The 55,589-nt window shown below is 41.2% G+C and overlaps 2 protein-coding genes across 3 annotated transcripts; one reads left to right on the top strand and one right to left on the bottom strand.

Moving 5' to 3' along the window:
- Window positions 1–315: 315 nt before the first annotated feature.
- Window positions 316–16,213, top strand: LOC140463867 (manganese-dependent ADP-ribose/CDP-alcohol diphosphatase-like). The gene is made up of 4 exons (XM_072558295.1): window positions 316–419; window positions 7,298–7,930; window positions 12,545–12,667; window positions 15,775–16,213. Exons 2-4 carry the CDS (start codon window positions 7,336–7,338, stop codon window positions 16,068–16,070), a joined length of 1,014 nt encoding a protein of 337 aa, XP_072414396.1. The 5' UTR covers window positions 316–419; window positions 7,298–7,335; the 3' UTR covers window positions 16,071–16,213.
- Window positions 16,214–17,680: 1,467 nt separating this feature from the next.
- On the bottom strand, window positions 17,681–39,349 carry tmem220 (transmembrane protein 220). Of its 2 annotated transcripts, XR_011954798.1 has the most exons (7): window positions 38,666–39,349; window positions 30,529–30,558; window positions 30,337–30,397; window positions 24,508–24,631; window positions 21,762–21,821; window positions 20,335–20,463; window positions 19,098–19,203 (listed from the first exon to the last, which is right to left on the bottom strand). XR_011954798.1 is itself a non-coding variant. In XM_072558296.1 (6 exons), the coding sequence occupies exons 1-6, from the start codon at window positions 38,783–38,785 to the stop codon at window positions 19,074–19,076; spliced, it is 525 nt and encodes a 174-aa protein (XP_072414397.1). In that variant the 5' UTR covers window positions 38,786–39,325; the 3' UTR covers window positions 17,681–19,073. The 2 variants fall into 2 exon arrangements, 1 of the variants encoding a protein (XP_072414397.1); XM_072558296.1 differs by lacking the exon at window positions 20,335–20,463 and having other exon boundaries at window positions 17,681–19,203; window positions 38,666–39,325.
- Window positions 39,350–55,589: the final 16,240 nt, after the last annotated feature.

Here is a 55,589-nt window from a genome sequence, read left to right on the forward strand (position 1 = left end):
ATGCAGTAGAGCGACAGAACCAAAACCTCTCTCCAATAGCTTGATTTGAACTGAAAACAAAAGGTAGTTCCTGGCTTTCAGAAACACTCTTGGTGAAGGAGCAGTCAGTGGTCAGTTAGCGATTTCACCCTCTGACCAATACCCAAATATGGAACATTTTGTGCCATTTTCGGATACCTTTCCAGCATAAGCCCATACATATAAAGAATTCACATCACCAAGTGAAAAGATTGCTCTTTAAAGGACCGTGGTAGTCAATTGTAATTTGTCCAGTTGGCGGAAATGATGTGTATGGGGTTCCCACGTATCGAATCCCTGCAGGAGAATCCAATGGAAACGATAGATTGACTGGATTATGTGTCTGTAAGAGCGGAACATCAGTTCCCTGGCTGAGGTGACGGCAAACGCGAAGGATCACTGTATGTACACTGTTCAGTGATGGGGACTTTGGTTTGTTACTTTAGATTTAGTGTTCCCGTTAGAGATTGCAGGGTCCCTGCTGCTAGTTAATTTCTCATAGCAGTCACTCTTTCTGTCCCATTCACAAGGGGCGGTATATGTTCGTGGGACTAGCGTCCACAGTAAGTGAAAATTGCAGGTTTGAATTCATTCAGACGTGCGAATTATAATATTATTAGAATTTATATATATCTCTTTATCCCGTCTAAATTGTTCAGAGCACTTCATTGGCAGTGGGCGATTGATCCACAGAATGTGTTAAGCCATGTATTCACATATTTTAAACGTTAGGTACAACTGGACCGTGGTAATTTATTATCGACTTATTTAGTGGGACAATTGGTAGCTTACAAAACTGAAATACCGCAAGCAACGCAGTTCCTCCCATGAAAGCTGTTTAGTTTAAATTTTCCTGTGTCATGCTCATTGAAGCAGGAGCCAACTAGATTAGTAACACTGAAAGGCCAGCGGACTGCTTCGCTGTGTGTGTATGTACGGAGACGGGAGTGCAGGGCAGCACCGCAATGGGGTTGTGAGCTCTGTGACTGGATTGTGACATACACATTCCCTCAGCAACAGATTCCCCCTCCCTGTGGTGGTTGATTAATTTATCGTTGCCACATGTACTGATATGCAGTGAAAAGTGTTGTTTTGTGTGCTCTACAGCAGCTTGTACCATAAAAAGCGCACCAGGCTGGCAGAACCGATTGCAGAACAGTGTTACAGCCACAGAGAAAATGCAGAGAGATCAGAATTAACATTTGAGAGGTCAGTTCAAAAGTCTGATAACAAATGGAAGAAGCTGTTCTTGAATCTGTTAGTACCTGTTTTCAAACTTGTATATCTTCTGTCTGATGGGAGAGCGTATAACTGGAAAGTATATCCATTGACTCCATCTATATTTCCTGCCCCTCAGAAAAGCAACTGACATAATCAAAGACCCCTCCCAACCTGGTTATACTTCCTTCCACCCCCTTCCGTCGGGCAGAAGATATAAAAGTTTCAATACATGTACTAACAGATTCAAGAACAGCTTCTTCTTTGCTGTATTCAGACTTTTGCCTAGAGGAGGTGTTGTCACCTATCCTTACTGATTGTGTTGGTCAGGAAATCGAGAAACCAGTTACATAGTGGGGAGGTGAGACCTAGGTGTTAGAATTTAGACATGAATTTGTTTGGAATTATGGTGTTGAAGGCAGAACTGAAGTAGGAGCCTGACATAGGTAATCTTATTATCCAGATGTTCCAGAGATGAGTGTAGGGCCAGGAAGATGTTTCTCTTTGTTACTGCATCCCCACAATAAAACTGCGAGTGGATTATAACATCTGCACTCCCTCTATAATGGATTCCTGCTCTCTGTCCCCAGAGCCAAGAAGCCATGACAAGATTGTAACATCTGCACTCACTCTGTAATGGATTCCTGCTCTCTGTCCCTACCCCCAATGAAGCTCTGAGAAGATTGTAACATCTGCACTCTCTCACTAATAGGTTCTTGCTAAATAAAAGCAAATTACTGCGGATGCTGGAATCTGAAACCAAAAGAGAAAATGCTGGAAAATCTCAGCAGGTCTGGCAGCATCTGTAAGGAGAGAAAAGAGCTGACGTTTCGAGTCTAACTGACCCTTTGTCAAAGCTGAAAAAAGGGAGAAATAGGGAGGTATTTTTGCTGGGCTGAGAGAAGGTGAGTCATGGCTCCAGAAGCAAAAACTTGATAATGACAGTGCATAGAGAGATTATAGGGAGATTAGGAGCTGTGAATGACCAAGGCTGAAGCCAGTGCTATATGACAAAATATGTGGCGGATGGGGGGGATGGGTGAAGCAGAGGCAAAATGGAAATGGGAGAAGGGTAGCAAAGGGGGAAGAGGAGAGGAAAAAGGTGGTGAGAGAGTGGGGAGTGAGAAAAAGAGAGACAATCAAGAAATAAGAGGTACAGAACAGTGAAAAAAAAATTACAGAGCAGAATGAAAACAAGAGGGGTCGAGATGGGATAATCATCTGAAGTTGTTGAATTCAATGTTGAGACCGGCAGGTTGTAACGTGCCGAGTCGGAAGATGAGATGCTGTTTCTCCAGTTTGCATTGAGCTTCACTTGAACATTGCAGCAGGCCACGGACAGACATGTGGGTATGGGAGCAGGATTGGGTGTTGAAGTGGCAAGCCACGGGAAGGTCCGGGACCTGATTGCTTACAGGCAGAAGGTGCTCACCAAAGTGATCACCCAGTCAGCGTTTTGTCCCTCCGATATAAAGGAGACCACATTGGGAGCAATAAATGCAATAGACCAAATTGAAAGAGGTACAAGTGAAACGCTGCTTAATCTGAAATGAGTATTTGGGGCCTTGGATGGTGAGCATGGAAGGGGTAAAGGGGCAGGTGTTGCACGTTCTCCGATTGCATGGGAAGGTGCCGTGTGTGATGGGAGAGGTGTTAGGTGTGATGGAGGAGTGGACTTGGTTGTCCCGGAGGGAACGATCTCTGCGGAATGCAGACAGGGGGAGGGAAGGGAAGTTGTGTTTAGTGGTGGCGTTGTGTTGGAGTTGGTGAAAATGGCAGAGGATTATTCTTTGCATGTGAAGGCTGGTGGGGTGAAATTTGAGAACAAGAGGGACCCTATCCTTGTTCTGGGAGGGGAGGGAGGGGGTGAGGGTTGTGGCGCGGGAGATGGACCGCATACTGTCGAGAGCCCTGTCAACACTGTAGGTGGGAAGCCATGGTTGGAGAAGAAGGAGCACATATTAAGAGCACCACTTTGGAAAGTGGCCTCATCGGAACAAATGCGGCGGAGGCGAAGGAGCTGAGAGAAAGGGATCGAGTCCTTAGAGGACGTAGGGTGAGAAAAGCTGTAGTCCTGATAGCTGTGGGAGTCAGTGGGCTTGTAATGGATATTAGTGGATAGACTATAACTGGAAATGGAGACAGAAAGGACAAGGAAAGGAAGGCAAGTATCGGAGATGGACCAGTTGAAGGTGATGGAGGGATGGAAACTGGAAGCGAAGTTTATGAATTTTTCCAGGTCAGGACGAGAGCATGATGCCACACCAAAATAGTCATCGATGTACCGATACAGCAGTTGTGGGAGGGGACCTGGGTAGGCCTGAAACAAGAAATGTTCCATATACCCCATGAAAAGACAGGTATAGCTAGGACCCATGCGGGTACCCATTGCTGCACCTTTGATTTGGAGAAAATGGGATGAGTTGAAGGAGAAGTTGTTGAGAGAGAGAACAAATTCAGCCAGGAGGAGGAGAGTGGTGGTGGATGGAGATTGTTCGGGCCTCTTTTCGAGAAAGAAGTGAAGAGCTTTCAAGCCGTCTTGGTGTGGGATGGAGGTGGAAAGAGATTGCACATCCATGGTGAATAGAAGGTGGTTAGGGCCTGTGAATTGAAAGCTGTCAATGTGTCGCAGGGCATCAGAGAAATCCCGGATTTAGGTGGGGAGGGAGTGAACTGGAGGAGTAATGATGGGATCAAGGTAGGAGGAAATAAGTTCAGTGAGGCAGGAGCATGCTGACACAATGGGCCTGCCGAGACAGTCCTTCTTGTGGATTTTGGGGAGTAGGTAGAAACAGGCTGTCCAGGGTTGGGAGACTATGAGGTTGGAAGCTGTAGGGGGGGAGGCATCAGGAGGAAATGAGGTCAGTCACGGTGTTGGAGACAATGGCTTGATGCTCAGTGGTGTGGTCATGCTCCAGGGGGAGGTAGGAGGAGGAATCTGAGAGTTGGTGCTCAGCCTCTGCAAGGTAGAGGTCAGTACGCCAGACAACAACAGCACCCCCTTTGTCAGTAGGTTTGATGACAAGGTTGGGGTTGGACCTAAGGGAGCGAAGAGCAGAAAGTTCGGATGGAGAGAGGTTGGAATGGGTAAGAGGGGCAGAGAAATTAAGGCGGCCAATGTCCCATCGACAATTGTCAATGAAAAGTTCGAGGGAAGGAAATTGTCCTGGCAGGGTGTCCAATTAGAGGTGGAATGTTGGAGGGATGTGAAAGGATCTGTGGAGCGGGGGGAGAACTCTTGCCCAAAGAAGTGAGCATGAAAACGAAGGTGACGGCAGAAAAGCTCAGCATCATGTCGAGCCCGGAATTCATTGAAGTGGGGACGTAAGAGTACAAAGCTGAGTCCTTTGCTGAGAACAGCACGCTCAGCCTCAGAGGGGAAGGTCAGAGGGTATGGTGAACACACGGCAAGGGCTGGGGCTAGAGGAGATGGGGTTCAAGGGATTGGGACTGTTGGAAGGTGGAGGGTGGGCAGGGGTGTGGATGAGAAATTGAAGCTTGCGTTCCTTAACATCTGCAAGAAACAGGAAAAGTTTGGAGTTAAGGCGTCGAATGAAAAGACCGAGGGCAGGAAATTGTCCTGCCGGGGGTATCCAATTAGAGATGGAATGTTGGAGGGATGTGAAAGGATCTGTGGAGCAGGGGGAGGACTCTTGCCCAAAGAACTGAGCACGAAGGCGAAGGCGACGGAAGGAGAGCTCAATATCATCTTGAAATACTGCAGATGCTCAAAATCTGAACACAAAAAACAGAAAGTGCTGGAGAAACCTAAGGAGGTTTTGTAGCATCTGTAGAGAGAGAAACTAAGTTGATATTTCAAGTACAATATAACTATTCTTCAGAAATACATTTTATTTTTTGAACTTGCCTCTGTTAAATTCCAAAAGGCAGAGATTGCTACCCAAACAAAAATGATAGCAAATGGTTTTGTTTTAATTTGGTGTACAACACCAGAGTAGAGATTCAGCATGCCATCCAGAGCATTGAGAATTAGCTACCTGTTATCTTAAAGGCCTGAATTTCAATCCCAATGTTTCACCAAGTCCACAATTAGAGAATTAATACAAATGTCCGATGACAAGACAGAAATCTGACCTTGTGAGCTGCCTGGGTAAAGTTTCATATTCTTGTTAACCTTTCTGTGAAAAGTATTCTCATTTCCTCCCCTGTCCCCATTCTCCTGTTGATAATCTTGAATCTGTGTCTCTTGTTTACCATTTTGTTATCCTCTGAAAATTGCATTTCGTTACTGATAATCTCAAAAAAACGTCTTCCAATTTTTCAATTCTTTTTAATTGCTGTAAATTTTTATGTGTTGATTATTTGTTGTGCCTGTGCCTCTTGAATTGTGTACCCAGGTTTATATGTAGTATTCTAACAAGTATCAGATCAACCGGTCTTTTAGAAATTTATTTAACATTCAGTATCTTTAACACACAAAATCCAAATTCCTATTGACCTTTTGTGTAGTCTTTTCTACATGATGTCCAACTTTTAAAATCCTAGCTTCTTGCCATTTTATTTTACCAACTCTGTTTATACTATGCTTTCATTGTTTTCTTATCCAAAATAGACCATTTTGTTTTGTGCATCGAACTGTATCTGTCCATTTTCCACATCTTAAGATCAGAAACATTTAGCATTGTGTGATGTAAGAGCTGTGCATTTTGTTATACTGCCATCTCTGCTACTGTCCCTGTTGGCAAAATGTACATAAAATTGGCAACATAGCTACTTAAAATTTTTTTTGGCTTTATTTACACTTCTCCAACAGAGAGGGAAGTTGAGAAGGCAGTATAACAAAATGTTCAGCTCTTACAATATACAATATGCACAATTTACAGTAGCACCTCGACTTACAAACTTAATCCGTTCCGGGACTCGGTTTGCGAACTGAATCAATTTTTCCCATTGTTCAGATAGAGTAAGAATGCTTGGACATAGCAACGAACACTGTTTACAGCGCACATGCCAAAGACGAACTGAATGAGATCATGTGGGGCCCAAGAGCTTTTGCGTTCAACAAGCGCGTAGCAAAGCAGAACAATGAAACCACGTGGTTGCACACAGGCTTTTTGCATTCGTACCTTCGTTCGTACCTTGAATTTCGTACGTGCACTTCAAAATTTTACGTACAATCCTGTTCGCAAACCGATTTGTTCGTGAACGGGGTTGTTTGTATGTCGAGGCGCTACTGTACTTCTGATTGTCAGGCCATCCAATTTGATAGCTTGAACCAGCCTCAATCTCAGATCATGCACAGCAAAATTTTACGTACAATCCTGTTCGCAAACCGATTTGTTCGTGAACGGGGTTGTTTGTATGTCGAGGCGCTACTGTACTTCTGATTGTCAGGCCATCCAATTTGATAGCTTGAACCAGCCTCAATCTCATATGCCTTGTACTTATCGATTGTTGAGAAGATTTGTAGCTCAGGTTGATGGTAAGTATGTAAGTTAGCTCGTTGACCTTGAAGGTTTATTTTTGAACATTTTATCACCATACTAGATAACGTCATCAGTGAGAGTCTCTGGTATACTACCAGCTCTTCCACCAGCAATTCTCACTGATGATATTACTTAGTATGGTGATGAAACGTCTGAAATCAAATCTTCCAGCTCAGCAAGCTAACTTACATACTTTTGTACTTCTCTTTAACATAAATGTAAAAGGAATGGTATGGCATAATTACTTGTGCAATGACAGAATCTGCACCCTTCAAATCCTAGAGATATCGATTTATCTTGATCTTTGCTTTCTATTCTTCTTGCTACTCATCATTTAATATATGACCACATTCTCAGTAATGCTTTGTGTCTTATAAGTGATCTATTCAACAGTCATAGGGCATAGACGTGAGAAAACCTCTAGGGAATGAATGAATTTTGTCACCTTCAGCACCAGAAATGTGATTTGAAGTTGTGCTTCTGGGATCCAAGTATCAATTATCAATAGATCTTTATCAATATAATATTGGTGAAATGAGCAATAAAGAAACTTAATGATGCAGTGGACTTTATTAGAGCTGGGCTATTTTTAACCCTATTTTTATCTTTTTCAGATAGTGGCAAGGTATGTGGACTTTAAGCTCATGAAAGAATGGCAACTGACGCAGATGAGCCAAAAAAACTGAATTTTACTTTCGGTGTCATAGCAGACATTCAATATGCCAATACAGACAATGGTTACAATGGCACATGCACAATGAGACGTTATTACAGGAACAGCCTCCATTTACTGTGCAGTGCTGTCAGGGGATGGAATGAAGAAGTGAACACTCCTAGCTTTATTCTGCAGCTTGGAGACATCATTGATGGATGCAATTTGCAGCTAAAGTCCTCAGATCATGCACTTCAAGTGGTCTTAGATGAATTTTCAAAGTGCTCATCTCCTGTGCACCATATCTTGGGTAACCATGAATTGTATAATTTTGATAGGGAACTATTACTTAAATCAGCTCTCAATAGCGCGTGCCTGGGAAACAAAGATAGCAGCATTGAGACCTGGTCCAAACCTAATGACTCAGAGGCATTTTATGGCTATCATTTTAGTCCTTTCCCTAAGTTTCGATTCATAATCACCGACTCATACGACCTTAGCATTTTGGGAAGGAAATATTCCAGCAAGAAACATCGTGATTCGATGGAAATACTGAAGTCATACAACAAAAATGAGGATTTTAATAGCTCAAAAGGTAACTTAAGGTTACATCCATATGCACTGGTATCGGGTGACGATAAAGTTTTATTCAATTAACTGATAGAGTCTAGAGGTGTACAGCACGGAAACAGACCCTTTGGTCCAACCCATCCATGCCAACCAGATACCCAACCCAATCCAGTCCCATCTGCCAGCACCCAGTCCATATCCCTCCAAACCCTTCCTATTCATATACCCATCCAGATGCTTTTTTAAATGCTGTAATTGTACCAGCCTCCACCACTTCCTCTGGCAGCTCATTCCATAGACGTACCACCCTCTGCATGAAAAAGTTGCCCTTTTGGTCTCTTTTACCCAAGTTTTATATTACACAGATGATGGCAAGGGATGTGAAATTTAAAATGCTGAGAGAGACAACTGAAATGGATGAGGGTAAAACACATTGCATGTTACTTACTGATTTGAGTTGGGGCAGAATATATTGTCAATTAAACCAAGCCTGTTTCACCTTCATCCCTATTGATTTCAATCCATGGACAATGTATTTAATCTATTTATCTTGCTTATATGTAGACTTTACACTTCTTTATATTTGGAGACAGTGAGGTTTGCAGATGCTGGAGATCAGAGTCGAAAGTGTGTTGCTGGAAAAGCACAGCACATCAGGTAGCATCCAAGGAGCAGGAGATTCAACATTTTGGGCTGGAAACGTCATTTTTCCTGCTTCTTGGATGCTGCCTGACCTGCTGTGCTTTTCCAGCAACACATTCTCGACTTTTTTATATTTATCTGCCCATGTCCTACCTTAGTTCATGTATTGGATACAATTTTATTGCAAACTTCAAGGGTCCTAACATCGGGCCTAATTAGAGGTGTCAGAAAAAGTGAGGACTGCAGAGGCTGGAGATCAGAGCTGAAAATGTGTTGCTGGAAAAAGGCAGCAGGTCAGGCAGCATCCAAGGAGCAGGAGAATCGACATTTCAGGCATGAGCCCTTCTTCAGGAAGCTACCTAACCAGTCTGTCCTGAACTCACTGAACTAATAAAGGCAGAGTGGGATGTATGTGGATCTCAGTTTGACCCATCAGAATGCTGGCATGGCTAAAGCCTCCGTTGGAAAAGGTGGATCCTACTGACACAGGTCTGACAGCGTGGAGGAGCCCTCAGAGGGGTCAATATAATTTAAAGCAGTATATCTCCTTCCAACACACTTGAACAGGACACCGGTGTCATTGACATCGTCATTGTGCACCCCCATTATACTGGACCTGGGCATTGTGCTCACCTGTTACTACCTCTCCCTTACTGTTCTGCTGGTCGCTCCCATGTTCCTGCCTCTCCCTTACTGTTCTGCTGGTCTCTCCTATGTTGCTGCCTCTCCCTTCCTGTTCTGCTGGTCACAGCCCTTGTGGTGCCTTGTTTGCTATTGTCCTCACCACTGCCTACCATCCTCCAATGCTCACCATTTTCCTCATCCCTCATCAGTGGCCACCTCAAACCCCCCCCCCCCCCCCCCCCCCGCCCCCCGACCCCCAGCTTCCCTCTCCTCACTATCCCACTGGCCGCATCCTTCACTGCCCAGCTCAAGGACCAAGACAGAGAGTGAGGGCCCAAAGGGCTTTTGCTGATCGCGCCCTCAGTCTTTATGTTTGCCTTTTTACCCAGAAGTGTTATCACATGCAAGTCAGCGACTTTCCCACCACCAAGTAGCCATGATGTTTTTTGTTAAATCACTCCTCTCGTTCAACAGTTCTCTAACGCATTTCAGGGGCACCAGGCTGCTATGTGAAATAAGCCTGAAGTATGGAGTCATTAAACAGATCCTGTAACATTCCTGGCAGTGATACTGCAGGGACTGCAGTTGCACAGCTGGTGACGGTATCTCCCACGGTTGCATTGTAACAAATACCATTTGTTTAAATTAGCTGCCTGTCTTAGCTAAGTGTGCAGCCGAGCTGCACCTGGTCCTACTGTTGGTAGACTTTCTAAGTAGTGGGACAGCATGGGGCATCATCTTCAATTAGCTCCTGGCTATTTTTTTGTCTCAGACACCTCCCTCGCAGCAGTTGTGATTGATTTAACACAATCTGAAAATTAATCACTTCATACTGAATTTCTGAATCCAGTTTAATTTGAATTGCTTCTGGTCCCAACAGTATCACCATTCAATATTTCACACTGCTACAATCCCTCCAGTTCTGATATAAGTGCTTTAGTGCCCAATACCTTTGCTGCATGCACCTCAGCCAGTTACATCATCATTCCTATGATTTTCCAATCTCCTTGTTTAGCTTTTAGTTTAATTTATTGATTATTCCCCTGTGTGATTTGAAATTCAAGCGTAGCACATAATATGTCTTCATTATGTGGATTGTTAATTTTTCAGGAATATCATGGAGGTTGGTCAGGTAGTATTTTCTTTTAAATCGATGCAGACTGTTGTTAATTAAGTTATTGGTACAGGACAGTGTACCCAATAATCTAGCCACGTGGAGCCAGTTGCTTATTAGTAAATCAGAAATGAATAACAGAACCATTTTGGACACACAGTGCAAGTGTACATTAACCTTTTTGTGCCTTTTTATGCAAATGAAATTTTGTCAATTCATGATAAGGGGATTCAAGTAATAGTAAAGAAGTATTGCAATAACAACTGTACAGGGAATTTTCGACACCATTCTAGAACACTCTAAATTTGATTTCCATATTTAAGAAAGCCTGCATTGGAGACCATACAGTGAAAATTCACTAGATTGGGTAATCTTCTCATCCCAGGGACCAATGACAAGAGGCTGAGTAAATTGTGTCTGTATTCACTGAAGTTTGGAAGAATGTCATGATAACACTGAAACATTTCAAGATTATGAAAAGACTTGATAAGGTAGATACTGAGTTGCTGTTTCTCCTGGCTAGGCATTTAGGGTAAGAGGGCACAACTTCAGGATAAGAGGCTGAGATAAAGAAAAATATATCTCCATTTAAAAGGTTGTGGATCTGAGGAATTCTGTATCCAGAGGGCTACGGATGTATATAATCATTAAATTAATTTAAATTTGGAATAGGTAAATTTACTCTTGCTTCTGCTTATGTTTGTTAGTGTGGTGATAATGCAAAAGACAATATATGGTTATCACATTGGAGGCTATATTTCAGCTCTTCTGTCTTTGCTCCACTGAGGGTGAGTAGAGAAGGACGGAATTTTTTTTCAAAACCCCAAACCATGATGTTGAAAGTATGGAATAAGGACAAACTCCTGTAAAATTTCCATGAAACAGCAATGGCTGTTGTAGCTTTATTGTCTATCTCTAACTGGCCTTGAATTGAGTAGCTTGCTAAGTTGTTTCAGAAGGCAGTTGACAGTCAATCACGTAGAATCATAGTGTTGTACAGCATAGAAACAGACTCTTCGGTCCAACTCATCCATGCTGACCAGATAACCCAAATTAATTTAGTCCAATTACCTTCTAGACTCTTCCCATTCATTTGTACCAATATCCACCACTTACTCTAGCAGCTCATTCCATACATGCAATACTCTGCATCAAAATGTTGCCCTTTAGGTCCCTTTTATATCTTTCTCCCATCAATTTAAACCTATTGCCTCTAGTTCTGTACTCCCCTATTCTGGGAAAAAGACCTTGGCTTTTTACTCTATCCATGCCCCTCATGATTTTATAAACCTCTATAAGGTTACCCCTCAACCTCCAATGATCTGGGGAAAACAGCCCCAAACGTATTCGGCCTCTCCTTATAGCTCAAACCCTCCAACCCTGGCAACATCCTTGTAAATCTTTTGTGCACCTAACAGGAAGACCAGAATTGAATGCAATGGTCTAACCAGTGTCTTCAACAGTCGCAACACTCAATGCACTGACCAATAAACACAAATGTACCAAACGCCTTCTTTACTATCCTGTCTACCTGTGACTCCACCTTCAAGCGACTATGAACCTGCATCCCAAGGTCTCTTTTTTTGGAAACACTCCCCAGGACCTACCATTAAATGTATAAGTCCTGCCCTGATTTGCCTTTCCAAAAGGCAATACCTCACATTTTTCCAAATTAAACTCCATCTGCCACTCCTCGGCCTATTGGCTTATCTGATCGAGGTCCTTATGTACTCTGAGATAACCTTCATTGTCGACTACACCACCAATTTCAGTGTCATCTGCAAACCTACTAACCATTCCTCCTATACACCCATTCAAATCATTTATGTAAATGACAGCTGTGGGTCTGGAGTCACATGTAAGCCAGAGCAGGTGAGGTTGGCAGATTTCCTTCCCTGAAGGACATTAGTGAATCAGATCCATGTTTCCAACAATCAGCAATAGCTTCATGTTTATCTTTAGATTCTTAATTCCCAATGTTTTTTAAAAATTGAACTCAATTCCATCATCTGCCTGGGTCTTTGAACCTGGATCCTCAGAACATTTGCTGAGTTTCTGGGTGAATAGTATAGCAAAAATATCATTAAGCCATCGCCTCCACAAATTAATTTGAATTAGGGAATTAGTTTGTGTGGGGAAGAACCAAATACTAAAAAAGAGTATGTCTCCCAGTGGTGTTTCAAAAATGTGAAGAGTTTTCATATGTTCAAAATCATTACAAATTTAAAACTGAAAAGTTCTAAAATATTTCATTAACAGGGCTCAATGGGCTGGAAAAACGTTTTGTGGCGTTTAATGGAGGTTTCAGTAAGGAACAGTTGGATTGGCTGAACAAAATATTAACTTTCTCAGATCGTAACCAGGAGAAGGTTACAATTGCTGGTAGGTGCTGGTTATATAAAATCACAACATATTCAATTCAGAGTATATAGCTACACAATGGTATCAATGGGATAAAATTATAGACTTGGCAAGATTTTGTCAGTAAACATTAAACACATTCTTTAGAAATGAGGTTCTAATCTTATTACAAACAACAAAAAGAAAAAAATTCTCCTATTTCTTTAGAGCTTTGTGATTTCTTTAACAATGCAAACCATCATAAATTTGCTAACTTTAATTTTCCTCTCAATGCAACTTGCTCTTTAACATTTTAATAAATGATGTATGATATACAATAGTGCACTTAAAACTCAAATTTTCTTTTCCATCACTGGTTTCTAATTTTCTGGTGTTAACAAATAGAACTCGAGCAATATTGTTCATTATTCTGGCCTGCACTGTGATCCTTAAAGTGTGAAGACTTAAAACTGCGAGATCACCTAAAATCCCAAAACGTGTTTTTCTGTAATTTATTCATGGTGTATGGGCACTGCTGGCAAGATAAACATTTATTGCCCATCCCTGTTTACCCTTGAAAAGGTTGTAGTGAGTTGATTTCTTGAACTGCTGCAGTTGATTTAGTGTGGGTTGACCACCAGTGTTGTTAGAGAGTGAGTTACCTCCTGGTGACACTGAAGGAATGATGGTATATTTCCAAGTCTGGATGATAAATGGTTTGGAGTCCAACTTTCAGGCAGTGGGGTTCCCAAGGATCTGCTGTCTTGTCTTCTCGGATGGTATGGTCGTGAATTTGGAAGGTGCTAAGGAGAGTCAGTAATATCTTAAGTGCATTTTGTAGATGGGGGAACCTTAGCGGTGGTGGTGTTCCCATGCATTTGCTGCCCTAATCTTTCTAGTTGGTAGAAGTCACAAGTTCAGCTTTTTGACTTAAGATGTAACCTTCAACCTACCTAGAAACCCCAGTTCCAACCTCTTTGAACAAGGACCACTGTCTTATTATTTGTTTCTAAGATGGGAGAACAAAATCAAAACAATTCCCGGCTCCACACGCATAACTCATGAGAAAGTGGCTGGGAATGTGAGGTTTTCATTTCAGCGAGGTAGGAGTTCCTTGGGAGTTAAGGCCTGGTGACCCTGGAAGGTGAGCAGAGGGTGCTGTGTGCAGAAGTGTGCTGAATGGGAGGCGTATCTCCATCCATGGGCACTTTACCAAGCCATGCACCAGAATCACATAGGGGTGGAGATAGCTGCTGATTCATATAGACATGAAATGTGACCCACCTTCATTCCTACAGCCACAGTAATGATGGCCGTCATGTCTGCCAGAATTGGTAACTAGCTTCTTGTAGCGTTGTACATTCTAATCAAATTTTGCTCTTTGTGAATTGTTGTGAAACATCAATTAAAATTTCTATTTCTATTGTCACTATTTGTCAAGGTAACCACAACCTATAAAGTAAAAACCAAAGAATTGCAGATGCTGGAAATCTGAAACAAAAACAGAAATTTGAGTTATGAAGAAGGGTCACTGGACTAGAATATTAATCATAGGATCCCTACAGTGCAGAAGCAGGACATTCCACCCATCAAGTCTACACTAACTCTCCAAACAGCATCCCATCTGGATCAATCCCCCACCCTATCCCTGTAACCGTGCATTTCCTATGGCTGACCCACTGAGCCTGCACATTTCTGGACACTATGGGCAATTTAGCAGGGCCATTCAACCTAACCAGCACATCTTTGGCCTGTGGGAAGAAACTGGAGTACCTGGTGGAAACACACACAGACACAGGGAGAATGTGCAAACTCCACACAGATAGTTGCCTGAGGCTGGAATTAAACATGGGCCCCTAGTGCTGTGAGGCAGCAGTGCTAACCACTGAGCCACTGTGCTGCCCTAATTTGCTTTCTGTCCATGGATGATGCCAGTCCTGCTGATTTTTTCCAGCAATTTCTGTTTTTGTAACAGGCTATCTTTGACTATGGCTGTAATACAGCAATAGCCTCTTTTGCCATTCACCTGTGTTAAACAATAAAGTGAGACTGTACACCCTGATATGCCTCCAAATTCCACACACCTGCCTTTGTCCCTTAATACATTTGAATACGAAAAATGTCTCAATCACAGATTTAAAATTTAGAATCAATTTAGTATTAGCTGCTGTTTGCAGAACAGAGTTCTACTGAGTGTATTCCTACCTCACTCCTACAGGGTCTTGCTTTGACTTCAGACAATATCCCTTTGTCCTAGATTGTCCAATAAGAAAGCTCCTGTCTCTCTACCTGCTTCTTTTCATAGCTTGAGAATGTTAAGCAAAACACCGCTCAACTTTCTAATGTCTAGGCAGAACAACTCTAGTTTGTATAACCTCTTCTCCAAAATTTACTCTTGCAGGCTAATTATCATTCTTATAAATCCATGCTGTATTGCCTCCAATGTCAATATACTACAGCTCATTAAGGATATTCTCATGATGCTCCAGGTAAAGTCTTATCAATATAGCTAAAATGGATCTTTCAGAATGAATAGATTAGATTCCCTACAGTGTGGAAACAGGCCCTTCACCCCAACAAGTCCACATCAACCCTCTGAAGAGTGACCCAATTTCCCTCTGACTAATGCACCTAACACCATGGGCAATTTAACATGGCTTGCATATCTTTGGACTGTGGGAGGAAACCAACACAATGTGCAAACTCCATACAGACAGTCATCCGAGGCTGGGATCGAATCTGGGACCCTGATGCTGTGAGGCAGCAGTGCTAAGCACTGAGCCACTGTGCTACTCCCTTTATTTCAGTTCACTGGAGATAAAGGCCAGCAGAAGTCCATTAGTGTTTTATTGTGATTGTCAAATACGGCCCCATTTACTTTATATCAAATCCTTAGAAATAGTTAGATACCCTTAGAAAGAAGTTACAGATTCTAGGGCTCATCTTTCAAACAGTGAAGTTCCCAAATGGCACAAACATTTCCTGAAGTTATTCTCTGACTAAATCAGCAATATGATTTATGTAAGCTTTCATGTGTGATATCTGAAGACCCTGCTGTCTGATCCGGTATTGTCAGGTCAACTGGATTTGACGGCTGTCAATTTCGTACATCAGAGCAAACAAATAAAACTGTTGTATTTTTATTGCAGCTCATGTTCCAATCCATCCACAGTCTACAAATTCAAATGGACTTGCATGGAACTACGATGAGATCCTGTCGGTGTTGCATGCACACACGAGTGTTGTGTGTTTTCTGGCAGGACATGACCACAGTGGAGCTTACTGCTTGGATTGCCATGGAATTCACCATCTTACATTCGAAGGTGTGATTGAAACACCACCAGAGAGCCATGCATTTGGAACTATCTATGTATATGATGACAGAATGATTGTCAAGGGAAGAGGCAGGATTCAGGACAGGATTCTTCACTACAAGAAAATCTGAATCAAATAATCTTTAGCTCATCATAGAAATGTTAATGTTCTGTACCATATGAATACATTGGAAAAACAAGTGGGATCAAAATTAGATCATCGCCTGTTAAATATAGTAGCACCTACAGATTAAAATCTCAGATCCGAAAAGAGAGTGACGCATTCTGCTGTGTGTCAAGTGTATGTGTCTTTAATTCAACATTGTATGAACAGTTGACAAATTAGCTTTCTGCCTCATATAATCAAATCTTGTCCCAGGTTTCTTGCTCACTTTCTGATCTGAAAAGTTTTGCTTTCAAGTCTTACTCAACATTTCAGCACATAATCTTCGAACAGGATCAGTGCTGCATTATGAGAGGTAATACCTGATAAACTAAGGCAATTCTTTTTGAAAAGTTGGAGAACTCAAGGGTCCTGGTCAATTTTCATCCCTGAACCAGCATCACCAACCAAAAATAAGTCTCTGTTCATGAGCCACTTAGTGTTTGTGGGAACATGGCTGTTGTGTTGCCTTTAAATTAAAATAGTGACTAATCATGGTTAAATTCCTTGGGACAAGCTGAACTCAGAAAGGCCAGTATAAAAATGCAGAAGTTCTCTTTTCTGAGAAATCTTGAAACATGTTTAATATTCTCACAAGGCTTCCATTTGACATGTGACTGACAATCAGCTGATTTGGAATCGTAGCCATGTAGCATGATATTGGAAGGAACAGCCAGAGTATAGATAGCATTTTCAGTGTTCTGAGGCAGGGCAATCCTAACAGCACAAATGGAGTAAAATATAACATTTTACAATTTATCATTTTATTTTTCTCACTTTACAGTTGTGATATGTTCATTCTTTTCAACTAAAATTAGGCCATTGCTTGTTTGGTAGTAGAACCGTTATAGATTGTAAATAAGATAGATTTATAGATAACTAGCAAATTCAAATTGAGGAAGTGCCTGACAATATAGATCAGTACTTAAAGCTTTGACTGAAAAGTTTACTATTGACTTATTCATAAACAAGTTCACTTTTGTCCTTGTGTAGAGACAGATAACAATGTGGAAGGTAAATACTCTCTCCAGCACATCCAATCTCAAATGATGTGTCTGAAAACACAATCAAACATTCCAAAGGGTTCATAATAAATTTCAGATACTTGTCAAAACACTCACATCCTGTGAATCAATTTTTGAAAGTCTGATCAGCTGAAATCTGATTTTGTGAGGTTGTTTTGTTTACACTTGTCTCTGTTCTATTCAATAGATTTAAAAAAAACATTTTTCTCTCTCTCTAGAGCATAATTGTCTCTCTGAAGTTAACAATAGTAAGAATCATTTTTGGAAAGCAGTGGCCCAGATTGAGGTCAGCATTCACTGTCATCCTCAAAGAAAGCTACCCACAAAAATCTAGCAATCTTTGTAGACTTCCACTTTCCAACATCTGTTTGAATCTGGTTCCCAGTCAAGGGAAATCTCCACGTTTCCGTAAAAGCAGTATCACTGAGCAGGTTAAGCAGAATACACCAGGATTCTCAGATGAAGAGTGAACTAGGAAGTAAAATGCACGAGATATGATCTTTACATTTTAATTAAATTTCACAAAGAGCAAAATAAGTAATTAAAACAGATACATGGAATCGAAGGTACAATACATTTACTCAATAAAAATGAAAAAAAATGTGACTTTTATCATAATCGAGAAATCCAACATTTGGTAAATAAAAAAAGTTTTTCAGGGCTAGTGAGGTTTATAAGCAATACATGTGAACTTAAGATTCCATTTCAAAAGGTGTTCACCTAGATATTTTAAATTCACTTTAGTTTGTATTTGAGGAGGTCATGCCCAGCCTTAGTCATCACTCATGTTAAGCACATTGGTGGGACAAAAACTGTTCAAAGTGTGGGAATGTCTGAATAAAATGACTTCCGTGTGAGTTAGATTTGGTGAGACAAGCACAGAAATATGACATCAAGCTTACAACTGCAGTAATCAGCAAGATTGTGTAAAAGGAATAACATTCTATGGGGTGGTACAGTGGCTCAGTTGTTAGCACTGCTGCCTCATAGCACCAGGGACCTGAGTTCGATTCCAGCTTTGGGTGACCAACTGTCTGTGTGGAGTTTGCATATCTGTGTGGGTTTCCTCCCACATTCCATGACAAAATGTGCAGGTCAGATGAATTGGCTCTGCTAAACTGCCCATAATGTTGGGAGCATTAGTCAGAGGGAAATGGGTTTGGGTGGGTTACTCTTTGGAGGGTCAGTGTGGATTTGTTGAGCCAAATGGCCTGTTTCCACACTGTAGGGAATCTAATTATATAACAATGTCAACAAAGTTTATTTTGGCTGGAAGAGCTGTTTCCTCATTAGAAATATCCTACAGTAAAGTTTACAACTGTTGACTTCAATCAAAATACTGTATCTAATTCACAATATCATTATGTTACAGATGGATATACCCTCCATTCTGGATATACAAAAATACAATTTTCCAAAACAAAGTTGAGTAAATCCATTAGGCACAGCAAACCTGTTGCTTTCTGTTAGATCTATATCATCTGCTGTAAAGGATGAGCTTGTTAGACCCGGCAATTATGAAATGATCCTAAACATTGTTGTACATTCATTGCAGATAGAAATTTTGAGATCTAAGACTTATTGCTGCCCATGATATCAAACATAATAGTGTTTAGCTCAAACTGCCAAGGCCGTGAAAACACCAATGCAAAAATGTTTCAACATAGACAAAATGCTGAAGACCTGTAGTGTGGTTTTGAATTGAAACCTTCTGATTCAAAGATATCAAATTTACACATACATTATAAAATTAACATAATTTAGTATTAATTAAAAGTTAAATTAAGTACAAAATGGAGAAAAATAATTTTCTTTCACATATCTAAATCAGCTGGACTGGTAGCCCTGAAGAACAAATAAAAACCATTTCTTCAGTTTTAGGTTCAATCCATTTCAAACTTGTTCAAAGCTCTTTGCTTGGTCCGATTGTTGGTTTAATCTCTTGTTTAAATGGTGTTCCTGCAGTGATCTGGCCAGGATGCTCGTAGCTCTTTATTGATGTAGTAATATAGCCATGTTATGAATGGCAGGACTGTAATGAGAACTGCAATGGAAAGTCTGAAGCCGCCAAGATGCCTGCACAATAGAACAGAATCTTATTCATTTCATCTCAATCTGAGATTACACAATGGAATAATACTCTAAGTATTACTTTTGTTGGCTGAAACCTGTGATTCAGTGATTTCTTTTTAACTGGATCACTGGGAGCTGGAATCTACACCATGACTCAGCATAAATATTTTAGGTTCTCATCAGTATGAGCCATTATGGTCATGCAAATATTGTTGAGTGTTGTTTTAACTCAACCTCTTCACATACACTTCTGATGCAGTGAGACCTGAACCCAGATTTCCTGACTCAGAGAAACATTACCACTCCACCAAGATAATCTACAAATTGCTGGCTTTATTTTTATTCATTCATGGGATGTTGGTAGCACGGCCTAGAATATTGTTTGAATTTTTTCTTAAATTCCTCTGGAGCAGTTAGGATTTGAATCATGATCTTCTGCCTCAGAGGTCAGCACACTACCACCACACCACAAGAACCCTCAAATTGCTGACTGCATTAACTGAAGTTGAGTACATTCGGCAAAGGATGTTTATTTTGATGGTTACTTGAGCCCACATAAAGAGAAGCTACCAGCACAGGATCAAGTGAAGTCAGGCGATATATAGCTGTCAGCTTTTAATTAGACAAATTCACATAGTGAAACGTGTGTTTGGTTTCTTTAATCACCGACTGATTTTCAGGATCAAGAAACATTCATCCTATAGGTTTTCACGTGTTCAAGTTAATGGGGAAGCACTTTGCCTTTTAAAGTATTCCTTTCTGCATTACTATTGCACTTTAACATATCAGAGATTAACATTCACAGTGACCTTCAAAACCTCGAAAAATCCCTTTAAAATGCGGGTCAATGTCTACGTTGAGTATCAACTCATCCAGTGTGGGCAATTACCATTTTGAAATGCTTCCAATGTAAAGATTGGGCATGAGTTTGGATTTTTCTTAAAACAACTGGTTCGGAGATGTTACAACACATTTCTGGAGCAGATGGGATTTGACCATTGACCTCCTGCCTCAGACTGTATGAAATGAGGTTAAGTCCATACAGATGAAGGCTTATTCAATGATTACTTCATCTTACATAAAGGAACAGTTACCAGCACAGGCTGAGATATAGTGCAGTCAGGAGATACGTACCTTTAATGCTTCACTCTGTGAATAACTCTATTCAAAGACTGTGTTTAATCACCAACTGGTTAGTCTTGTGCATCTGAACAACACAGTCTGTAGCACTGGCTTGATCGCTTAGGCCCAGCTATAAAGCTACTGGTAAATAAACATATATTGAGGTGGATAAAAATTGAAGATGACTATTCAGACAAGAATGGCATGTTGTGACTGAAAAGATTGGGCAAATTAGAATTATTCATTTAGTATGTGTAAAAAACTGGAAGAAGGGATAGATTTATACGCCAAGATTTATGGGTACATTCATCAAGAATTCACATGGAAACGAGATGGGCTGCAGGCTGACTGCAGAAAGCACAGGGAGAGAGGGTTCTCCAACCAAACACAGAAACCAAATGATTTGACAATTCTTCCACAGATACAATTTTGTAATCAGTAATCACAAAATGATAAATATCGTGTCATATATCTCTAAGTTATCCTGAAACTGGAATCACTCATTAATAGATATCACAGCCTTCCAAGTTACAGTGCTGAGCTATTTGTCTAGTTTGTGATTTGAAAGTAGCAAGACAATCATCAAACAGAGGGATTACAATAAATATCTCATATAAATAAGGATTCACATTTAAAAGAAATGTAGAATGAAATAAACGCAAGTTCAATATTAAAAAAAGTCAATAGAGCCAACTGACTTTCTTGAACGCAATATGTGTCATTATTCTCAAAAATTAAAATTCACAATTATACAAAATCCCATGGCCATAAGAACCACATATATAAAGCATCACAATATTTAAGTGCAGCCAGCTGGTTGTATTGGTAAACCCAATACTCAATTTGCACACAACAATGTGAGAATTGGAGGGTGCCAGATTTTGCTGCTTATCTGGTTGTATTCTGTACAAAATCACAATGAAGCTGAATGATGGAATAAGTGAAATTTAACTCATATTTCCATAAATGCAGGAGAGGTGGTTGCATTTTTGAAGGACTAGTGGATACCCCTCTGGGTAGTCTGTGGTTTGAAACACCTGCAATGTTTAGCATCTAGTATGGCCCTTTAAGATCAACACGACTTTTTGTATGACAAACAGCAGTACTGGAGACAGAACACAATAGTATTATCCTATGAAACTGTCCTTCAAATAAGACCAATGAATCTGAATGAAGATTTGTTGATGAGGTGACAATATCTTAGGGTTCAATTGAAGGATGAAAGCTTCCAGATTCATAGTTAGCTGCTTCCTCTATCTGTGGTAATGCTATATTAGAAAGCATAAGCTCGTGGTCAGCCAGTGTGAAACAAAAAACTTCTAATTTTGGAGAAATTTTGGACAGAATATCATTGGAATGAATACATTTGATAAAATCTTTGAGTATGAATTATTCAATCTGTCAGACGGCTTGTTTGAAAGATATTGAGCTGTACTCACTTCCCCGAATGTCGACACAAAAGAGTCCAAATAACGATAATAACTAATCCCAGAAACTCCCTGTGAGACAACCACAGTAACAAAATTAGTACAAAACAACTTTGTGACTTAAAGGTAGCAAAACAATTATTGGATAAATTTTATAATGAGATCTCATGTAATAAGGAACTTATACCCTCGTAAACTGAGAAAAGTTGCAGAAGTCCAATATAAAAAAGGACAGCATTCCCACATACTGTACTTCTTCTCAAAGCTAACTCACACCAGCATTTAGAGAAAAATATCTTGCAATTCAACATCTTCTCATGTCCTTGGGTCAGTGCTAAGCACTTTACTGCTTATTAAAGTGCAGCTACTTGTTTTACAGGGGAACCCAACTGGGACATGGCACAGTCCCACAAATAGCCATGGGATCTTTTACAACTAGCAGACTAACCAGACAGACCTCATTCAAACACATCACCTGAAAAATGACATCTCTGACAATATACCACTCCAGGGAGAAAGTGGGGACTGCAGATGCTGGAGATCAGAGTCGAGAGTGTGGTGCTGTAAAAGCACAGCAAGTCAGGCAGCATCCAAGGAGCAGGAGAATCAATGTTTCGGGCATAAGCCCTTCATTAGGAAGCTGTTCCTGGTGAAGGGCTTATGCTCAAAGCATGACACACTCGACAATACATCACCTCATCATACCACAGTGTCACCCTGGAATACATGACATTTCAGATGTTCACATTCTTTTTATTCACAGCTGCAAGTGGTACTAAGTGAGCCAAACTGAAGATTAACAGCAAAGGACAGAACGCCCCTGGTGCTCACCTTCCACCCTACCAACCTTCGCATAAACCAAATCATCCACCGACATTTCCGCCACCTCCAAACAGACCCCACTACCAGGGATATATTTCCCTCCCCACCCCTTTCCGCCTTCCGCAAAGACCGTTCCCTCCGCGACTACCTGGTCAGGTCCACGCCCCCAAACAACCCACCCTCCAATCCTGGCACTTTCCCCTGCCACCGCAGGAACTGTAAAACCTGTGCCCACACCTCCTCCGTCACCTCTATCCAAGGCCCTAAAGGAGCCTTCCACATCCATCAAAGTTTTACTTGCACATCCACTAATATCATTTATTGTATCCGTTGCTCCCGATATGGTCTCCTCTACATTGTGGAGACTGGGCGCCTCCTAGCAGAGTGCTTTAGGGAACATTTCCAGGACACCCGCACCAATCAACCACACTGCCCCAAGGCCCAACATTTCAACTCCCCCTCCCACTCTGCCGAGGACATGGAGGTCCTGGGCCTCCTTCACCGCCACTCCCTCACCACCAGAAGCCTGGAGGAAGAACGCCTCATCTTCCGCCTCGGAGAACTTCAACCCCAGGGCATCAATGTGGACTTCAACAGTTTCCTCATTTCCCCTTCCCCCACCTCACCCTAGTTCTAAACTTCCAGCTCAGTAACTGTCCCCTTGACTTGTCCGGACTTGTCCTACCTGCCTATCTTCTTTTCTACCTATCCACTCCACCCTCTCCTCCTTGACCTATCACCTTCATCCCCTCCCCCACTCACCCATTGTACTCCATGCTACTTTCTCCCCACCCCCACCCTCCTCTAGCTTATCTCTCCACGCTTCAGGCTCACTGCCTTTATTCCTGATGAAGGGCTTTTGCCCGAAACATCGATTTCAAAGCTCCTTGGATGCTCCCTGAACTGCTGTGCTCTTCCAGCACCACTAATCCAGAATCTGGTTTCCAGCATCTGCAGTCATTGTTTTTACCTCGCAAAGTTACCCAGTCTATTGCATAGATTGCCAAGCTGTTGGAACGCCATTAGCCTGGATATTAGACCAGAGAGCATCAAGCTCTGTCAAAGAATAGCGCACTTAGATTAGATTCTAAACAGCATAGAAACAGGCCACTTGGCCCACCAAGTCCACACCGACCCTCCTAAGCGTAACCCATCCAGACCCATTCGCCTACATTTAGCCCTGACTAATGCACCTAACACTACAGGAAGTTTAGCATGGCCAATTTGCCAGACCTGCACATCATTGGATTGAGCAAGAAAACCGGAGTACCCAGAGGAAACCCACGCAGACCCGGGAATAGCCCAAGGTGAGAATTGAACCCGAGTCCCTGGAGCTGTGAGTGCAGCTGTGAGTCCCTGAGGCAGCAGTGCTAATCACTGAGCCACCGTGCCACATGTCTTGCAAAGATCTAAAAGGGCAAAAATTAAACTAAGTGAGGGCATGTGGGATTAATTTCACTTATAAAGGATATTTAAGGTAGAAAATGAACCAACTGTGATTGATTATTGCTGAAAAGAGATCTGTTGCCAAAGCTCTTCAACTTGAACTGATCAGGACAAACACAAGAATGCCAAATTTCAAATGATCACAGCTATTCATGTTACAGAGGAGAAAGGTGCTTGGGGGGCGGGCGGTGGGGCTGGGGGTGGCACGAATACTGTTTGGTTGAGGTGTTGGACAAATAACAGGGTTCCATAGGCTCCCTGGGAAAAAGGCACAAGGTTTGAACGTATTTCTTTTGTTTGGAAAGAATCCCTTCAGTATAAGTTGAAATCTGGCACTCTTATAAACACCCTCCTATGTGCAAGATGGAAAGCTTCGGCAATGTCTCTCCTTTCACAATACTCAAACACGCTTGCTTTTAAATGAGTGACTGACGTGAGGCGAAATGTTATTGATTGTGTCAGTAATGTTGTGAAAATGGAAGTTGTGTACCGTCCTTCCTCCTCTTGGAAAATGTTGTTTGTTGAAGCTTGATGAAGCCGCCAACCCCACAGGATTGCTACCATGGAACACATGTACATGTGCAATTCTGAGAGACTTCTCCAGATGAAGTTGTCTACAAGAGGTTAGAACGTAAAAATGATGATGAGAGACACAAGAGCAACATTTCAGATAAGCAACTTCAAAGTCTATCCCATCTCTTTCACTGCTGCCACTGGAATGGATGAAAGACCTTGCAATTACATAGGATCCCTTTCACAGACTTGAGACACCCAAAACCATTTCTCAGTCACTGGTGTGTCTTTGACATGTTTGCAGTCTTGTAATGAAAGGAACTACTGCTAAACCATTTGTCCACAGGAATGTCCCACAAATGATAATATGATAAATGACTGATTCACTTGTCTCAGTGATAGTGATTAATTAGTTAAAAGCTGCTGCACATTTCAAAGGAACGTACCTGCTCTTCAGAACTATGCCATCTATGAAGGTTTAACATTTGAAAGATGGCAGCAGTATCAGCTTAGACTACATGCTATATTTCCAGACTGGAGTATGAATCCACAATCCTCAGACCGAAAGACAGGAGAGCAGTAATGAGACTAAGTATTATCCAGGTTGTTCCTCCCTTTACCAAGTCCATCAATTGTGGAAGAGCTCCTTGGGTTAAAAACATGGATCGGTGCCAGTGAACATTTGAGATGATTTTAAACAGGACACTTAGTTCGAAACCCAAGAACAATGAGAGAGATGACAGTGAGTATTCAATTGTGCTCTGAGATTCCATAGCTGAATCAGATCTTCTGATAGCACAGATGCTGTAATTTAAGCCTTATTTAAGATAAAAGGTCAACCCTGCATTCTTAAAAACCCAGGGGCAGCACACACAGAGGCAGTTATAGTTTTATCTTGTGTAGTTTGCGGATAACTGGAAGTCGGTGGAATGAAACAGGATATGTATGAGCCTAGCTGGCACCTTAAGAAGGATAAATACTAACTTTATCATTAACTGCACAGAATAAAGGTGAGAGTTCCCACTCAGCTTAAAGACAGCAATCATAAGGAGAAAAGAAGTTGGAGGATTTGCCTAATTTGAGGCTAGAGGACAAAATCTACAGAATTGAAAGGCAGTTAGCCTGACTTGTTTGCAATTTGTAAGCCCTGAGTTCAGAAAGAGAGAGAGGATTTCTCAAGACTGGAAACCAGCTGTGAACTAGAGCAGAAGGCCAACAAAATGAACAGTATTTTTTAATTTTTCTGTTCAAGGCAATATGTGGGAAATGTAAGGCTCGGTCCTGCATTGAAAAAGTCACAAATGTTTATAAGGCAACTGGGCAAAACACTGGCAAGTTTCCAAGGAAGTGGACAATCTTCAAGAGTCACATAAGTAGCCAAAGATTTTCTAAGGAGAACAATAAATGGAAAGGGAATGTTCAGTACAGGATCTCATTTTAAAGTGTAGCTGACTGTGTTTCATTGTGCTAAAGTAGTATTTTTTTCACACTGTTTTACTTGACCTAGTTCATTTTACTTATTTAAATCATGGAATTTTAGAGCTTCATTCTTTTAACAAAGAAATGAGATTTTTAATTTCTTTTTAAACATTGAAATTCTCTATGGGAACTGGAACACATGGAGATGTATCAATCCATGGAATTTGGTGGTAGATGGCAATCAGTAAGATATTTCCATATCTATGTTTGATTTGATGCTCTGTGATTTCATAGTATCTACAGTCAATGTTGAGGACCTCCAGGGTCACTGTCTCTTGACTGTACCATCATTTCTGAAATGTCTGCTCTGCCAATGGGATAAGATGGGAGCTGGTGATAGAGAACTCTTGGATATTAATGAACAAATATAATTCAGTAATTATGACCATATCAAGCTGTTGCTCAACTAGACTGCTGGACAATTTTGGCACATGTCCCCGGAGGTTAGCGAGGAGGTTTTTTGCAGGATTGACATGGTTGGTTGTGGCCTTGGCATATCCGAAGCATCAGTCAATACCAGGAAGCAGACCTTGTCTTGTTCTTTTCAAATTTTTGGTAGCCAACTGACACAACCAAGTAGCTCGCTGCCACCACTTCAAAGGGCAGTTTAGAATCAATCACATTGCTAGCAGTCTGAAGTCACATATTAGCCATACTGTTTAAAGATGACAGATCTCATTCCATCAGGGACATTAGTGAATCTGATGGGTTTCTAATGTCAATCCAGTAACTTCAACACCAACACCGAGATTATTTCATTTTGTTTCAGGTTTACTTAATTCACTGAATGCAAATGCCCCAGCTATCATGACAGCAACTTCTATCTTTGGATCATTCATCCAGTCCTCTGCATTGCTTATCCAATAGCACGACCACTATGGTACAGTACCTGGAATACTCAATGCTAGTTCAATACATTTCTAATTTCTTTACCATTCTCTATTCTTTGCACGCAACTACTGAGTGTGCAAAAAGATAACTACAAAAAACACCAATTAAAATGCTATTACTGTGCAGCGAGGACATTTGTTTTGGGGTCATTTGTAACACACATTGGCCAAAGAAATTGCCTAACATTGCATGTGAAACATAATAGACTGAAATCATAGAATTTGGAAGAAATTTCTCCCCTTGGTGATGGGATCAATGACCATGGACATAAATTTACAGTAAAGGACAGGAGATTTACGGAAGGTGTGGGAAAAACCTTTATCCCACCCAGAGGATGGCGGGAATCTGGGACTCTCTGTTTGTAAGGGTGGTAGAGGCAGAAGTTCTCATAACATTTTAGAAGTATTTAGATGTGCCCTTGTGATACCAAGGTAAAAACAAGGACTGCAGATGCTGGAAACCAGAGTCTAGATTAGAGTGGTGCTGGAAAAGCACAGCAGGTCAGGCAGCATCTGAGGAGCAGAAAAATCGACATTCCTGATGAAGGGCTTTTGCCCAAAATGTCGATTTTCCTGCTCCTCGGATGCTGCCTGACCTGCTGTGCTTTTCCAGCACCACTCTAATCTAGACTTGTGATACAAAAGCAAACAAGTGTTGGAAAATAGGATTAGAATAGTTAGGTAGCTGTTTTTGACTGGTGCAGATTCGATGGGCAAAGGGCTTTTTCTCTGTGCTGTAAACCTCTATGAATCTATTCTGGGGATGGCAGGGCTTTGAACACAGAACTAAGGAAAGCACTTGCACTGAATAATGTTCAGGAAATCAGAATCAGCATCAAAGGGAAATCTGACAACAGCTCAGTCACAAGCTGCTTAATCAGGAAATGAAAGAAGATCACTTTTAGACTAGAAGCATGAATGGGTCATCATCATTCCGGACAAATGACCATGTACTTAGAGAAAGCAAGGAACTGATAAATGTAGGAAATTACCTTTCAAGAATATGGTACAGGTTAAGAGTGGGCTAGGCGAAAGTGAGTACTGCAGATGCTGGAGGTTAGAGTCAAGTGTGTGGTGCGGGAAAAGCACAGCAGGTCAGGCAGCATCCAAGGAGCAGGAAAATTGTGTTTTGGGCAAAAGCCCTTCATCAGGAATGAGTGGGCTAAGAGTGGGCTAATCAGGTTAGTTGCAGCAGCTAACCTCTTGGCACAGAAATAACAATGCAATAGGATATTTCCATTTTCCATTTTCCATACCAGTTCTGTTTACAGCTTTTCACGTTTAGATGGCCAATTCAGTGACAAGGACCTATCAGTGTTTCTTTCCCTGTGGACATTAGTACTGAAGCAAAAATTTCTCAGTCCTTAACACACTTGAAAAGCATTGAGACCAAACCCTCACACTCGTCAAATCTGTATAAGAACATTCCACGACAACCAATATTTATATAACTTATGTGCATAAAATTTACTGAGGGGAGGCAATTGATCCAGAGACCCAGGTTCAAATCCCACTACGGCAAAACGGTGGTATTTGAGTTCAATAGAGTCATAGTCATAGAGATATACAGCATGGAAACAGACCCTTCGGTCCAACCCGTCCATGCTGACCAGCTATCTCAACCCAATCTAGTCCCACCTGCCAGCACCTGGCCCATATCCCTCCAAACCCTTCCTATTCATATACCCATCCAGATGCCTTTTAACATATACAAAAAAAAATTGGAAATAAAAGTCTAACTATGACAATGAAACTATTGTTGATTGTAGAAAACCCATCAGGTTTCCTCATCTTAGGGAAGGAAATTCTGGTTTACATGTGACTCCAGACCCACAGCAATGACTCTAGGGATTGGCAACAAATGCTGGCTGAGCCAGTGATACCCACATCCTGAGAATGAATAATGACAAAATGTAGCCTTTTAAACTTATTAACTTATTAAAATGTACCAAGGAGCCTTACAGAAGTGTCAGCAAACAAAATTTGACTCTGAGTGGCAGAGACAAACGAAAGCTTGGCTAAAGAGGTAGGTTTTAAGGAGCAACTTAAAAGAGAGCCGTAGAGATGTGGGGAGAGATTTCCAATCCATGGGTCCCAGACAACTGAAAGCACAGTCGCCAAAAGCACAGCAATGAATCTTGGAATATGCAAGAGGCCATACTATGGAAGCGTAGGAATGGCAGAGGGCTGTGGAACTTGAGGATGTTGCAGTGTTAGGGAGGGTGGTAACACCATGAGGTTTTTCATAAACAGGGACTAATTAGTAAAGTTAGGTCACATGGGATTCAGGGTGAGCTTGCCAGTTGGATAGATAATTGTCTTAACAGCAGGAGACAGAAAGTGATGGTGAAGGGTTGCTTTTCGGACTGGAGACCTGTGACCAGCAGCGTTCCACAGGGATCGGTTCTGAGTCTTCTGTTGTTTGTCATTTTTATAAATGATTTGGTTGAGAATATGAAGGCATTGTTAGTAAGTTTGCAGATGGCACAAAAATTGGTGGCATAGTGGATGTGATAAAGGCTTTCTAAGATTACAAAGGGATCTTGATCAACTGGGTCAATGGGCTGAAAAGTGGCAGATGTAGTACAATCTGGACAAATGTGAAGTACTGCATTTTGATACAACAAATACAGGTAGGACTTATATAATTAATGGTAGGGCCTTGGGTGGTGTTGTAGAATAGAGAGACCGAGGAGTTCAGGTACATAATTCTTTGAAATTTGCGTCACATATAGAAGGAACCAACACGCTTGCCTTCATTGCTCAGTCTTTTGGGTATAGGAGTTGGGAAGCCATGTTGAGGTTGTGTAGAACATTGGAGGAATATAGTGTCCAGTTCTGGTTGCCCAGTTATAAGAAGGATATTATTAAGCTGGAGAAGGTTCAGAAGAAATTTACCAGGATGTTGCCAGGAATGGGAGGTTTGAGTTCTAAAGAAAGACTGGGCAGGCTGGAACTTTTTTTGCTGGAACGTAGGAGGTTGAGAGGTGACCATATAGAGGTTTATAAAATAATAAGAGTTATAAATAGGGTTACTGGTAGTTATCTTTTCTGTAGGATGGGGTATTTTAAGACAAGGGAGCACATTATTCAGGTGAGAGGAGAGAGATTTAGTAGAGACATGAGGGACATATTTTATACACAGAGGGTGGTTCACTTGTTGAATGAACTTCCTGAGGAAGTGGTGGATTTGGGCACAATTACAACAGTTAAGAGACATTTGGATAAGTACGTGAATTGGAACAACTTGGACCGATATGGGCCAGGAGCAGATAGGCGGAATTAGTTCAGTTTGGGATTATGTTTGGCATGGATTGGTTGGACCAAAGGGTCTATTTCCGTGCTGTATGACTCAATGAGAGTAGACACACAATCAACCTTTCAATTCAGCAGTAAGTATAATGGAGATGCCGATTTAGTGACAATATGCTATATACCTGTGATTGGTGGATTCAACCCAACAAGGAAGGACAATGCAGCAGGGATTACATAGGCAACCTGTTGGCGAAAAGGGGTCAATTAAAGGTGATTTATAATGAGAGGTTCGTTTGTGTTTTGCTGAACATTCATAAATACATGTTACTGGACAATTCTTTAAAAAATTCCAATCTATAATCAAACATACTTACAATCCATATTCCTGCATCTGGATCATTAATCTGTGACAAATGAGAAAAACAAAATATGCTTTTGAAAAAAGGTTTTGAGGTGGAATTGTACAGAATCATAGAATTTTACAGTATAGAAGGAATGGAGATTCACAATTGTTGGTTGCTTCACTATTGAATTTCAATTACAATACAAGGTGTATAGTGTGCAAGATAAAATGATGCTAAAAATATGCAGCAACTTGTGGGTATTACCCTTCATTTCTGGGACCTGCACACTTCCTAGATATGCATAAAATTAAACTGTCATAAAGTCACTATAGTTCCAGAACACCATAAGGCTGCTCTTTCAATACAGAGAGAAGACCGGGGGTGAGTTTAACCAGAGGATCACCAGGCCTCAGTCAGGGGCAAAGGTAGGGAAAGTGGGACATTCATGGTGACCCTCAGCCAATACTGTAATTGAACCTTCACCGTTGGCATTAAACTGCACCGCAAACCAATCTAACCAACTGAGTTAATCAACCTCCAAAAAACTGCCAGTAATAGTTAAGATGCTGAAATGTAAGCAATACACAAGGGGAAACAGTAGGGTGTACTGTTTACCTTATAGTGAGGAGACCCTCAGAACATAAACAATTTAAACCTCATAAAATTGTAATTACATCCAGAGTGGTGTTTAATTTTGACTTCTGGGCTTTCCATTACCTGTAAATATCAATGTCCCACATCATTTTTTTCATTTTGCCTGGTAAAATACATATTAAAATTATAAGTCTAACTAATAAAGTAATTTTAAACTACTGACTACATCTACATGGGTTGCATTATAATGGCTCACAATGTACTGCACCAGCAGTGTTTCAGTGCCAATAAACATGACAAATGGTTATTAAACATCAAAAATAAGAGCTGGGAGTGGGCCATTCAGCCCTTTGAATCTGCTCAACCACTCATTATGATCATGGCTGATCATCCAAGTCAGTACCCTGTTCCCACCTTCTTCACAGTTCCCTTGTTCCCTTTAGCCCTCAGAACTGTTCCTAATTCCTTCTTTAAAACATTCAATGTTTGGCCTCAACTGCTTTCTGTGGCAATGAATTCCATAGGCTCACCACTCTCTGGGTGAAGACATTTCTCCTCTTCTCAGAGCTAAAGGAGCTACCTTGCATCCTTAGGCTGTAACCCCTGGTTCTGGACTCCCTGGTCATTGGGAACATTTTCCTGTGTTTACCCTGTTCTGTCCTGTTAGAATTTAAAGCTTTCTATGAGATTCCCCCTCATTCTTCAAAACTCCAGGGAATATAGTCCTAACTGATCCAGTTCTCTCTCCATATTCCTGCAGATTTCAAAAATATTAAGGCTAAAAGGTTATCACTTTTTCACTAAGTTAAATTATCATGAACTCACTTGAAACATTTCTTTGGTAAGTGTCATGTCTATAATTATTAATACCGGACACAATCTTGACCTTTACCCTGCTAGAATGTTGATGTCACAAAAAAGATGTTGTAATTTAGGAACTTAACGTTATAAAGGATCAGATTGACACAAATAAAGAAACAACATAAGGAAAATATGTGGGCTTCAGATGATAGTTTTCCTCAGTGACTAATGTTTTTCTGGCCATGGACAGAAAAAGCATTAGTCATAAAATTCCCATCCATCTTTTCAAATTGCTCTGTAGTCTTGCCCTCCCTATCTGTAACCACTTTCAGTATCACAACCTTTCCAGTTATCTAATTCTTCCCTCTTCAACAACCTCCATTTCACTTGCTTCAGCTCCTGGGTCTAAGGTTTTGGCATTCCCTTAAAACTCTCTGACACAGTACCTACCTCGCATCCTTCATTTGTGATGTTCCTTAAAAATCTACCTCTTTGACCAAGCTTTTGCTCACTTGCCTCTAATGTTGCCCTTTGCATCTTAATTCTTTTTTGTAAAATGCCTGCATGAAATAGTTTGGGGTACTTAATGTTCAAAGTGTTATATAAATGTACAGACACTATTGTCTGGAAGTGTGTTGTCAAATCTTCCTCTGTTTTGCCATAATGTCAAACCTGACTGAAAGCATCATGCTACATGAGTTGCATTACAATGGCTCATGGTGAGCTTAGTGTACTGCACTCGTGGTGTTTCAATACCAAGAAAAAAAACGACAGTTACTAAGCATCGAAAATAGGAGCTGGAACAGGCTATTTGTTCCCTCAAGCCTGCTTGCCATTCAACATGATCATAGCCCATCATACAACCTAGTGCTCTGTTTCCACTTTCTCCCATAGCCCCGATCCCTTTCACCCCAAGAACTATGTCTAACATCTTCTTGAAAACATTCAACGTTTGAGCCTTAGCCCCATGCTGGATGGCAGTCAAGGCACAGTTTAATGAGTGGTAGGGTCAGTTTCTGTCTCTGTAATTGCTGTGGACAATAAGTCTATTGTAACTAAATCAGTGCTAGCCAGAAACCAAGGGCCAATGTATTCCATCAAAAGGAAGTAAAACTGTCAAATAGGAAAGGACCACACGTTAATCTCAACACAATGAGGAAAGACACTGGCAAAAATGTTGAGAATTGACGAGATAATAAGGAATGTGAATTAAAAAATATAACTGCAAGAGTAAATCTTATTGCAGTTTGCATTAGACATGTTGACAAAGTGCAAATAACATTGTGCAGCCTGTTCATAATACATTCCGGAGGTACTACAGAATAGCTAATAAGCCAGAATTATTTCAGAAGTTCACTGTTCACCAGACTTTGAACTGCAAATATGCATGTCAATGACTTCGGTGTCATCAGAACTTTCTTCAAAAGGTACATCTGCACAAAAACCTTGGTTATCCAGAAAAAGCAGCACCCCAACCCCCACCACAATATACTTTCAGTACCCTGTCAATATCAGCTTTGTGTCTGGTGTTGTAATGAACCATGGTAATGTTCTGTACACTTTAATCAAAGCATAAATTTCAAACAAAAATATTCTATATTTTTCTTTCTTGCTGGTTCTGATGACCCAATTCCACAGCAGCTAACTGATCTCTGGTACCTCAGCCAAGTAGCTATTCCAATGCAATGAGTGTCTGTAAGCTACTTTCACAAGGGCCGAACATAGAAATAGAACAATACAGCACAGGAAGAGGCCCTTCGGCCCATCATGTCTGTGCTGACCTTGATGCCATTCTAAACTAATCCCATCTGCCTGTACATGGTCCATATCCCTCTATTCCCTGCCTATTCATGTGTCTGCCTAAATGCCTCTCAAATGCTGCTTTTGTATCTGCTTCCAACATCTGCCCTGACAGCATGTTCTAGGCACCTATACCCTGTGTGGAAAAAACGCACTCTCCTTTAAACATTCCCCCTCCTACCTTAAACCAAAGCCCCCTAGTATTTGACACTTACACCCTTAGGAAAAATAACTTGGACTATCCACCCTATTCCTACCTGTCATAACTTTATACACTTCTTTCAGGTCACCCCCTCAGCCTCCGATGGTCTAACAAAAACAATCCAAGTTTGTTCAACCTCTCCTTATAATTACTAAGCTCCAATCCAGGCAACATCCTGGTAAACCTCTTTTACACCCATTGTAATAACTTTGTACTCACTTGTAGCCACTCATAGCATCGACTGTATGCTTTTATATTCCACCATTAAAGTTCATAGTGTCAAAACCAGGACAAAATTCAGCAGTTCGTTACATGAAGAGATATTTGAAAAGGTGAGTAAAAGATTGGACAGGGAAGTAGATAATGTCTTTCAAGAAGGAGAAGAAGCTAGAGAGATTTAAGGGAATCCTAAAGGTTAGATCCCAGGCAGCTAAAGGACATACTCACAATGGGAGCTGGTGGAAAATGGGATGCACAAAAGGCCAGAGTTGGAGAAACAATGACGCTTCTAGATTCAGAGGAGCTACAAAGAAAGACCATGGAGGGATTGTAGCAAACTGGTGAGATATTTAAATTTAGGCATTGTTGGGCTGGGATGTAATAAAGGTCAGTGAGGGCAGGCTGATGGTGAATTAGATTCAGTATGCATTTAGGATGTGGGCAGCAGCAGAGTTTAATGTGAAATTAAGTTTACAAAGCCTGGGGAATGGGAAGGTAGACAGGGGATGATAGAAGTGAGTGAGTTTGAGGGTGACAACAGTGTTGATAAGGGTTTCAGATCTTAGCAGCTATAATTCTTGGGACTATGAGTTGGAGAAAGAACCCCAGCCCATTCCTCCTCTCCATCTGTCCGCTCCATATAAAAGCATGGCATAAAAGAGCAAAGAGGTTACCTTCAACTGAATGAAACACTGGTTAAATCAGAAGTGGAGCACTATATGCAGTTCTGGTCACGGCATTATAAGAAGGATATGATTGCACTAGAGAGAGTGGGATCAGAGGAGATTTACTAGTATGCTGCCTGGGTTGGATGGTCTGATGTATGAGGAAAGATTAGAAAGGCTGGGGTTATTATCTTAGAACAGCAGAGGTTGAGAGGAGACCTAATATAAGTGGATACTTTTATGAAGGGTATTTGTCCATTGATAAAGGGCAGAGATTGAAGTTAAAAGGTCGAAGGTTAAAAGCAGGGTTGAGCTGAGGTTTCTTCATCAAAAGGGTGGTAGGAGCCTGAAAGGATGGTTGAATCTCCCTTATTTAATTTAAACACTATTTAGATATTCACCTGCATTGCCATAGCCTCCAGGGCTATGGGTGAAAGCTGTAAAAAGAGAGTAATGTAGTATAAAGATCATACCTTTTCATTTGACTATATTTTTGATTGTGGTCTAAAATGGAAAAAAACATTTATTAAAACTAAGGGCGGTGGAAAGGATTGCGATACTTTTCCAAAGTAAGCTACCGAACACTTATTGTCAGTGCTGTTTGTTCAGGCTGGCAGGACGGAGGGCGGTGTCTATTTGCACGTGGCACATGGTTGTACCTCTGATTAGATTAGATTACATTACAGTGTGGAAGCGCAACCCACCCATACCCCTACATTTACCCCTTACCTAACACTAGGGGAAATTTAGCATGGTCAATTCACCTGACCTGCACATCTTTGGACTGTGGGAGGAAACCAGGGAGAACGTGCAAACTCCACACAGTCAGTCGCCTGAGGTGGGAATTGAACCTGGGTCTCCGGCGCTGTGAGGCAGCAGTGCTAACCACTGTGCCACCGTGCCGCCCGCAAATCACAACTGTGAAACTGACAGCATTCTCGGGTAACTACACACCAAAGGGTGTGGGTGAATGGAGATTTGGCCAGCAACATGTAGCTGACTGGTCTGGGGAATGGTGACCCCTTGTTAATGACAAAGGCCTTCTGGTTGACAACTTTGCGATTGACTCCCAGGTAGTTGAAGAGCTTGTGGGTGTTCATGTTTGGATAGAAGCCACCAGACTTCCAGCAAGGTAGGAGTTGTCCTTTCTCTCTGCAGTAAAAAAAAAACACCGCAAGCCGGAAGAAAGCCAGTTTATTTTCCCTCATCAGTCGCTGTAAGTTGTGGCTTATAAGTGTGAATCAATCACTCTTTGTTTCTTGCAAACAAGTGAATATACCTGGAGAAGGAATTTCAAGGAGCAGCAAATGCTGACAAGCCAAATTGAGCATCACAGCAAAGTCTGTGGACATTGATCAGCCTCCCCAGTCTGTTCCTCCACCCATGATACTTATTTACTTATGTCTGTCTGTAGCCGTGAGTAGGGGGGTGTTTTATAAGAGGGTTAGTGTTTTATTTAGTAGAGTTATATGTCAACAGTACATAATTGTTCATGTGTCATCAGCGTTCCCTCTAATATTATTTCCAACAGCATGGGCCTCCAAGATCCAAGTGTGGCAGCAAATTCCCAAACCAAAATGTGCAGTTTAGAGGGCCACATTGCAGCCATAAACTATTTGGTTGCAATAAATAATGACCATTGTTCGGCACAGAACCTGGCTCCTGGTTTCTGTCAACCTGGGTCTGAAAGAAAAATAAACTGAAGGATTTTGCAAACTTTAATAAAATCTTTAACTTCTGTGATGTTTTAATGCGCTATCCCAATGTAGTTAGATCTTTATTGAGTGGTAGATGCGATGGCTGGCCACACCCAGCCAGGCTGCTTCTATTGTTCCAACTTTAAAAAAACTCTTTGAAGGCCTCCCAAGTTGTTTACTTTATGGGCCTTCACTAGCCAGCTTGGTGCCTCTGTCTTAAAACCTCACTACAAAACAAAAGATAAAAATACACCCCTTAAAGCCATAGCATTGTCACAATTGAGACCCTAAATGGAAAAAGAGAAAGGCAAATAGGTTTAGGGAGAAAATTCCAGATTGTAAGATCTAGGAAGCTGCAAGTACAAGCCAGCTATGAGATAACAATTAATATGATAGAAGCACAAGAAATTCATGATCACCATATCCAGTGGAGCAAAAGGAATGATTGACAGCAACTTGTGGATTTCGATGTTAAATTGAGTATGTGCTGTTACCTGAGGATGCTGTCAGTTTCACAGTTGTGGTGATGATGAACACCAAGCATCATCATAAATAACTACAAAATCCTTTTGCAGAATGACAAACATAACAAAGGGCTCTTCCCTGAAGATTTATCAATTATCTTTGACAATAAGCATCTCTTTAAACTCATTCCCTACAAAATAAGTTTCTATTTATATCTGTTTTTCCAAGTATGATTACAGATGACGGGACTACTGGATGAGGCAGACCCCAATATGAATCATGATTTGATAAATCATAAGTTTGATTGCTTTTGGTTTCTAGTTCCTTAACATGGTGGTTAGTTACAACATTGGGCTGCAGATGTTCTTTAATCACAGAATGTTAGCTTTGTACACAAAAGAAAGAAACCCAACAAACCAGTACTAAATATAGTACAGAGATCTTAACTCAAACATTAAAATGAAATGAAGTACTAAATATAGTACAGAGATCTTAACTCAAACATTAAAATGAAATGTTTCCAACACCATGCATTACGCTGGATCAAGTCAACAGAAATTATACTCCTGTATCTTTATTAAAGTTTTTACTTAACATGCTTCTTCTACTTTCTTTTTCATGAACTGTAGAAACAATTCCTCTCAGAGTCTAGCATAACATTTTCACAATGCTGATAGGCTATTTTTGTCCCAATTTTAACGGGAAGATTTAGATCCCAAACTCCCTGGCTTAGAAGTTTCACAAACGAGAAAAACACTATTGCTCCAGTGATTGTTTCAAATGAACTGAACAAACTGATAACAGAAAACCTTTTCTCATGGGAACTAAGCTCTTTGTTATCTTCTGAACTATAGTCACAAGCACTAATGGCTTTGACCTGTGTACCTGTCATAAATTAAAAAGTAGAAAGATCTTGTCCTTTATCACCCATGGGTCTACCAATCTCTTGACTCAAGTGGTACGTCTTCTTGAAACGGGTCAGGGTTCAAGAAAAACTTTCTGACTGTTTAAAAAGACCTTTCCCAGCAAAATCCGCATCTGTTTGTCTCTAGTTCCAAAACAATAACAATATTAATAATATAATTATACATTAAACTTGTTTTGTCACAAAAGAACAACGAATTACATTTATACAGCACATTTAACAGAGTAAATAATCATTTAGCCATTTCATGTTGCCATTACATTTATAAGACATCAGGTCAGATCAAGAAGATAGCCAGGTCAGACGATCGAGGGTTTGGCCAGAATGAGATGCAAAGGCGCGAAAAGAGAATTGCAGAGCCTGGGGGCTATCTCAACTGAAAATGTGGCCAAGAGCAATCATAATCAAGAATGCACAGCAACAGGTCACACTTGGATGCAATACTTTATTTCAAACATGAAATACTCTCATTTGGCCTGATGCAGTTTTCTAGTTACACCCTGGTCTGGGGGTAGCCTCAAAGAAGTTGGAATTATTCACAGAGTGAAGGAAATTGACCAACAGCTCGGTCACGAGCGAACTCCTCCATGCATTTCAGTGGACAGAGAAAGTCGGAGGGTTTTTTTGTTAAATTTCTCCCCGATCAGTACAATGTAAACAGAAGTTATGGCAAGTGCCAAGAATCCGAAGGGCTTTTCTAATGGTGGAGTTGGGACTTTGTCATGCCGACCTGCTCCCTCGGTGTTGGGGTAAGGTCTCTTGTCCCGCAGACTTGCCAGGAATGAGAGATGGCACTGACCTGCACGTAGGCGGCGAGCGCGAAAAAGAAAGCCATGCAGAAATTGCAGGCTCTCCAGAAGAGGAGACAGAGCGGGGCAGGCATCGCTTTCTGGAGAACTGCCTGCGATTTCACTGCCATGTTCCTTCCGCTTCCTACTTCTCCTGAGAAACGAATCTGGGAGGCCTGACGTCCGGAGTGGGCGAACCACCCCTTAACGCTTTACGTGTGCTCTGGAGAACAGGACCTGAATTCCCCTGTTCGAGAGGCGGCTTTCTGCAAAGAACAGAGGACTCCGTGGAAATTCGCATCAACAACTCCAAAGCAGGCTGCAAAAAACTGTCCTTCAATGACAGTGCGAGTTGAGAAATGGGTTGGAGCCAGTGAAATCAGTAGAACCTATTTTGCAGAATAAAACTCAAACACACATTATCCTAACCTGACCCAGACTGAATTTTTAAAAAACTATTTTGTGGTTAGCGTGACCCCTTGACATTCAGACAACTGTTTGTCAGTGCAGAATTTAAAGGTGTTTTTTTAAAAAAAACTTTAAAGTTTCTGATTTTTAATACTGTCTAAATAACATGCTCTCACTCCTCCCTGACTCTGCAATCGCCTCCAGACCTACAATCCTCCAAAACTTCTGCTGCACCCCTAGCTGCAGGTCGCTTCAGCGTCTCTAGTTTGAATTCCTCCATCCGCGGCACTATGTCGTCAGTTGCCTGGGCTCCCAGGGCTAGAATTTCCTCCCCACTCTCTATATCACTTCCCTTGTTTCAGACACTCCTTGAGACAGAGATATACAGCACGGAGACAGACCCTTCCATTCCGACCAGATGTCCTAAATAAATGTAGTCCCATTTGCCAGCACTTGGCCCACATCCCTCGAAACCCTTCCTCTTCATGTACCCATCCAGGTGCCTTTTAAATGGTATACAGAGGAACCTCGATTATTCGAACGAGATGCGCGGACACTATTTCATTCGGTTAATTGATTATTCAGTTAATGGATTCAATGCCTTTCCTCTGGTGCTCAGAGTTTTCTAATAAGTTTGCTCCCTGTTCAGGAGACTAGCAGCAGCATACTGCGCACACAAGTGCTTGCCTGCCCCCAACACCACCTTCCCCCTCTCCAAGGCAGCTGGACTAGACACCAACAAGGCTGCTGCTGCTACTGCTGCATTTTGGGGGTGACTCTCCAAATAGTGCATGCGCGCGCGTGCGCACACACACACACAAAACGTTTTGACAGGTTCCACCTTTGCCTTATACAGGATAATGTTGGAGAGATTATCTGGGGAAGGAGGGTTTAGGGTACACACCTGTGTAGAACTTCAGGGAAAGTGTGGGAAGAGAGAGGAGGTGGGAGGTCAGTCATTTAGAGACGGTGCCAGCGTTTCCATCAGTCCTAGGCTGATCATTGTAAACTTCTAATCATTGTAAACAAAAGATGCGATCAGTGTTGGACACATGGCTTTGATGTAATGTTTCTGTTGGGACCTCGAGATCTCCTTCGGATAATCCGATTTTCAGATAATTAGTATTCAGATAATCGAGGTTCCCCTGTAATTGTACCTGTCTCTACAACCTCCTCTGGCAACCCATTTCATATATGCACCCTCCTCTGTGTGAAAAAGTTGCCCCTTAGGTCCCTTTTAAATCTTTCCCCACTCAAACTTATCCCCTCTAGTTTTGGACTGCCTTGCCCTGGGAAAAAGACCTGGGTTATTCACCCTATCCAAGCCTATCATGATTTTATAACCATCTAAAAGGTCACCCCTCAGCCTCTGATGTGCCAAGGAAAATAGCCCCAGCCTATTCAGCCTCTTCTGATAGCTCATACCTTCAAAACCCAGCAACATCCTTGTAAATCTTTTCTGAACTGTTGCAAGTTTAATAACATATTTCCAAAGTAGGAAGACAAGAATTGAATGCAATATCTCAAAACTGGCTGAAACAATATCCTGTACAATCACAACATGACTTCCCAAAGTCAAAGCCAGAGTCTTTTTCCCAGGGTGGAAATACTAGGTGTAAGAAGTTTAAGGGAAATGGGTGAGGAACATTTTGTACACAGAGGGTGGTGGGTGCCTGGAACACACTGCCAAGCAAATGGTAGTAGCAGATATGATGTAAGTGGATTTAGACAGACACATGTAGAGGCAGGAAATAGAGGGATTATGGACCACGTGCAGGCAGATGGGATTATCTTAGAATGGTATCATAGTCAGCCCAGACATGGTGGTGGAATGGCCTGTTCCTGTGCTATATTGTTCTGTGTTCTATGTTCTACATTTATCAGGACAATATGCAAGAACACAAACTCAAAGGGAAAATGAACCTTTATACTGTATGAGAAGAGAGTGCCAATTGATTGACAAGTGAACTTTGATTGGTAAAGGCATTGCCACAGAGGTTGAGTGTTAACTAGCAGGTTTTGTTTAAATTTTAAACCAGGCTAGTTGACTGATTGGATAGGGCCTTGTTCAGAGAAATGAAGCAGCAAATAGCGTCAATTATTTTGTTGAACTGAAACTGGCACAACATGTGTAATGTTCACTCTGTTTCCGAAGACCAGGCCTTGTATATTAGAAATGTCATTTTTGGTACATGCAAATGTGCTGTACTAAAAGCTTGACTTACAATCCTAAATTAATTGTCAGTGTAATACTTTGCTCACACAGCACATCCAGCAAATGCTACTGAAATGCAGTAACACATCAAATGTTGACAACTGTGTTGGAGATTTTGCAAGCATAGACTGGTTGGATACTTGTGAACAACCAAAGGGGTATGCTAATTAATGTGGTCCCCTAATCCTTGGGATATTTGGTTACATATCCAGCTTCTCCTGGTACTGAAACTCATATACCAAGCTACTCAATTGTGTGATAGGCAGAACATGTATTTGCTTGAGAGCAGCATCCTGTTGATGGTGAAGGCTATGTGTGTTGCTGTTGCAGAGTAGCTCCCTCCACCTGTTGCTCAAACTTCTGAGATACCTTACCCATCCAGGATAATTTCAGACAGATTTTTCAGCACCTTGACTAAACACCTTCATAAACGTACTCTATTTGTATCAAGAAGTGAACAGATTAGAATAGCCATTAATGTACTGGGAGCTTTGATACATCATATTGCAGCATCAAGTTTGTAGGGTGAACAAATAGTTTAAGGAGTATGTATGAGGCTGCTGATAAAGCTAATTTTATGTTACTTCATTTTGTTAAAGGAATTACACAAATATAGTTCACCGTTCATATTATTTATTCCACAAAGTTTGCTTCCTGCTAATCAATAAGTTATCAGTACTTTATTATGTTTGTTGGTTTACTCAGTCAAACCTTACACTAAGGTTGATGTTTCCTTGGGTCTATTATAACCCAGTCAGTTGCAAAGTTATGTTCAGCAGATGGAACGGGCTTGAGATCTTTGTGAGCTTCCAAGCTATTTTTTTCTGTAAATCTGCAAGAAGAAACAAAAGAAGTGGGTAGAAAACAGATATTTACAACCCTTATGGTCATCAGCTGTTTCAGTGTCAAGAACACAGTCCTCTTCACTCAAGGCTACAAAGTGACTTTATAAAGAGCTTCCAGTGAATTTCAAAAAGCTGTTTCTAATTGCAATTCAGCTACCAATGTTCTGTTTTGACACAGAAATTATAAAGATTATTAGATGATATGATTGTATATTTGGAGCACGATGTTGAAATTGGTCACAGCAAATTGCCAGGAATGGGAATTTATATTCATTTTGCTTCTGCTGAGCTTTTCACCAGTAGATGGCATAGATGCACATTATTTTATATTTGCATGCAGTAATTTAAAAATAATATAAAATATTACTCTTACAAAAGGGAATCACTTCAATTAGAAACCAGAGCAGTTGAGTTACTGCCAAAGTCAACTACAAGAAACCGTTAACTGCAACTCTACGAAGCTATGTAGCCAACAATTAAAGATGATAGTTTTATCATTAAAATTGTCACATTTGCCTGCTCCCCTTACAGTGTACAGTTATAGTTATTATATTGTTTAAGTATAGCTGCTACGGAACTAACCATTCTAGAGTTCTCTCTCCTGCCTCCCCTCTGTTCCAACAGACAGCTGAAGAAACAAGAGTCCTATAAAATACTTTTGGAATCTGCTGCTGATATTTAATTAAAGGTAAATAATTCAGATTTATAAATTCAAATTGTGAAGATCCCTTAGGAAGTGAATCCAGTATCCGATGCACCTTGTTTAAGAATGATTACTGTTGATCCTAGTTTGAATCCAATTGTATTTACAAATGAGAGAGAGAGTCCAGCCTGCCCTTTGCAGTGGGACAGCAATATTTTCCAATCAACCTGTTCGGATGCACTTTGACACAGTTTTGGGGCAAGTAGGATTTAAACCCAGAAACTTCTAGTCCAGAGGCAAGGATACCATTGTTCCATCACAAAACACTCTATTGTGCAGTGTTAATAGCAATGAAACTGTCAGCATTCGCTGAAATTACTCCAACGAAACTGCAAAGGTCTCCTGGAATCTGCATGTGAGCAGAATGACTTGGATATTCAGTTATGCTATACTTTTCCAGACTGTTGAGACAATGCCACAACTCTATTTACCCCACACAGACAACAATCAGTGGAAATCCATTGAATCAATGTTTTTATTTTCCATTTTTTTACACTGTTAGTCTCACCGTGAGAACCCACAAAAGTTATACCCTGTTATTCAAGGGCATAACTAGGTTTAACAGCATTTTACATTCAAGGTACTTTTATATTGTGGAATTTCATTCATTTCCCCCCAACCCCCCGGAATAAAATTACTTCCACATTAATAAAATAAAAATCAAACATTCCTAGTCAACTCTACCATATTCAATCTATTATTTATTTAGCTTCTGGGAAATTGAAACTAAGAGTGGAGAATATTCCCTATTGTTTCTATGTGGACTCTTAGAGCAACTTAAACCACTCTGGACAGCCTTTGTTGTATTGGTAGTACTGTTGTCTTTGATTTGGACCTTTGTGGATTCAACCAATATTTCAGAGAGTTGACCATATAATCCACTATATTACTTCAGTAGAATACTGAGAGTATAAGGCAATGTTAAAAGCACAGTAACTGGTATTGTATCACATTATTCACTGTGAACCTAACTGGTTGTTCTTTCTCCCCCACATTGCAACAATACTCTAGAACTGTGATGCATTCTGCTGATGATCTGAGGTCACAAGAATGAATATCTAAATACAAGTTGTTTCTTTCAATCCCTTCAATTTCTGCCTCTCCTCACAACTCTGTATCTTGTTTTGCTTCAAACAATTTCTCTTAGAAGGTTTAATGAACTCAGATTGAAACATTCCCTGGTTTTTCCTCACTATTATTAATTATGCCTTGTTACTAACTTTATCCACTCTTCATTCAATTGACTTTCAGAATAGTGTCCTTGCAGCACAGTGACGTCATCCTTACCTCTGACCCAGGAGGGCTAGGTGTATCACAACAAGCTTGAACAGGTTGATTAAAAGTATTTTTGCTTTCATGATGAGCACATCAATATCAAGGGCAGAATTTAGTGTCCAATTTTAGTTAAGTGACGGTGGGCTTTCTTAAGCTGTTAGTGAAAGTATTCCCTTAGTACTGTTAGATGGGGAGTCCCAGACTCTTGACCCAGTTACCTTGGTGGGTTTTGTCATGCAGCATTTTGCCCTCATCTCAGATTTAGAATTCATGATTGTCTTGCCAAAGAGATGGCAAGTTTGAAATAGTGTTCATGTCTGTTTTGTGTATGTTGATACAGAATATAACTACATATGGTAATCCATGATCCTACAATCCTTTACTGCTATTACCCTTTTTTTTACACCTCTGTCTGCATGGACTTTAGCAAGACCTTTGACAAGGTTCCCATGGTAGACTGTTTAGTAATGTTTGATCACATGGGGTCCAGGGAAAGCTGTCCAATTTGATAGAAAGTTGGCTTGATGGTAGGAGGCAGAGAGTGGTGGTAGAGGGTTGTTGTTCAGAATGGAGGACTGTCACCTGTGGTGTCTTGAAAGGATCAGTGCTGGGTCTGCTGTTGTTCATCATTTTATACAAATGATTTGGATGAGAATGTAGGTGGCATGATTCGTAAGTTTGCGGATGATACCAAAAATTTTGGTATAGTGGACAGTGAAGGTGGTTATCTAAAAGTATAACATCTTGATTAACTGGGCCGATGGGTCAAGGAATGGCAGATGGAGTTTAATTTAGATAAATGTAGTGTTGCAGTTTGGTAAGACAAACCAGGGCAATACTTACATAATCAATAGTAGGGCCCTGTGGAGTGTTGCTGAACAGAGACACCTAGGGTTTCAGATGTACAGCTCCCTGAAAGTGGCATCCCAGGTAGATAGGGTGGTGAAGAAAGTGTTTTGCACTCAGAGCATTCAGTACAGGAGATGGGATATCATGTTGCAGGTGTACAAAACAATAGTAAGGTCACATTAAGAGTACAATTGTGGTCTCCCTGCATTAGGAAAGATGTTATTAAATTGAGAGAGCTGCAGAAAAGATGTAACATGGACGTTAATGAGACTCGAGGGTATGAGTCATAAGGAGAGGCTGAATGGGCTGGGACCTTTTTTTATCTGGAGCGTAGGAGGCTGAGAGGTGACTTTATAGAGATTTGTAAAATCATGTGAGGCATAAATAAGGTGAATACCCATGATCTTTGTCCCAGTGTAGGGGAGTCCAAAACTGGAGGGCATATGTTTAAGGTGAGAGGGGAAAGATTTAAAAGGCACTTGAGGGATAACATTGTCATACAGAGGGTGGTACGTATATAGAGTGACCTGCTGGAGGAAGTGGTACATGAGGGTACAATTACAAAATTTAAATACATTTGGACAGGAATGGATAGGAAAGGCTTATAGAGATATGGGCTAAATGAAGGGAAATAGTGCTAGTTTAGTTGAGGAAACCTGGGGTTGTCATGGATGAGTTGGGTGAAAGGGCCTGCATGACTCTGACATGGGCCTACGTATCTGTCTTTCCATCGCTCCCTGACTGTTTGGAGGTCCATAGCACACCCACAAAGTGATTCTCCCCTTCTGAAATTCTACCCATAGAAGGTTTGTCAAATAAAGCCCTAAGATAACACCTCTGTTTATGGCAGTAATTAACTCCTTGATCAATATAGTGTCACCCCAGCTCCTCCATCCAGAATCTCACCTTAAAAAGACTCTGGAGATGGAATACCTGAACCTCCAGCAACCATGTCTCCATGATAGCAATGATATCACATCCTCACGCATTAATCAATACCCACAACTCCTCTGCCTCTTGCCATGGTTTCTTGTGCCTTGACTATATTCACAATGACTTCTCGATTGCCTTTGCATCACCCCCTAGTGTACCTCCAGTCTGCAACCATCTCCCTGCCAAAATAGTTTAAATTCCCACCAACTGCATGAGCAAAGCCTCCCTGTAAAGATGTTTGTCCTGTTCTGATTGAGATGCAAACCTTTCGAGTTGTATGGGTCCTACCTTCCCCAGAAATGGATCCAGTGATCCAAAAATCTAAAGGCTCCTCTTCAGACACACATTCATCTGTTCTGTCTATTCCTGTACACAAGAGTAATTCAGAGATTACAATGCTTTTCAATTTGCTACCTAGCTCACTAAATTCTTATTGCAGGACCTCATCCCCCTTTGTTCCTCTATCATTGGTCCCAATGTGATCACTTTTCCTCTTCAGAACCAGATGGTTTCAAAGATGTTACTTAAGGAGGCTTGGGAAGCTTGAAGTATTATAGGAGGGTGAAATTATAAAGGGATTTAACAAAAGGGTGAGAATTTGAAATTTGATATTCATGTATCGCTGGACATCTGAGTGCAGCTGGGAAAATTAACAAACAGTGAAATTTACAAGTGATCTTGGAGGAACTGTTGGTTGAGGTTCACAGCACAGAAACAGATAAGTTGTTTTAAGCGTGGCCTTCAGAGAATCTGCAGTAGTGAGTAGAATGGGTTCTTTCTTGATAATATGTTTTTTTGAGACATGTCTCTTGATTAAACTTAAAATATAAGCCATAACTATTAATTTAACCTGGGGCAGTGTTTGCAGAGGAATAAGATGGTGTTATTTTCTGACTCTGTAGATTGTGAAGGAGCAAATATGGCCTTTAATAGAGTGACATGTACTTCTTGTCAGATGTGGGAGTTCAAATAGAGTTTAAGGGTTACTGTGGATTATATCTGCCATAAATGCTGCTGGCTGCGAATCTGATCAGATTGAATGGATCGGTTGGAGAGATAGAAGCAATGAGGAATTTGCAACAGCAACAGTATGTGATGGATGGCAGTTATATGAAGTGGGGGAAAGTCTCAGATACAGTCACATAGATGGGTTAACTCCAGGAAAGGTAAGAGAGGTAGGCAGCTAGTGCAGGAGTCTTTTGTGGATATACCATTTCAAACAGGTATGCTGTTTTGGAAAATGTAGGGGGTGATGGATTCTCAGGGGAACGTAGCACAAACAGCCAAGTATCTGGTATTGAGACTGGCTCTAATGCAACGAGGGGTATGTCGGCTTCCAAGAGATCAATTGTGTTCGGGGATTCTCTAGTCCGAGGTACAGACAGATGTTTCTGTGGCCAGCAGCGAAAAAGCAGAATGGTGTGTTGTTTCCCTGGTGCCAGGATCAAGGATATCTCAGAGAGGGTGCAGAATATTCTCACGGGGGAGAGGGGCCAGCAAGAGGTCATTGTCCACATCGGAACCAACAACATAGGAAGGGAAAAGGTTGAGATTCTGAAGGGACATTACAGACAGTTAGGCAGAAATTTAAAAAGGAAGTCTTCGAGAGTAGTAATATCTGAATTACTCCCAATGCTATGAGCTAGTGAGGGCAGGAATAGGAGGATAGAGCAGATGAATGCATGGCTGAGGAGCTGGTGTATAGGAGAAGGATTCACATTTTTGGAACATTGGGATCTCTTTTGGGGTAGAACTGACCTGCACAAGGAGGACGGATTGCACCTATACTGGCAGGGACATTTGCTAGAGCTGCTCAGGAGGATTTAAACTAGTAAGGTGTGGGGGGGGGTGGGGGTGGGAACCAGGGAGATAGTGAGGAAAGAGATCAATCCGAAACTGGTACAGTTGAGAACAGGAGAGAATCAAACAGTCAGGGCAGGCAGGGACAAGGTAGGACTAAAATTAAACTGCATTTATTTCAATGCAAGGGGCCTAACAGGGAAGGCAGATGAACTCAGGGCATGGTGAGGAACATGGGACTGGAATATCATAGCAATTACAGAAACATGGCTCAGGGATGGGCAGGACTTGCGGCTTAATGTTCCAGGATACAAATGCTACAGGAAGGATAGAAAGGGAGGCAGGAGAGGAGGGGGAGTGACATTTTTGATAAGGGATAGCATTACAGTTGTGCTGAGGTAGGATATTCCTGGAAATACATCCAGGGAGGTTATTTGGGTGGAACTGAGAAATAAGAAACAGATGATCACCTTATTGGGATTGTATTATAGATCCCCCAATAGTCAGAGGGAAATTGAGAAACAAACTTGTAAGGAGATCTCAGCTATCTATAAGAATAATAGGGTAGATATGGTTGGGGATTTTAACTTTCCAAACATTGACTGGAATTGCCATAGTGTTAAAGGTTTAGATGGAGAGGAATTTATTAAGTGTGTACAAGACAATTTTCTGATTCAGTATGTGGATGTACCTATTAGAGAAGGTGCAAAACATAACCTACTCTTGGGAAATAAGCAGGACAGGGCACTTTGGGGCCAGCAACCATAATTCTATTAGATTTAAAATAATGATGGAAAAGGATAGATCAGCCCCATCCATGCTGACCAGATATCCCAACCCAATTTAGTCCCACCTAGCAGCACCCTGCCCATATCCCTCCAAACCCTTCCTATTCATATACCCATCCAGATGCCTTTTAAATATTGCAATTGTAGTAGCCACCACCACATCCTCTGGCAGCTCGTTCCATACACGTACTACCCTGTGTGTGAAAAAGTTGCCCTGTGGTCTCTTTTATATCTTTCTCCTCTCACCCTAAACCTATGCCCTCTAGTTCTGGACTCCCTGATTCCAAGGAAAAGACTTTGCCTATTTACCCTATGCCCATCATAAATTTTGTAAACCTCTATAACGTCACCCCTCAGCCTCTGACACTCCAGGGAAAAGAGCCCCAGTATGTTCAGCCTCTCCCTGTAGCTCAAATCCTCAAACCTTGGCAACATCCTTGTAATTTTTTTCTGAACCCTTTCAAGTTTCACATCTTTCCGAAAGGAAGGAGACCAGAATTGCACGCAACATTCCAACAGTGGCTTAACCAATGTCCTGTACAGTCCCAACATGACCTCCCAACTCCTGTATTCAATACTCTGACCAATAAAGGAAAGCACACCAAACGCCTTCTTCACTATCCTATCTACCTGCGACTCTACTTTCAAGGAGCTATGACTCTGCACTCCAAGGTCTCTTTGTTCAGCAACACTCCCTTGGACTTTACCATTAAGTGTATAAGTCCTGCTAAGATTTGCTTTCCCAAAATGCAGCACCTCTCATTTATCTGAATTAAACTCCATCTGCCACTTCTCAGTCCATTGGCCCATCTGGTCAAGGTCCTGTTGTAATCGGAGGTAACCCTCTTCGCTGTCCAGTACACCTCCAATTTTGGTGTCATCTGCAAACTTACTAAGTGTACCTCTTATGCTCACATCTAAATAGTTTGTGTAAATGACAAAAAAGTAGAGGTCCCAGCAACAATCCTTGTGGCACTCCAGATTGGAGGCCTGTGACCAGTGAAAATCTACCCTCCACCACCACCCTCTGTCTGCTGCCTTTGAGTCAGTTCTGTATCCAAATGGCTAGTTCTCCCTGTATTCCATGAGATCTAACCTTGCTAATCAGTCTCCCATGGGGAACCTTGTCGAATGCCTTACTGAAGTCCATATAGATCACATCTAGCATTCTGTCCTCATCAATCCTCTTTGTTACTTCCTCAAAAAACTCAATCAAGTTTGTGAGACATGATTTCCCACGCACAAAGCCATGTTGACTATCCCAAATCAGTCCTTGCCTTTCCAAATACATGTGCATCCTGTCCCTCAGGATTCCCTTAAATAATTTGCCCACCACTGAGGTCAGGCTCGCTAGTCTATAGTTTCTTGGCTTGTCCTTGTCACCCTTCTTAAACACAGTGGCACCACTTTAGCCAACCTCCAGTCTTCCGGCACCTCACCTGTGACTATTGATGATACAAACATCTCAGCAAGAGGCCCAGCAATCACTTCTCTAGCTTCCCACAGAGTTCTCGGGTACACCTGATCAGGTTCTGGGGACTTATCCACCTTTACCCGTTTCGAGACATCCAGCACTTTTACAAGATGTCACCATCTATTCCCTACAGTTTATATCCTCCATATCGTTTTCCACAGTAAATACTGATGCAAAATACTCATTTAGTATCGCCCCCATTTTCTGCAGCTCCACACAAAGGCCGCCTTGCTGATCTTTGAGGGGCCCTATTCTCTCCCTAGTTACCCTTTTGTCCTTAACGTATTTGTAAACACTCTTTGGATTCTCCTTAATTCTATTTGCCAAAGCTCTCTCATGTCGCTTTTTTGCCCTCCTGATTTCTCTCAAGTATACTCCTACTTCCTTTATACTCTTCTAAGGATTCACTCGATCTGTCCTGTCTATACCTTACATATGCTTCTTTTTCTTAACCAAACCCTCAATCATCCAGCATTCTCTATACCTACCAGCCTTTCCTTTCACCCTGACAGGAATATACTTTCTCTGGACTCTCGTTATCTCATTTCTGAAGGCTTCCCATTTTCCAGCCGTCCCTTTACCTGCGAACATCTGCTACCAATCAGCTTTCAAAAGTTCTTGCCGAAAACCATCAAAATTGGCCTTTCTCCAATTTAGAACTTCAGCTTTTACATGGGTTGGACCGAAGGGTTGGTTTCCATGCTGTACATCTCTATGACTCAGTGATTAGGAGTCAGTATAAAATGGTGAAGTCAAAGATGCTGGAAACAAGCTTGTGCATGAAGCAAGTAGAGGACTATTTTGTAGGTTTCTATTACAGAAGCTGAGTTTATAAACGAAATAAGGCTGTTTCAATTTTAATGACCTTTAGAAATATTCCAAAGAAACAGTGAATCATACAAGAAATACTAATTGTTCCTTGGAATTTATATCAGTGACTTAATACAGATCCCATTATCATTACTGAACTGTTAACACTGGATTGTAGAGAAACCACAGAGTGGAACGTGAAGTTTGACAGTTTCTAGAATATGCCTGCATTTTATTTAAAATTGAATCCCTCCAAAAAGCACATGCCTCGTGCATTACGCATATCGATGCAAAATTTAACTTGATGTGGTTTCAAGCAAAGGCAGAAATTAAGCTTCCACTTAAAAAAAAAGTATTTTCAAGCTTGCAGTGCTGGCAGGATTGACCCTGCCAACATCACATGGAATAACTTCAAAGGCAAACACTGCAGTGCAACTGGGGTGTTACAGCACAGTGACATTTGAAGAAGGGAAAAATATGTAATTCAAATAATTAAAAAGAAAATTATTCAGGACAGGAAAAGATAATGATAAATAACCAAGTTGGACACTTTTTTGTCATCATTGAGGAATTACCAATCTTAATGCTGTGAAGAAGCAATATGTAAAAGCAAGATTGAAGCTGAATTCCCATGTTAATGTTTCTATTGATGTTAATTCTGATTTTTCATATCACGAACTCCAAAATGCTGCCAGGTCTCTGGGCCAACAAGGTCAGCCTCAGTCCCTATTTTGAGAATGTGCATCGTAATTTGTCAAAAAGCAAATAAAATATGCAGCATTCTTCCAGTCCACTGGGAAATACACAAAAGAGACAACAAAATAAAAATGACACCAAATGCACCCTAACAAACAAAGATCTAATTCATTAAGTTAGCAGCTCACAACACCAATATTCATTATAACCACTGATGGATCAAATTGCATCAGGTAGATTGGGCTAGGAATGTTAAGGCAGTGTTTCATGGACAATTCGAACACCTTTTAATATTTCAGCACGAGATTTCAGATTCCAGTTGCCCAGAAATTTTAGGATCTGATCAACTCAAGATAGCCCCCAGTTTGCCAACAAGAACCAAAATCATAACTGGAAGCTGCTGATTTCGGTTTAGTCAATAGACAAACAAAATAAAGTGAATAGTTTTCTTTTGCTTTTTTTTCAAATGCCATTTTAGAAACAAAAGGTTTGTATGCATATCTAATGGTCATGTCAAAGTGTCATCTTTTCTAGCTAGGTCACAATTGAGCGCACTCAATTATTTTCTGTAAGGAATTGACTCTGTCTGCCAAATCTCAAGATTCCTACAGTCTTTCTCTATTTAAGTAATATTCACCTCCTCTATTCTTCCTGCCAAAGTACATAAACTCACATTTTCCCACATTATATTCCATTTGTCAAGCTTTTGCTCACTCACTTAACCTTTGTCCCTCTGCAGACTCTGTCCTCCATACAACTTGTATTCCTATCTATTTTTGTTTAATTTACAAACTTGGCGATAATGAACTCAATTTCCTCATCCAAGCCATTAATATATATTAGAAATAATTGTGGCCCTAGTACTGATCCCTGAGGCACTCCACTTGTCACAGCAAATGCCATCCACACATCCCAATTTTGTCTATTAGTTAGCCTGCCAGTACATCCACAATCCATTGGGTGTATCTTAAAGTAAGGGAACCCTTAGGAAGTAGCGACCATAATATGGTAGAGTTCAGTCTGGAGTTTGAAAGGGAGAAGGCGAAATCTGATGTAATGGTGTTACAGTTGAATAAAGGTAATTATGAGGGCATGAGAGAGGAACTGACTAAAATAGACTGGAAGCAGAGGCTAACCGGGAAGACACTAGAGCAAAAATGGCAGGAGTTTGTAGGTATAATTGAGGACACTGTACAGAGGTTCATTCCCAAGAAAAGAAAGATTAACCGGGGAGGGATTAGACAACCTTGGCTGACAAAGGAAGTCAGGAAATGTATTAAAGAAAAAGAGAGATCCTATAAAGTGGCTAAGAACAGTGGGAAATCAGAAGATTGGGAAGGATACAAAAGCAAACAGAGGATAACAAAGAGTGTAATAAGAAATGAGAGGATCAAATATGAAGGTAGGCTAGCCAGTAATATTAGAAATAATAGTAAAAGTTTCTTTCAGTACATAAGAAACAAACGACAGGCAAAAGTAGACATTGGGCCACTTCAAACTGATGCAGGGAGCCTAGTGATGGGAGATAAGGAAATAGCAGGAGAACTTAACAAGTACTTTGCGTCAGTTTTCACAGTGGAAGACAGGAGTAATATCCCAAAAATTAAAGGGTGTCACGGGGCTGAGTTGAGTATGGTTGCCATTACGAAAGAGATAGTGCTAGAAAAGTTAAAAAGTCTTAAAATTGATAAATCTCCTGGCCCCGATGGGATACACCCTAGAGTTCTGAGAGAGGTTGCTGAGGAAATAGCAGAGGCATTGGTTGAGATCTTTCAAGAGTCACTGGAGTCAGGAAAGGTCCCGGACGATTGGAAGATGGCTGTAGTAACCCCCTTGTTCAAGAAAGGATCAAGGCAAAAGATGGAAAATTATAGGCCAATCAGCTTAACCTCGGTTGTTGGTAAAATTCTAGAATCCATCATTAAGGATGAGGTTTCTAAATTCTTGGAAGAGCAGAGTCTGATTAGAACAAGTCAACATGGATTTAGTAAAGGGAGGTCATGCCTGACAAACCTGTTGGAATTTTTTGAAGAGGTAACAAGTAGGTTAGACCAGGGGAACCCAGTGGATGTGGTCTATCTGGACTTTCAAAAGGCCTTTGATAAGGTGCCACACGGGAGACTGCTGAGCAAGGTGAGGGCCCATGGTGTTCGAGGTGAGCTGCTGGGATGGATTGAGGATTGGCTATCTAACAGAAGGCAGAGAGTTGGGATAAAAGGTTCTTTTTCAGAATGGCAGCCGGTGACGAGCGGTGTCCCGCAGGGTTCGGTGCTGGGGCCACAGCTGTTCGCATTATATATTAATGATTTGGATGAGGGAACCGGGGGCATTCTAGCGAAGTTTGCCGATGATACAAAGTTAGGTAGACAGGCAGGTAGTACTGAGGAAGTGGGGAGGCTACAGAAGGATCTAGACAGGTTGGGAGAGTGGTCCAGGAAATGGCTGATGGAATTTAACGTGAGCAAGTGCGAGGTCTTGCACTTTGGCAAAAAGAATATAGGAATGGACTACTTTCTAAATGGTGAGAAACTTAATAAAGCCAAAGCACAAAGGGATCTGGGAGTGCTAGTCGAGGATTCTCTAAAGGTAAACATGCAGGTTGAGTCTGTGATTAAGAAAGCGAATGCAATGTTGTCTCTTATCTCAAGAGGGTTGGAATATAAAAGCAGAGATGTACTACTAAGACTTTATAAAGCTCTGGTTAGGCCCCATTTGGAGTACTGTGTCCAGTTTTGGTCCCCACACCTCAGGAAGGACATACTGGCACTGGAACGTGTCCAGCGGAGATTCACACGGATGATCCCTGGAATGACAGGTCTAGCATATGAGGAACGGCTGAGGATACTGGGATTGTATTCGTTGGAGTTTAGAAGATTAAGGGGAGATCTAATAGAGACGTACAAAATAATACATGGCTTTGAAAAGGTGGATGCTAGAAAATTGTTTCTGTTAGGCGAGGAGACTAGGACCCGTGGACACAGCCTTAGAATTAGAGGGGGTCATTTCAGAACGGAAATGCGGAGACATTTCTTCAGCCAGAGAGTGGTGGGCCTGTGGAATTCATTGCCACGGAGTGCAGTGGAAGCCGGGACGCTAAATGTCTTCAAGGCCGAGATTGATAGGTTCTTGTTGTCTAGAGGAATTAAGGGCTACGGGGAGAACGCTGGCAAGTGGAGCTGAAATGCGCATCAGCCATGATTGAATGGCGGAGTGGACTCGATAGGCCGAATGGCCTTACTTCCACTCCTATGTCTTATGGTCTTATGGTATCTTAACCTTCAAGATACTTCCCATCAGATCCAGTGTACTTAGTTGTCTTTAGTCTCATTACTTTCCCCCAGTACCTTTTCACCATGGTGATAGCTACTATATTTATTTCTTATGAGGGCTCTGTGTGCACAAATTGTTGAACGTGGCAGAACCTATTGAGCACATAGGATCCTGAGCATCAACACAAAGAGAGATTATGGTGAACCCTTATAAAACACTGCTTCAGCATCAACTGAGAAACACTGCATCTAAAATTGGGCACTGCATCTCAGAAAGAACGCCAAGGTTAGTAGGTGTGGGAAAAATTTGAAAGTATGATTCCAGAAAAGGAACTTCAGCTCCAAGAATATGTTGGTGAAGCTGGGCAGTTTCATCTAAGGAAGACAGAGATTTCAGAGGAATTCATAATAACGAGGGATAGGTACAGCATACATAGAGAGAGATAGTTCTCCTTTGCAGGAGCTTTGAGAACCAGGGCAACAATTTATTGTCATTGGAAAAAGCAGCAATGGCAAGACAAGTCAATTTTTTTTTAATACAGCAAATGGAGACACAGAAATGTACACATGGAAACAGACCCTTCAGTCCAACTCATCCGTGCCGATCAGATATCCCAACCCAATCTAGTCCTACCTGCCAGCACTTGGCCCATATCCCTCCAAACCCTTCCCTATTCATATACCTATCCTGATGCCTTTTAAACATTGCAACTGTACTAGCCTCCACCACTTCCTCTGGCAGCCCATTCCACAAGTGATAAAGTTGCCCCTTAAGTCTCATATCTATCCCCTTAAATCTATGCCATCTAGTTCTGGACTCCACCACCCCAGGAAAAAATACCTTTTCCATTTACCCTATGCATGCCCCTC

Source organism: Chiloscyllium punctatum, chromosome 39, assembly GCF_047496795.1.
Source record: "Chiloscyllium punctatum isolate Juve2018m chromosome 39, sChiPun1.3, whole genome shotgun sequence".
NCBI lineage: Eukaryota > Metazoa > Chordata > Chondrichthyes > Orectolobiformes > Hemiscylliidae > Chiloscyllium > Chiloscyllium punctatum.

Excerpts from the sequence above, each read along its gene's own strand:
- LOC140463867 (XM_072558295.1), top strand. The coding sequence starts at position 7,336 with ATGGCAACTGACGCAGATGAGCCAAAAAAACTGAATTTTACTTTCGGT. Across the intron at positions 7,931-12,544 it reads GGATTTTAATAGCTCAAAAG|GGCTCAATGGGCTGGAAAAA; the intron begins GTAACTTAAGGT and ends TTTCATTAACAG. Across the intron at positions 12,668-15,774 it reads GGAGAAGGTTACAATTGCTG|CTCATGTTCCAATCCATCCA; the intron begins GTAGGTGCTGGT and ends TTTTTATTGCAG.
- tmem220 (XM_072558296.1), bottom strand. The coding sequence starts at position 38,785 with ATGGCAGTGAAATCGCAGGCAGTTCTCCAGAAAGCGATGCCTGCCCCG. Across the intron at positions 24,632-30,336 it reads GTTGAATCCACCAATCACAG|ACAACTTCATCTGGAGAAGT; the intron begins GTATATAGCATA and ends AACCTCTTGTAG. Across the intron at positions 21,822-24,507 it reads TTCCAAGAGGAGGAAGGACG|GGAGTTTCTGGGATTAGTTA; the intron begins GTACACAACTTC and ends GTTGTCTCACAG.